Source organism: Stegostoma tigrinum, chromosome 9 (genome assembly GCF_030684315.1).
Source record: "Stegostoma tigrinum isolate sSteTig4 chromosome 9, sSteTig4.hap1, whole genome shotgun sequence".
Taxonomy (NCBI): Eukaryota; Metazoa; Chordata; class Chondrichthyes; order Orectolobiformes; family Stegostomatidae; genus Stegostoma; species Stegostoma tigrinum.
This window is the reverse complement of record NC_081362.1, coordinates 96,027,173-96,099,261: the sequence shown is the minus strand read 5'-3', so window position 1 is coordinate 96,099,261 and position 72,089 is coordinate 96,027,173. Positions and strand designations below refer to the sequence as shown.

Below are 72,089 nucleotides of genomic sequence, written 5' to 3'. Positions count from 1 at the left end.
ATGGCGGAAGTGTCGGAGGATAATGCGTTGTATCCGGAGGTTGGTAGGGTGGTGTGTGAGAACGAGGGGGATCCTCTTGGGGCGGTTGTGGCGGGGGCGGGGTGTGAGGGATGTGTCGCGGGAAATGCGGGAGACGCGGTCAAGGGCGTTCTCAATCACCGTGGGGGGGAAGTTGCGGTCCTTAAAGAACTTGGACATCTGGGATGTGCGGGAGTGGAATGTCTTATCGTGGGAGCAGATGCGGCGGAGGCGGAGGAATTGGGAATAGGGGATGGAATTTTTGCAGGAGGGTGGGTGGGAGGAGGTGTATTCTAGGTAGCTGTGGGAGTCGGTGGGCTTGAAATGGACATCAGTTACAAGCTGGTTGCCTGAGATGGAGACTGAGAGGTCCAGGAAGGTGAGGGATGTGCTGGAGATGGCCCAGGTGAACTGAAGGTTGGGGTGGAAGGTGTTGGTGAAGTGGATGAACTGTTCGAGCTCCTCTGGGGAGCAAGAGGCGGCGCCGATACAGTCATCAATGTACCGGAGGAAGAGGTGGGGTTTGGGGCCTGTGTAGGTGCGGAAGATGGACTGTTCCACGTAACCTACAAAGAGGCAGGCATAGCTGGGGCCCATGCGGGTGCCCATGGCCACCCCCTTAGTCTGTAGGAAGTGGGAGGAGTCAAAAGAGAAGTTGTTGAGTGTGAGGACGCGTTCCGCTAGGCGGATGAGAGTGTCGGTGGAGGGGGCCTGGTCGGGCCTGCGGGACAGGAAGAAGCGGAGGGCCTTGAGGCCATCTCCATGCGGAATGCAGGTGTACAGGGACTGGACGTCCATGGTGAATATGAGGTGTTGGGGGCCAGGGAATTGGAAGTCCTGGAGGAGGTGGAGGGCGTGGGTGGTGTCACGGACATAGGTGGGGAGTTCCTGGACCAAAGGGGAGAAAATGGAGTCCAGATAGGTGGAGATGAGTTCGGTGGGGCAGGAGCAGGCTGAGACGATTGGTCGACCAGGGCAGGCAGGTTGCACCTCCCAGTCGCAAACCATTTCCACTCCCCCTCCCATTCTCTTGATGACATGTCCATCATGGGCCTCCTGCACTGCCACAATGATGCCACCCGAAGGTTGCAGGAACAGCAACTCATATTCCGCCTGGGAACCCTGCAGCCATATGGTATCAATGTGGACTTCACCAGTTTCAAAATCTCCCCTTCCCCCACTGCATCCCTAAACCAGCCCAGTTCATCCCCTCCCCCCACTGCACCACACAACCAGCCCAGCTCTTCCCCCCCACCCACTGCATCCCAAAACCAGTCCAACCTGTCTCTGCCTCCCTAACCGGTTCTTCCTCTCACCCATCCCTTCCTCCCACCCCAAGCCGCACCCCCAGCTACCTACTAACCTCATCCCACCTCCTTGACCTGTCCATCTTCCCTGGACTGACCTATCCCCTCCCTACCTCCCCACCCACACCTTCTCCACCTATCTTCTTTACTCTCCATCTTCGGTCCGCCTCCCCCTCTCTCCCTATTTATTCCAGTTCCCTCCCCCCATCCCCCTCTCTGATGAAGGGTCTAGGCCCGAAACGTCAGCTTTTGTGCTCCTGAGATGCTGCTTGGCCTGCTGTGTTCATCCAGCCTCACATTTTATTAACATCAAAGTGAGAATGCATTTCAAAGCTTAGCAAGATCCAATGGCTACAGAGAGAATGGGAGCTGTCTACTCCTTTCAGCAGAATGTCATTTCTGTGGATCAAGTCCTAAACTGCAGGCATTGTGAGGTTTACTCTTCTCGAAATGTACTCAAGGAATTAACAGCCAACTGCTATCCCTGGTTTGTGTGTGTTCATGGGCTGATGTGCTGGTGTGGATTCCAGTCCAGCAAAGGTCACAGCTTGGGAATAGCAATTAGACACACCTTAGCAACAGGTAAGGAGAACACAGTAGTTCTTACACTCTGGGAGCTGGAAGCCCAGCAAACCAGGAGATCATCATTTATCTGATAGCTGAGTAGGCAGAGAATGGAGGGATACAAAGCATGCAGAGGGAAAAAGTTTTTAATTTAGAAATGCATCATATGTCAATGCAGTCGTGGTGGGCCAAAGGACCTGTTCCTGTGCTGCACTGTTCTTTGTTTTCTTGTTTAAACAGCAACAATATTTCACCATTGACTCTACAAGGGTAGGATAGTGTGGGGGCTGCGGGGCCGGTTAGCTCAGTTGACTGGGCTAGTAGGAACTGCTGATGCTGGACAATCTGAGATAACAAGGTGTAGAGCTGGATGAACACAGCAGGCCAAGCTGCATCAGAGAAGCAGGAAAGCTGTCCTTTTGGGTCTAGACCCTTCATAAATTTCTGAAGAAGGGTCTCGACCTGAAATGTCAGCTTTCCTGTTCCTTTGATGCTGCTTGGCCTGCTGTGTTCTTCCAGCTCCACACCTTGTTATCTCAGTTGACTTGGTGCTGTTTTACGACATACAGCAATACCATCAGTGCAGTTTCAATTCCCACACTGCCTGAGGTTGCCAGGCAGCTCCAATCTCCTCAAACTCTACCTTCGCCTGAGGCATGGTGACCCACAGTTAAACCTCCACCAATTCTCTCGTTCTGTCTCTCTCACTCTCTCTCCAATAATAGCTGTCCTCTGGAACTATGGCCCTCTGAGAACAGGATAACTTTACATTTACCTTACTCTTGACGAAACCCAAAGGCTGGTTTGGATATCTTTTTAACAGTTATCATCTCAGTCTCTGTGTTTTACCATCTTTTCTACGGTTAGTTTGGATAAAGAAACCCAGATTAATTTGAATTATTATAGAATGGAAATGCATTTGAACAAGGTATCTGTGAGGGAAAAACAGCCATTTCAAATTAATCTTGTTGTGGCCAACTGAGAGAGAGGAGTTGAATTTGGAAGAGGAGTCAGTTCATCCTTTCTCACCTGGGACCATAACTGTTTGGGGCTATCACACCAGGAAGTGGAACCCAACTGGGGTCCGGTCTGAACACAATGTAATCTGTGCAAACGGCATTGATGAATAAACAGGTGAACATGGGGCTGAGCCCTCCGCAGGGGATAACACATTGGAACGGAATGCAGGTTATGTGGGAAACTGCTGAAAATAATCATCACAGTAATTTGGAGCGAAAGCAGAAGCTGCTGGAAAAGGTCAGCAGGTCTGGCAGCGTCTGTGAAGAAACATGAGTTAGTGTTTCAGGTCCAGTGATCCTTCCTCAGAGCATTATTGACGCGGATTTTTCTTCACAGGTGTTGCTAGATCTTCTGAGCTTTTCGAGTAACTTTTGTTCTTGTTCCTGATTTACAGCATCCATCTTTCAATTTTGATCACTGTAATTTATAGGCTTGACGGGCTGAATGGCCTACTCTTGTTCCTTGTTTGTCTGTATGTTTGTCTAAGTGTATGTTCAAATGTATACAGAAACCACAATGTTTACTCATTTATTCCCCATTGCACACTGTGACTTTTTGACATCCTGATTATTCAATCCTGACCATATTTAATTCTACAAGCTCCATCTGGTCAAAATATGAAGCAATTGCCTTAAATATGTAACTCTTTCCTTTTCAGCCCCAGCAGCTTTCCATCTCAAACTCCCCAACTGCACCCCCCATGGAGTTAGCTATCTGCTGTGTATATTCCTATGTGACCCTTGATGCTGTCAGTTATCTCCAGTCTTGCAGCTCCATGACAATATAAGTGTGACTGTGTGAGATAACATTGGTCCAACATGCTACAATATTCCGTTCCGCCAAAAGGCCTCCTCAAAATTCAGTGATAAGGCAAGAATTTAAAGATAGCAGCAACCACCTGGCCACAAACCATTGATTTGCACCACTCTTCCACTTGTCAGATAACAATCCATCTGTTTTGTGTAAAAGTTATTGCCCAAAGTCAATTTATTTTGAATTGTTCTCAGAATTTGATCTCAATATGTCATCTCAAAAAGGAGCTGACTCTCATCAGAGAATCTATTAAAGATCTCCTCAGCTCTACTCCAGGGTCAACAGTTTAAGGTATAGTTGCCATTGTCTTACCACACCATCGGACTGCTCTCTCATTAGAAAGAGAGACGGGTTGAGGGGTGAGGAGGAGGGTGGGTGGGGTGGGGCAACGGGAGAGAGACGGAGAGAGGGGGAGAGAGAGAGAGAGACTAATGGAAGTTTAACCTGATGGTCACCAAGTCCCAGGCAAGCGAACAGGAAACAAGCCAGGAAACTAGAGATAAACAAAACAAAAATCAGCTTTTTGACAGAACGGGCTTCTGGAACATCAAAGACATGGAGAGAGAGAAAGAGGGAGAGAGAGAGAGAGAGAGAGAGAGAGAGAGATCTGCCCATCTACCCACACAGACATTCCTCTGCATTCTGAGGACAATCGATTCAGTGCATTAAATCCTCTGTTATTTCATTGTTGTGCAACTTTCTGACTGTGGTTCAGAGCTGATTGGGCTGCCGAAGTAGTATGTCCAAAAATGCCAGTACTTAGTGCAGTGCTGGGGGAGTGTGTCACTTTAGAGGTGCTGCCTGTCAAAGGCAATGTTTCCCCAGGCCGTGGCTGTCCATTCAGGTGGACAGAGTAGAGCCCCAGCTGATACTATGTTGAAGAAAAAGCAAAAATCTCCCTAGTGTCCTGACTGTTATTGATTCTCAATCAACAGCTGGTTTGGACATTGTGTCTCAGTTATTGGTGGGAGCTGACTGTTTGTGAAATATCTACACCATTCCCTGCATGTCAAGAGCGACTACACTTTCAAAGATATCCTTCATTGGTTATAAAGTCCCTTGACATTGTTGGGGATGGGAAAATTGCTAGCTAAATACCAAGGTGTACGGCTGGATGAAAACAACAGGCCAGGCAGCATCAGAGGAGCAGGAAAGCTGTCGTTTCGAGTTTAGACCCTTCTTCAGAAATGGGGGAGGGGAAGGGGACTCTGAAATAAATAGAGAGAGGGAGAGGTCATGATGGAAGGTGGATAGAGGTGCAGATAGGTGGAGAGAAGACTGACAAGTCAAGGAGGTGGGGATGAGGCTATTAGGTAGGAAGTGTGGGTGGAGGGTGGTCAGTGAGGTAGGAGGAGCAGATAGGTGGGAGAAAAGACGGACAGGCCAAGGAGGAAGGGACAATCTGGGCTGGTTTTGTGACGACATCAGGGGTGGAGAGATTTTGAAGCTTGTGAAGCTCACATTGATGCCATTAAGCTGCAGGGTTCCCAAACGAAATATGAGGTGCTATTCCTCCAGCCTTCAGATGGCATCGTTGTGGCACTGCAGGAGGCCAAGGATGAACATGTCATCCAAGGAGTGGAAGGGGGATTGAAGTGGTTCACGACTGGGATGTGCAGACGTTTGTCACGAACTGAGTGTAGGTGTTCCACAAAGCGGTCTCCAAACCTCTGCTTGGTTTCTCTGACATAGAGGAGGCCACATTAGGAACGGCAAATACAGTATACCACATTAGCAGATGAGCAGGTAAACATCTGTTTAATGTGGAAGGTTTTCTTGGGGCCTGGGATGGGGGTGAGCGGGGAGGAATAGGGCTAGGTGTAGCACTTCCTGCAGTTGCCAGGGATAGTGGGACTAGTGGAGAGTGTGGAGCAGATGAGGGAGTCCCCACATACCTGCTCTCCCCTCCCAACTGACCAAACCCTATCCCAACTCCCCAGCTATGCTCACCTTTACTGGCTCCATCCCCACCTCCTTGATCTGTCTGTCTTCTCTCCAACCATCTGTTTCTCTAGCCACCTTCCATCATCACCTCCCCCTCTCTCTATTTATTCCAAAGGCTCCTTCCCCTCCCCCATTTCTGGAGAAGGGTCCAGACCCGAAACGTCAGCTTTCCTGCTCCTCTGATGCTGCCTGGCCTGCTGTGTTCATTCAGCCCTACACCTAGTTAAATGCCAGTTCCTTTTTGCATCTTGTCTTGTTGAAGGGTATGAGATAGGTACATTGAGTGCTCTCTCCATGTGTGAGTGTTTCAGAATCGCCCAGCTCTGTAGTTTTCACTAAGTTTCAACACTCTTAAACATTGCAATGCATTTTGACTGGAGCTGGACAAAAAGCTGTCAGTCAGTGAGCCATTGGTTCATTGCAACAAACTGAGTTTCAAATGATTGAATTATATTTCACTTTGACGAAAGGACAGGCAGCTTTGTTCTGCTACTTTTTGTGTTGGTTCCTGTGCAACAACTTCTCCAACTCTCACCCTGTGAAGCTAAAGCTTTAGTGGTCGATGTGTAAACCTCCTTTCACACTTACTTCCTTGGTAAGGGGCCCTGTTGTCTGGTTTGCATTTCCTCTGCAGTTCAGTGTGGTTGTTCCAGTCAGAAAGAAATTCTGCCACCTCCACTTTGACACTTTGCGCTTTGGACACATCACACAACGTGGGCAAACCGTGTTGTAATTTCATAGAATAGTCATCCAAAATGCTGCTTTTCATTCCCTTTGTGACCATTGATTTTCTCTGCTGATGCTGGTGAATATGGGTTCTTTGTTAGAACATAGAACATTGAAAAGTACAGCACAGTACAGGCCCTTCGGCCCATGATGTTGTGCCGTGGAATAATCCTAATCCAAAAATAAAATAGCCTAACCTACATTCCCCTCAATTCACTGCTGTCCATGTGCATGTCCAGCAGTCGCTTAAATGTCACTAATGACTCCGCTTCCACGACTACCACTGGCAAACTATTCCATGCGCTCACAACTCTGTTTGATTTGATCTCAATGAGAGCTGCCTTGGTTTTTGTTCCTGACAGTGTCTCATTTTTGGGTTGTCCTGTGCATTGCAGGAACTCAGGCCCACTGTTAAATCCAAAATTTTCCATTCCCTGTGATCTGCGTTTCAGCTTCTTGTACTTCATTGTGCATCCCTCTGACAGACGAGATGTTCACTCAGATTTCAGGAATGGAACTGTTTCCTTTGGTGCTTAATTGTGTTTAAGTAGAACACATTTTCTGGCTGTCAGCTGGCGCTGGGTGCAGTGCGACTAGTTTCATTAACAAAACGAGCCTGGAAATGTGCAAATGAAGAAAGAAATCACTTGTGTGGATCCAGAAATGCTGTTTTCACTGGGAGGTCACTCTAGCAAAAACAGAGGCCCATAAAAAGAAATCCGAACAGATCAAATGAAGAACTTGGGAGGAATGTGTTTCCTTGGAAAGTGGTGAGAATGTGGAATGTGAAGAGAATTAAAGTTGCTGGGGACTGTCCTGATCACCACATATCACTGATTTCTCGATGCATGTCTCTCATGTGGCCACCTTTGCAATTGGTTATGATGCAAGCACAAGTTACTGAAACTGAGAAAAAGAATGGAAAGCTGCATCAGAAATATACATGGGAGGACTTGTGCATGAAACACTGAAAGCTAACACACAGGGGCAGTAGGTCATCAAAAACGTTAATGGAATATTGGCCCTCATTTTAAGGGGATTTAGAGAATGAGAGTAGAGACGTTTTACTGCAAGTATGCAAGATACCGGTGAGTGTCAGCAGTTTTGATGCCCTTATTTAGGAGCAGTTCGGAGAATGTTCAACAGCTGGTGTGGAGGAATTGTTTTCTAACCAAAGGCTAAACAGAAGAATGAGAGATATTCTCTTTGTAACACAGGATTTTGAAAAGGCTTGACAAGGTAAATGCTGAAAGGGTGTTTCTCCTCAGAAAAGTCTGGGACCAGACGGTATCATTTCAGAATAAAGGAGCACCAATTTAAGACTGAGATGAGGGTGAACTTCTTCTCTCATAACATTTAGCAGAGACCTGAGGAAATATTTGTTCACCAAAAGGTTGACAGAAATATGGCAGGTGTTGCCTGAGAGGTTATGGAGGCAGATATCCTCATTGCATTGAAAAAGGTTCTGACGGGGACTTCAAATGCCAGAGCAAAGCTGGCTTTGGATCAAGTGTTGGTCATGGTCTTTAGCATAGAGTGATGTTTGTTGGTCAGCATGGATATGGTGGACTGAAGGGCCTGTTTCTGTGCTACATGATTCTGTGACCTTCCTGCTTGTATCTCTTCCTCTGATTACTTGCGTGTGTATTTGATGCCACATATTTTTGATCAGTGTCTGTCACATGAAGGGTGGTCACTGCCTGCTCAGACATGACTGTTGACCAGAATAGCTACCAAGAGCTCGCATCAAAAGGAACACTGATGATTTGCTGCTTGGAGCATCTGAAGAGAGAAATTAGTGTTTCCCAAGACACTGTGTGGTCACAGCTAATGCTCAAGGTAAAATGGAAGAATTTACAACTTGGAAGCAAAGGAAATGTCCACATACTGATCAAAGCCCCTATGAGATCGCATATAGAGGGACCACTGGTTAAAGTTTACTCAGAGGGTAAACTTGTCATGGGTCTAGTAAGAGCACAGCTCCCCCGATGTCTGCATTGACCAGTGATTTGGCTGGGAACAAAATATGCTCCTCAACAGAAACACAAACAACACAGAAAGACTAGAGAGAGCCTGAGGCAAACAATTAGTCAAGACAATGGTAATGTTCTAGGGACCTGTGTTTGAATCCCACCACAGAAGATGTGAGAATTTAAATTCAATAAAAATCTCAAATTGAGAAACTAATGATGACAATAGAACTGTTGTTAATTGTCAGGAAGAACCCATCTGTTTCACTAGCGTCCTTTAGGAAATGAAGTTCATAGACCATAAAATGTAGGCACAGAATTAGGGCATTTGGCCCATAAGGTCTGCTCCAAAACTGCTGTCCTTAACCTGGTCTGGGGAGGTGATGGCCTGGCAGTATTTTCACGAGACAGTTAATCCAGAAACTCAGATAACATTCTGGGGACATGGGTTTGAATTCTGCCACGGCAGGTGGTGAAATGTGAAACCAATTAAAAAAATCTGAAATTAAAAATCTAATGATGACCATTGTCAGAAAAACTCATCTAGTTCACTAACATTCTTTCGGGAAGGAAACTGCCATCTTTACCTGGTCTGGCTGTGTTATTCCAAACCCACAGCAATGTGCTTGACTTTGAACTGCCCTCTGGGCAATGAAGAATGAGCAATAAATGCTGCCAGTGACATCCTCATCCTGTTAATGAATTAAAAAAACACATGACTCCAGATCCACAGCAATGTGATTAACTCTTAACTGTCCTCTGGGTAATTGGGGATGGGCAATTAATGAGCACAGTGACTCAGTGGGTAGCATTGTCGCCTCACAGCACCAGGGACCCAGGTTCAATTCCAGCCTCGGTAACTATCTGTGTAGAGTTTGCTCGTTCTCCCCGTGAATGTGTGGATTTCTGCTGGGTGCTCCATTTATGATGGGTAAGTGAGGAAGGGGGTAGTCAGTGACCATTCCTATTTTCTCTCTCCCTTATCCCTAATATTCATCTTTTATCTTTCTATTACTTATCCTCCATGTACCTTCCACTCTGTTTCCCTTCGCTCCATGTACTCCTTCCTCCCCTTTAACTCCTCCCTCTCTATTCCTTCCCCCAAACTTCTTTTGTCTTTCTGTGCCCCTCATTATCCAATTATTTCCTTCCTGCTCTGTGATTGCCATTGCCCTCAATGTTTTACTAACAAATGCTCTCAGGCTGGGACTTTAATGGCTGACCGTCCCATTGGTCTAAGTGAGTAGAGGACAATCTCATTTCAGATCCTCACAATGTATTCTACATGCCCTGGCTCCTCCCCCTCCCATCCTCAACCAGCTCTGTCTTCAATGTTGCTTTTCCAGAACTTTCAATGGGCTCAGAAACTGCAACACACACACTGCGAGCCTGACTGGTGAGGCCTTACAATCTCCTGGGATCAATCCTTGGGATCTAATTGGGATTCAATCACTGAGGGAGAAAGAGAAACACCAGATTGGGTAAGGACATGCATGGTGAAGCAACGCATTGGCTTCATTGTGAGCCTCAGGAATGTTGGACCTGGCTGGGGCACAGGGCCAGTGGTTCCAGAACGCAGGGTTGATCAGGAGTCAGAGGAGGGGTACGTTGTGGAATAAAGAAGAGCTTCTTTGTTACAGGGTAATTTCACAAACTGTTTCCCACAGCACAGCTAAAGCGCTTGCTCCCTGAGTTCATAAGTAATGGCTTAAACTAGCTATTTGTGCCCAATGTCTGTCACAGCCTGTTTAAAGATGGATCAGGTGCTCCTTACACTGTGTGGTGGGCAGTGCACATATTGGGACCTTTTGGATTTTTCCAGTTTGTGGTACAGGGCTAGATGCACTAGAAACTTTCCTTTCTCTGTGCTGAGTCCAGGCTTTATCTAGTTAGGAGTTGTAGAACAGAGGCAACTATTAAGTCTAAACAAGCAGAGGTATTTGGCTCACATTTGCCTGATGGGGTGGGAGTATACTATTGTCTATTAACAACGACCTAAGCACCTAAGGAATGTGTGCAAAGGTCAAAATGCCAAGGTTCCCACTTTGTACAGTGTCCACATCAGGACTTAATGGGTGACTAATCCTCAATCCATGTCAATATTCCCCTCCAAAACTGTGTTCTCCTGTCTTGGGCAATAACGTGTTTTTTTTTGTGGTTGATTATTGATTGCTTATGAAAGTCCAAATACATTGCTACTACTGGTTCCCTTTTATCAACTCTGCTTATTATATCCTCAAACAACTCCAGCATATTTGTCAAAAATAGTTTGCCTTTAATAAAACCATTTTAAGTCTGCTTGATTCCATTCAGATTTTTGAAATGTCCTGTGATTTCTTCTTTAATTATGGACTCTAACATTTTCCCAATGACAGCTTTAAGGTTAATGATGGCAGATTTCCATCCCCAAAGGGAGGTAAGGACTCAAATTAATTTTTAGCACAATCTAGCAGTTTTCAGGACCATTATTAACAAGACTTTATTCCACAAGTTGGCCACAGTGGGTTCAAGATATCTGTGCCCAGAGTAAAGATCCGATCTATGCCTCTGGGTGAATAGTACAGTGATCTAATCATGAGAACAAAATACAGCAAAAAACTACAGTTGTTGGAGATCTTACACAATAACAGAAAGTCCTGGAGAAAAGTGGTGGGTTTCTCTCTGGAACCACTGCAGTCCTTGTGCAGTAGGATGTCCTACAATGCCATTAGAGTGGGAATTGTAGGATTTTAACCCAGTGACATTGAAGGAACAGCGATATAATTCCAAGTCAGGATGTTGAGCAGCTTAGAGTGGAACTTGTAGGTGGTGGTACTCTAATATATCTGCTGCCCTTGTGATCACGGATTTGGAGATGATCACATGGTCATATTGAATGGCAGAGAAAGCTTGAGGAGCTGAATGTCCCCTAATTCTGCTGCAAGTTCTTTTGGGCTTAAGGGCCTCAATAGGCCCGAGGGTGGATGAGCTCCCTGGCACTTACCCCTCCCACTGCTACTTGGGAATAGGTTGAGAGTGAGAGTTAAGATCCACTGTGTTTCATGGCCCATCACCTTTTAATGGGAGGCAATTGCCTCGTGGTATCATCGATAGACTGTTAATCCAGAGACCCCAAGAACATCTGGAGACCCGGGTTCAAATCCTGCGATGGCAGATGGTGGAATTTGAATTCTATAAATATCTGGAATTAACAATCTTAATAGTAACCATTGAAGATCGTCAGTAAAACCCATCTGGCTCACTAATGTCCTTTAGGGAAGGAAACTGCCACCCTTAGCTGGTCTGGCCGACATGCAACTCCAGACCCACAGCAATGTGGTTTACTCTTAACTGCCCTCTGGGCAATTAGGGATGGGCAATAAATGCAGCCTGGACAGTGACACCCTCATCCTGTGAATGGATAAAGAAAATACACTTGGATTGGGGAGTGTGAAGTTTGTAAAATGAATTCCCTGAAAAAGAGGCACACTTGAATTTTAACGGGTTAACGTGCACACAGAATGTTCCAAATGCATTCAGATAAAAAGTGGTGAAGATGCTAACTTGAGGGGACACTGACATTGTTTCCCCAAAACATGGCCAAAAAAAGTGTTAGCTCCATGTTTAATCAGAGGAGGGGCTGATTCAGGGTCATTGAATGACCTTCACTTTGACTTGTGTTTTTCAATTTGTCCTTGAGTTTGTTGATAAAAACTAAAAGAGCTGTGGATGCTGTAAATCAGAAACTAAAACAAAGTTGCTGGAAAAGCTCAGCAGGTCTGGCAGCATCTGTGAAGGAAAAACCAGAGTTAACGTTTCGGGTCCGGTGATCCTTCCTCAGAACTGCAATGGTTGATGTTGATCTGATCAAAACTGTCTCATTGCAATTAAATAAATTACACACAGCATTTGGAGGTAGTTTAAAATAAAGACAATCTAAAATATTCTTTATGTGGCAAACAGAGAGATTCATATCCAATCTGAACATTAATCACTTACGTAAAAAATCTATTGTTATTTCTGATGAAAAGTACAAACAAGGGGCCGGAAATTATACAGTTACAGGCACAGGCCAGTGCACACAGACAATAGGACTGTTCAGTTGCAGAGAATTTGAGGAAGTATCAACAATTGCAGTGTTGTCCACATTATCCACAGCACCAATTCATTTGAAATTGTTTCTGGTTTTCTATTTTTTCCATTGCAATGAGGAAGTATCACTCTGAGACAGTCTTTGCAATATTTCTCAGCGATGTTCGCAAGATGGCTTAAACAAACATTTAACCCACTGAGACTCCTAATTTCAGTATACCAGCTCTCAGTTCATCTCCAGCTAATCCTCAAATTAATCCAGTGAATTGGAAGGACATTGCAGCCGTTGATCAACAGCAGTGTCTGTCCTAACATCACCCTCTGCCATTTGAATCTTTACTCTCTTTCTTAGCAAGGATTCCTATAAGCATTCAAAATCACAGTAGGAACAAACCATTCTGCTCATCAAATCTGCTCCTCTCCCTTTAATACAATCATGTTTTATCTTCTGCCTAATTTCCATTTTCCCACCTGATCCCAGAGATGGTGGAGTAGTGGTATTGTGATTAAATTAATGACTGAGTGGCCCAGGTTCATGCTCTGGGTCACTGGGTCAAACTCTACTGTGTTAATTAGTGCTGTTTACATTCAATTAATTGAATCTGGAATTGTGGGTCTCTGTGATGAACACCATGAGAACTGTCACCGATTGTTGTAAAAATCTCTCTGGGGTTCACTGCTGCCCTTTAGGGAAGGACATCTGTCATCCTTACCTCGTCAAGTGACTCCAGAGCCACAACAATCTGACTGATTTACAACTAGCCTCTGAAATGGCATAGCATGTTACTCATTGCAAGGGCAGTTAGGGATAAGCAACAAATGCTGGCCTTGCCAGTGATGCACACATCACATAAGGAAATAACTATTTTAGAAATCTTAACTTCCCTGAGAGACAAAAAGTCAGTTGATTCCTGCGGAGAATATGTTCAAGTCCAGAACACCCATGGATCTCTGGAGTCCTAAATCCAAAAGATGTGCCTGGATCAGGAAATGTCTCCTCATCTCTATCCAATATAATCAACCCTTTATCCTGAGAATGTGTATGCCTGTCCCCACCCCATCCTGCAGTCAGGGGGGAAAGCAGCATCGCAGTGTCTACGCTGTGAAGGAACAACATGACTTGAGATGCTCCATTAGATTACTTTTCATTCTTCTATACTCCAAAGAGTACAGTTGCATTCTACTCAATTTCATGTCAAAGGCCAACTCTGCCCACTGCACTCACCCGCACTCCCCATGTTTCTCCATGCTTCCCCACCCCTCTCACACCCCACTCCAGTCCTGGTTTCATCCTCTCTAAGCTAAACCTGGATGTGGAGATAAACTATGCAGTACTCCTTTGCGTATCTGATCTAGTTGTATACTCCAGTTTGTCAAGAACATTAGAATTGCAAAAACTGAAACTAAAATAATGAAGCTGCTTAATAATTTCAGGAGACATACAGTGTATGACATTACGTATTCCTACAATATACCATTTTACAATTTAAGAATAAAAGGTGTGAATTTTGTGTTCGGCGCTGAGAGAGGTGAGTGGGTAAAGATTGCAGATCATGACCACTCATCCGCTCTGTTGAACTCGATCTTCAGCATACTTCAGATTAAAACCATCTCACAAACCCATGAAAAGAATGATTCCTGCTTTGACTGAGCATTCATCCCAATTCACTCTTCCCTCTGTTCATTCCAAGTATTTTTATTTTGATTTGTCACTATTTCTCAGTTAGCTGTCCTGCTGTAAGCACTTGAATAAAAATAAAATCCTTGTCGTTCCAAAGTGCCTTGAGTAAATTTTCAATTTGTTAAGATTTCTGCTCCAAAGTGCTTTCTATTTTGTTTGATGCAGTTACATGAGGCACTGAAATGGCTGACAGTCATTCTTCTCAAATCAGCTCACTGCTTCTCTGTTAATGAGCAATGACGAAGACTAGTCCAATGGAACCTTCCATGGGAAAGCATGTGAACAAGGTTCAGGAGTCCAGAATTCTGCTGTTGTTGGCCACCAGGACAGTTTCATTTTGTCAAGTTTAACAAGGGAGAATTTCCTGCTACGTTTGTTAAACAGGAGGCCTGTTTGGCTTCTACTAGGCTCACTATCCTAACAGATGATGCTGTTGGTGGGCTCAGGGAGTGACCAGATTCCCAGGCTTCCTAAGGGACTGTCCTGGTTTCTCTAAAGTCTTCTGGGTTCCTGACAATTTCCAGAAAATAGTTAAAATAACTCAGTTCTCACCTCTCCTTAGTTAAGAGTGTAAACCAGGACTTCAGAAAAAGTCAGTGTGACATGTTTGTTTCTCTCCAAGGAAACCCTTATTACTTCACGTTGCACTGTACACAGCGAACCCTGTATCCTCCCTGCCAATAGTCAGCCTCGCTCCCTACTCCTCACCACACCCCTGCCAGAGAAAGAGAAAACAGGAGTGGCCCTTCAAGCCTATCTGCCATTCAATATGATGATGGCTGATCGTCAAACTCACAACCCTGTTCTTGCTTTCCCTGCCCCCATGCCTTTTGATCCCTTTAGCCCCAAGAATTATGTCTAACTCCATCTTGAAAATAGTTAATGTTTTAGCTTCAAAACTTTCTGCAGCAGAGAACCCCAGCTGAAGATATTCCAAAAAGTGTCATGACATAACTATTTCCCCCTGTTTCCCACCCACTCCAATTTCTATGCCTAACCTTGAGATTCTTTGCACTGTTCACCCAATGTGGTAACAATCAGCTCAGCAATGCCCAACTTTCCCATGCCCATTAAACTCACCCTGGTTTCTTGCTATTTAAAATCTGGTCACCTTATGGATTCACTACCCAGAGACTTCACTCTGCCAGGAAGCTGCACCATGCAAATTCTGGAATAATTATCAAGCAGAAATATCAATAAGTAATTGTGATGATTGACTGTCCTTCGTTCTGCTGGTTTTGGAGTTAATGGCAGCAAAGACTGCTCTTCATTACTTGCTGAAGAACTGATTGCTCGTCACTATGTATATTTGATGGCAGCGTACTCGGTTGACTCCTCAGTGACCACTGTAGCTGGCTGTTCAGTTTTCTTTCGGAAGAACTGGATATCAGCATAATACAACTCCCCTTCCTCCAACTGAAACACAATGAAAGACACAGGATTTTCACAACAGCCGGTAGCAAACCCCTCCTGCACCTAACCTCCCCACATACTACACCACAGGGCAAACTCTTCACCCCTCACCAGGGAAAAAGTCTGGGTCTGACCTCATGGATGTAGAAGTCCCTTCAGTCTTTCTGCTACAGTTGTTTGAGCAGCTCTAGGAACTTCTGATTCATGAACCCACAAACCTTCAAAGCAGTGTCAGCTGGGGCACTGGTCGGGAAGGGCAGTTCAAATTGTCGTCTGGCAGGTACAGAACCTGAGTATTGCTAATTAAGGAGTGATAATGGGAACTGCAGATGCTGGAGAATCCAAGGTAACAAAGTGTGAAGATGGATGAACACAGTAGGCCAAGCAGCATCTCAGGAGCACAAAAGCTTCCAAGATAACAAAGTGTAAAGCTGGATGAACACAGCAGGCCAAGCAGCATCCCAGGAGCACAAAAGCTTCCAAGATAACAAAGTGTGGAGCTGGTTGAACACAGCAGGCCAAGCAGCATCTCAGGAGCACAATTGCTAATTAAGGACTCATTTTGTCCAAGTTTCTCATCCAGGACATTTCACAAGAATAGAAATCTGGGGGAGCCAATACTGAGGCTACATGAGAGGACAGTGTGGATTGATTGGTACCTGCACTCTGATTGTTAGAAGGGCTGCCACAGAGAATGCACTCATCAGTATTGAATGACAGTCAACTGCCAGGCTTTGTTAAATTTTAAACCAATCAGGTTGAAGCAGATTGGTCAATGAATCAGCAATAGATATCATGTACCTTGTTAATTTGTACTAGGTACAGAGTATGGACATCCTTTTGGCTTCAAAAGAATGTGTCCCATCTATGAATATGCGCTGCAGGCCTGGTGAATACTCCTAAACTGTTAGTGAAATTCCTCACACATTCTGGATTATCCAGCAAGTGCTGTCGAACATGAACATTAGCATCTTCTATTAGACAAGATTCTGCAATGTGGAGACTCGAGAGAGCTTTCAGCTCAATTAGGCACATAGGTGTCCTGCCCAAACACTGTTAAGATACACCAGCTGGAGGATGAACTGAGGACAAGAATAAACTGAGGGTGAGGGCACAATAGGTTCCAGTCAGGGAGCTCAAGCAAGTAGGAAATCAGAATTGGGATAGTGAGATGATCATTACAGGGAGACAGGGAAGTGAAGGATTTCAGATTTTTTCATCACCTCGACAAATTTTCAGATCACAAGACATAGGAGCAGAAGTATGCTATTCAGCCCATCAAAGCTGTTCTGCCATTCAATGAGATTATTGTTGATTCAATAATCCTCAACTTGACTTTCCTGCCTTTCCCCTCATAATCCTTAATTCCCTTCCTGACTAATAATCACTTATATAGTTTAAATATCAGCTATCTAAGCCAAAGACAGTACAAATCAAATTCTACAGGCTGACCTCATACTGAACCTTCTAAGTGTGAGAAAACACACTTCAACTGGATTCGCACCTTCTAAAGAATTATCACCTGAGCAGCTAAGACATTGGCTGCAATCTATGGCCGAAGTTAAAATAAATATAAACCATTTCATGGAAACAAAAATACTTATGTGAAAACCTGGTATGGGACTCAGTGCTCATTTGCTGCGCACACAGTTCCCCACCACATTCCCATGCACAGTTTTAGAACATAGGACATAGAACATACAGCACAGCACAGGCCCTTCAGCCCACAATGTTGTGCCAAACTGTTATCCTACTAAGATCAATCTACACTGCATACCCTTCATTTTACCACCCTCCATGTGCCTATTCAAGAGTCACTTAAAAGTCTCCAAAATATCTGACTCCACTACCACTGCCGGCAGCGCATTCCACTTGCCCACCAGTCTCTGTGTGAAGAACCTACCTCTGACATCTCCCCCGTACCTTCCTCTAATTATCTTAAAATTATGCCCCCTCATAATAGTCATTTCCGCCCTGGGAAAAGGTCTCTGACTATCCACTCTATCTATACCGCTCATCATCTTGTACACCTCTATCAAGTCACCTCTCATCCTTCTTCGCTCAAATGAGAGAAAGCCCTATCTCCCTCAACCTTTCCTCATAAGACCTGCCCTCGAGTCCAGGCAGCATCCTGGTAAATCTTCTCTGCACCCTCTCTAAAGCTTCCACATTTTTCCAATAATGAGGTGACCAGAACTAAACACAATGTCCCAAGTTTTGGTAAGGGGTAAAAAACACTGAGCTAACTGGTGATGCCCTCTTCATGCGAAGGAATAAAGAAAAACCATCCTTAAGGGAAACACTTCGAAATTCTCCCAATAAGCTGTGCAATAAGGGAGAGCCAAACAACAGAGAGGAGGCCAGCGCTGGGGAAGGCAGTGACTTTAACAAACCCTGGAGGAAGTCATCTCAGAGATAAGAAAGATTGGAACAGGGAGAATTCACTCGATTGTACAAGAATGAGAGGGAGTAGTTCTAAAGTGATTTGTAAGTGAAGCAAGAGTGATGTGAGGAAAAATGTTTTTCACACAGTGCATGGTCAGGGTCTGAAATGCACTGTCTTGAAATGTGGTAGAGGTAGGTTCTATTGAGCTAATTAGAGGGGCATTGAATGATTATTTGGGATAATATGGAAAGATATGGATAGAAAGCTGATTGGCACACAGTAACAATGTTTGTTTGAAGAGCTATTGCAAGCTGAGTGGGCCAAATGGCCCCCTCTGCATTGTAACAATTCTGTGACACTGTGATTAATGCTTCTTTTCAAGCTGTCACAGGTTAAATAGTGACTCAGTATGATTATGGGAACACACGCAGAGGCTGTTTCCCACTAAGACTGACTCCCTCACTACAGCATTGCTAATATCTAATCAAATGAAGTCAAACCAGACAGGATTATGAAGACAGAATGGCCAACATATCATGATGATAATAGTAAAAGGCTTATGTTCAATACTTACTGGAGGAGGGGACGCAGTCATTTGTTTATTCTGCACTTCAGCTGAAATAAGATAAGAATTTCTGAGTTTATTATCGCTGTTATTTCTGACTGATAATGACAGGAAAGCAGGATTGTTGACAAAAATATTAAGTTCGAATGAATCTCTGATGACTAGCTGTGTATTTGGATGGTCCGTGCTGAGGGTGTGCCAAACTGTCAGAAGTTCAGTACGAACAGAGCACCACACTGTCCAAGGGTCAGTACTAACAGAGTGCCATACTGTCCAAGGGTCAGTACTAACAGAGTGCCACACTGCTGGAGGGTCAGTACTAACAGAGTGCCACACTGTCCAAGGGTCAGTACTAACAGAGTGCCACACTGTCCAAGGGTCAGTACTAACAGAGTGCCACACTGCTGGAGGGTCAGTACTAACAGAGTGCCACACTGTCCAAGGGTCAGTACTAACAGAGTGCCACACTGTCCAAGGGTCAGTACTAACAGAGTGCCACACTGCTGGAGGGTCAGTACTAACAGAGTGCCACACTGTCCAAGGGTCAGTACTAACAGAGTGCCACACTGTCCAAGGGTCAGTACTAACAGAGTGCCACACTGTCCAAGGGTCAGTACTAACAGACTGCCACACTGCTGGAGGGTCAGTACTAACAGAGTGCCACACTGTCCAAGGGTCAGTACTAACAGAGTGCCACACTGCTGGAGGGTCAGTACTAACAGAGTGCCACACTGTCCAAGGGTCAGTACTAACAGAGTGCCACACTGTCCAAGGGTCAGTACTAACAGAGTGCCACACTGCTGGAGGGTCAGTACTAACAGAGTGCCACACTGTCCAAGGGTCAGTACTAACAGAGTGCCACACTGTCCAAGGGTCAGTACTAACAGAGTGCCACACTGCTGGAGGGTCAGTAGTAACAGAGTGCCACACTGTCCAAGGGTCAGTACTAACAGAGTGCCACACTGTCCAAGGGTCAGTACTAACAGAGTGCCACACTGCTGGAGGGTCAGTACTAACAGAGTGCCACACTGTCCAAGGGTCAGTGCTAACAGAGTGCCACACTGCTGGAGGGTCAGTAGTAACAGAGTGCCACACTGTCCAAGGGTCAGTACTAACAGAGTGCCACACTGCTGGAGGGTCAGTACTAACAGAGTGCCACACTGCTAGAGTGTCAGTAGTAACAGAGTGCCACACTGTCCAAGGGTCAGTACTAACAGAGTGCCATACTGCTGGAGGGTCAGTACTAACAGAGTGCCACACTGCTAGAGTGTCAGTAGTAACAGAGTGCCACACTGTCCAAGGGTCAGTACTAACAGAGTGCCATACTGTCCAAGGGTCAGTACTAACAGAGTGCCACACTGTCAGAAGGTCAGTACTAAGTTTGCGTCTCATTGTCCGAGGGTCAGTACCGAGGGACTGCTGTATTGCTGGAGGGTCAGTACTGAGGGAGTGCCCCACTGTCAGAGAGTCAGTGCTGAGGGAGTGCCGCACTGTTGGAGAGTTACTTGAGAGGGAATGGTCTTCTCTTGCTCCTCTGTTCTAGTTTTGCTTTGTCCCTCATCCTTGTCTTTCTGATGTCTTCACTCAGGTGATGAGTGGTTGAAAATAACATGGGTACAAAAGTCATCTCATAATGTTTCATAATTAGTGTTAAACAACAAATGTCATTTGGGCGGTCATCAGTGTGGGTATTGAAATGCCTTACCACTGACTGTTGCATACACCGTGTTAAGCTCTTCTTCAGAGGTCCTGTTTGAAATGGTGCAGAAACATAAAGTCAGTGATTTAATATTGGGACTCCAGAAGTAGGAAAGAACGTCAAAGTGATGGAGAAAGCCTCTTATTCTGTCTAATAAACCATGCACATGTTGGAAGGGGCCAACTGGTGTCCATTTCTCCCTTAATAACAAAGTGTGGAGCTGGATGAACACAGCAGGCCAAGCAGCATCTCAGGAGCACAAAAACTGATGTTTCGGGCCTAGACCCTTCATCCATTCTCTTATCTCTCTATTTCTCCCTTGCTCATCATGACAGGTTTAGTTTAAACAAACTGAAACTATTTCCATTGGCTGATGGGACAGGGACTGGCAGAAACAGATTGAAGGATTTGGATGAGAAAGGGAGGGCAAATGTGAGGAAAACCTTTATCTAAACATGGAAATGACCCAGACATTGGTGCCTGTGAGGAAGTTGGAAAGGGAGAGAATGAATGATTTCATAAAGAAATTGGATGGGCACTTGAGGCAAATGATCTTGCAAGATTATGGGATAGAGTAGGGAGTTACATCGACATAGATTGATCCACAGTGAGCTAGTGAAGTCTTGATTGGATGAATGCCCCCCCGCCTTATTTACAGTAAATGACCCAAGAACTGAAGGATGCATCTGAGATTGACCAACTATTCCTTCAGATAAAGCAGAATTTCATGTTAGCAGCTAAGATCCCAGGAATTTCTGACAGTTGAGTCAGTGCTGGGGTCAGTTTTGTTCAGGCTGTGTCTTGTGGACAAGGTCAGGAATATAAATTCATTGTGCAGAGACCTTTCTCCTGGATGTTGCAATAATGTCATGAAACAGCTCTCAGAGACCACCATGTGTCTCTCAGGAGTCATCATCCCAGGCTGCATTCGCTTTCAGATAGCATGAACATGATGGGCTGAGTAAAAATTTTGGAAATTGACATTTCAGCAGTTGGGATTTGCTGGTCACTGTTCTGAATGTTGACTATAACAGGAGCTTCTGATTGATCAATATGCACGGGTACAGGACCCAACAGCACTGCCAGCAACTTTGACAGACATTTTACACAGAAATGGTTTGGGGCAGTCTATCAAAAATTATAAATAAGAACTGATGTTCAAATATAACAATCACCTGCCACTGCTCCCAGAAACCGAATAGCAGGAATAAACAACACATTTCCTTTGGGGTGATTCCGGCTGAAAACATGGGCTCACACCCCCTGACTGAGGTGAGAGGTTTGTCGCATGGACACTTGTGATCATCATCTTTAACATTCATTTCTATGGATTACAAATGTGTAAAGTTCTCTTGTGTACATTCTCTGCACAAATAAGTTGGAGTGATCTTATACAGCACTTTGCAGGTTCTAGAATGACAAGAGCATCAGATATATGGGAACACTACCTCCTGCAAGTTTCCCTCAAAGCCACTCACCATCCTGACTTGGGAAATATAACCATTCCTCCAGTGTTGCTGAGTAACAATCTTGGAATTCCCTCCCTAAGGACATTGTGTGTTAACCCAAAGCACATGGCCTGCAACAGTTCAAGAAGGCACCTCATCACCACCTTCTCAAGGGCAGCTGGGGATGAGGCAGTAAATGCTGGACCAGCCAGTGAGATGCATTTCCTATGAGTAAATAAAAATACTGACGGAGAGAGAGTGTTCTAAAGAAGGACACGGCTGGGAAAAGGGGAAAACACTGACTGACAAGTGGAAGGTGAACTACGAAATTTGTAGACACTTCTTTTGAAATTCAAAACTCTGATAGCCATCTGATAAATTGCAATGCATCATAGGTCTGTATAATTTCATATTCATTAGGACTCTGTGAGTGGGAAAATGCCTTTTGACACCATTGCCAAAGTGCTGATGTCATCCCTCCACCCATCAATATTTAATTCAAGATTATAATCCCATGAGATAGGGAATGTGATTGTAATTACCCCTCTGGTTTTGATCGGTGTTGAAAACAGGCCCATTTCTTCACATAAAGAAGTATGATGAGAAAGATGCAGAGTAAGACAACAAATGCCAGGGCAACGCCAATGATTATCATTAACCACAGCTCTTCAGATTGCTCTGTAAGATACCAAAAACTGAAGTTTAATTTCACATCAGTGCCATAAATCAAGTGAACACATGGATTTCAGTCTTTTGGAACAGTTGGTTTCATACCAGAGTAATGGAGACAGAGAGTTCTCTCTTAATGTAAGCTTCATTTCAGGCCCAATGTGAGGATAGGACTGTCCTGAGGGATGTACTCCAAACCCGCAAGCTGGAGGAGCAGCAACTCACGTTCCGCCTCGGGAGCCAAAAACCCAATGGCCTAAACATGGATTTTAGAAGTTTCAACATTTCCCCACCCCCAGCCTTATCCCATGATCAACCCTCCCTCTCATCCCCCTCCTTGACCTGACACAACCTGTCCATCTTCTCTCCCACCTTTCTGTCCCTCCAACCCCACTGAACAATCCCCACCACTCCCTACCTGCACTCACCTGTCACCATCCCACCTACCTTCTCCAGCCCGACCTATCTCTCTCTCTATTTATTTCAGAGCTCCCTTCCCTCTCCCTATTTCTGAAGAAGGGTCCTGATGTGAAACATCATCTTTCCCATTCTTCTGATGAGCCTTGGCCTGCTGTGTTCCTCCAGCGTCACACCATGTTATCTCTGACTCCAGCATCTGCAGGACTTGCTATCCCAGTTGTAGACAGAATGTTTCCCTTTGTGCGACAATTTAGAATTCGTTCAGGGTAAGGGGCAGTAAATTTGAAACAGAGATGAGGAGAAATTACTTCACTTAAAGGGTCATGAACCTGTGGAATTTAGTCCCGCAGATTTTGATGGATGCTGGGACATTGGGTAAATTTAAGAAGGAGACAGGCAGAATTTTAATGAGTAACAGATTAAACAGCTATGGAGAACAGGCAGAAAAGTGGAGTTGAGACTGAGATGAGATCAGCCATGATCATATTAAATGGTAGAGCATAACTGAGGGGCTTAATGGCCTACTCTTGCTCCCAAGTTCTTATATTCAATTCCTCTCGTAATAAGACAACATCCCAATAACCTTCTCGATTATAGCATGTACCTGGAAGCCAAATTTCTTTGACTCCTGCGCAAGAACACAAAGATTTTTCTCAGTGCTGGCAGTCTTCTCCTCTTTATGTAATGCCCTACCTTTTTGATTTTTTTTCTGACAAAGTGAAGAACTTCACATTTTCTCTCATCATACTCCATCTGTGGCATTAATACCCAATGTCTCAATTGATTTATGTTCACCTGTGACCATATTATATCTTCTTCACAATATAATTCCTGACAGGTCACATCTGTGAATTTAGCCAGCGTGCTTTCACTCCCCTCACCTGAAACATTGATGTCAATTGGAAAAGCACTGAATGGAGTTAAATAAGGCATTTGATAAGGTTCTCCATGGCAGGCTGATGGAGAAAGTGAAGTCACCTGGGCTCCCAGGTGCACTAGCTAGATGGATAAAAAGCTGGCTAGGCAACAGGAGACAGAGAGTAATAGTGGAAGGGTTTTTTTCAAATTGGAGAACTGTGACCAGTGGTGTTCCACAGGGATCTGTGCTGGGACCACTGTTGCTTGTGATATACGTAAATGATCTGGAGGAAGGTGTAGGTGGTCTGATCAGCAAGTTTGCAGATGGCACAAAGATTGGTGGAGTAGCAGATAGTGAAGGGGACTGTCAGAGATTACAGCAGAATATAGATAGACTGGAGAGTTGGGCAGATAAATGGCAGGTGGAGTTCAATCCGGGCAAATGAGAGGTGATGCATTTTGGAAGATCCACGTCAAGAGCAAACTATACAGTAAATGGAAAAGTCCTGGGAAATTGATGTTCAGGGAGATCTGGGTGTTCAGGTCCATTGTTCCCTGAAGGTGACAACGCAGGTCAATAGGGTGGTCAAGAAGGCATACGGCATGCTTTCCTTCATCGGACGGGGTATTGAGTACAAGAGTTGGCAGGACATGTTACAGTTGTATAGGACTTCGTTTTGACCACATTTGGAACACCGCGTACAGTTCTGGTCGCCACATTATCAAAAGGATGTGGATACTTTGGAGAATGTGCAGAGGAGGGTCACCAAGATGTTGCCTGCTATGGAGGGCACTAGCTATGAAGAAACGTTGAGTAGATGAGGATTATTTTGATTAGAAAGACAATGATTGAGGTGGGGGGGGGACCTGATTGAGGTCTACAAAATCATGAGGGGTACAGACAGGGTGGATAGCAAAAAGTTTTTTTCCCAGAAGTGGGATACTCAGTTACTGGGGGTCATGAGTTCAAAGTGAGAGGAGGAAAGTTTAAGGGAGATATGCGTGGAAAGTTCTTTACACAGAGGGTGGTGGTGCCTGGAACGTTTTGCCAGCAGAGGTGGTCGACGCAGACACGATAGTGTCTTTTAAGATGTATCTGGACAGGTACGTGGATGGGCAGGGAGCAAATGGACACAGACTGTTAGAAAATAGATGACAGGTTAGACAGACGATCTGATCAGCGCAGGCTTAGAGGGCCGAAGAGCCTGTTCCTGTGCTGTAATTTTCTTTGTTCTTTGAATCCTATGAGAGCGCACTGATCACCTGCTGCCATCCGTTAAAACATGGTTGCAACCTTTCGCCCTCCTTCACAGCAAGTGACCAGTTCTCCATCAAAACAATTCTGCAGTGACATATTGAACTGTCACGCTTGCACCTATAATCACAGGGTGCTGCATGTTACTGAGGAATGTGAATTGTGGTAAAATTGCATCCTCTCTCTCTTTCTCTCTCTCTCTCTCTCTCTCTCTCTCTCTCTGTCTCTCTGTCTCTCTGTCTCTCTCTCTTTCTCTCTCTGAGCCCACCAGCTGTTAGGATCTGCGACTGTTTGTTTAGCCAAAATGCTCCTGTTAATTCCATAGTGAGCTCTCAGATCTGAAACTTATTAGATTCTCAATCAGCTGCAGCGCTCTTCCAGGAGGGGAGAGCATACATAGGGAGGGGCTGGGTCTGGATGGAGACTAGCAAGAGTTTACTCTGAAAGTGGTAACCGCTTTGAAGCAAGTTATGTGAGAGGGAATGTCTGGGCAGAGTGGAGATAGAACATAAGGAAAGCTCTGTGATTGAGTGGAAGATTGGTGAGATCGAATGAGTCACAGCAAACCAAGGACCCAGATTGAGGGAGAAACCATCAGTGAAGACAATCTGAATTTCATGAAGTTAGAACTGAGTTTGCAAAATTGTAAAATCCCAGGTCAAACATGAGCTCATGTTGAGTTTCATTGAAACAGTGTTTGAGGTTGAGATCACAGTGGGAGTGAGGATTAAATTGAGCGTCTGTAAGTATAGCAGTGACGGGGGATGTGACCTCCACAGCGGGCGACTGGGCACCTGTCTGATACTCTGCATCCGCTCCCAAGTCTCACTGACACTTAATTGAAGGTAACAATGTGGTTCACAACTGGAACCTTCTAGCCAAAAGGCACCCCCAGCTTTGTCTGCTCACAAACATCTTTCCCTCTTCCCCACACATGTGGTGAATGCTGAAAACCTGCAGTGATCCATGCTGCCCCTCCCTTCTCCACTCTACAATGACCCACTCCGTTCTCCCCCTCCATCTGAATGCTCTGTGCGGAGCAACATTGCTCAGCAAGGTTCACCAACAAGACATCCTTCAGATCAAGGAATGGGAGACTGTGGGTTATCACTGACACATTCTCCCCTTGTGACAAAGACCATCTGTCAAGTGGCTGTCTTGAAGCAGCCGCACTGAGAGTGGGCCTTGCTGAACAGGTTGAGAATTGGCCAGAGTCTCTGAACCAGCTGGCTCCCTCCCTCAGGAAGCCTCAGTTCAAAACCCTCTGTCAGATATGCATGAAGAGACACAGCCTACACTGCTCCTTCCTGGTAAGTGTCCCCTCAACAGACAAATGGGCTCATCACACCCACCCCAATAAATGAGAAGGGGATCACTGGGCTCTGGAGATTTTCATTTGGCAAATAATAATTTGGAATATTCCACCAACAATCAGCCAGTCAGAAATCTCCCCCAAAAGAGTAGAAAGAGTGATTGACAATTGCTGATTAAATCTGTTGTAAACACTGTAAAGCTCAAGTGAAAAAAGATTCTTTTTGAGAATTTAAATAAAAATTAAGCCATGAATTAGAAGTTTAAAGTAAATATGATTTAATGATCCCCATCCCAGCCTCTCCATCCGCCACACAATCAGAAGTCAGTCAGTATCATGTAAACAGGACTTACCCATTACAGACAGCAGGGTTCCATTCCCATTGATATCTCCCCACACTTTACAGTAATAGACCCCAGTGTCATTTGGCTGCACATTTGTGATGGTCAGAATGAAGCTGTTATTGGAGGGGTCTCTGGAAGACTGGAATCGCTCAGTCAATCCTGGGCTCCATTGTGTGTTGTTCCTCACGTCATGTGTTAAAACCCATGTTTTGTTGTTCCCCAGTTGCTCCTGGTACCAGTGAATATCGGTGTGTGTCACTGCAGCATTCCTCATGGTGCACTGTAACCGGGCAGTGTGACCCTCAGTGACACGTTCCAGGCTCGGAGACTGGAGAAGGACTGGGGGATTTGCAACTTTAAGGCAAGAATATAAACAATGTACAAACTAGACTGCAATCTGAAAATTGTCCTCAATATTTTAGTTGAAAAGTCAGTCAGCATGCATTACCTTGTCATGAATGCACAGAAATAAATCTAAACAATTAAGGAAGAAAACTAATCTGTCTTTAAAATGCACATGCAGAACCCATCAAAATGGCACCCATAAGTCACATGACTTCCTTGACAGATTCACCTGCAATTGGAATCTCTCTGTAATTACCTGAGAAAAACCAACAAGAATAGTTTTGGAAATCAGTGAACTTTCTGAAAGGTAAACAGAAATTCATTGGCAGTGCCATCCCAAAAGGTCTGACTATCTCCTCCTGTGTCATCAAAAACCTGAAAGAATGTGAGGTACAAACCGGGAATGTTGGAGAAACTCAGCAGGTCTGGCAGTACCTGTGGAGAGAGAAACAGAGCTCATGTTCACAACTCACTCAGCTCAATGCCGGGAGGTTCCCTCACAGCTGCATCCTGGGATGTCCACATAACACGGCTGCTCCCAGCCAGATGCTTGTACAGCTCACATTTCAAACAAAACCTGTACCCAAAGCATGGAACCATGTCAGGTACTGTGTTATCCCCCATCTGGAGCGCAGATCCTGCATTGTCCTGGAGACGAAAAAAATGAACTTTTTAATCGTCTCAGTCTTGAGAAGCAGAGAACACTTGTAATAAGGAAGGAGGCCATTCAGCCCATCAAATGTACACCGGCCCTTCAAAGAACATCCAATTCAGACCTACCCCCTACCCAATTCCTGTGAACTTGCATTTTCCATGGCTAATCCACTTATCCTGCATAACCCTGGACACTGTGGGCAATTTGGCACGTCCATCACACCGAACCTGCACATCTTTGGACAGTGGGAGGAAACTGGAGTACATGAAGAAAGGCCATGCAGACATGGACACAATGTGCAAACTCCGAGCCTGGAACGTGTCACTCGAGAGTAGAATCGAACTGGGTCCATGCGGCAGTGAGGCAGCAATGCTAAACAACATGCCACCAATGTGCACATGGGCTCTTAATCATGTTGGTGAAAGCAAAATACCATGGATTTCCAGAAATCTGAAATCAAACAGAAAGCTCCGGAGAAATTCAACAAGACTGGCAGCATCAGTGGGCTGAGAATCAGAGTTGGCGTTTCGAGACCAAATTTTTCTTCATAATGGATTTGAAGAAGGAGTATAAAAAAATCAAACAGTGGCTACAAGGACAGATGAAAGGTTGGCAACCTTCCAAGGAAAACCTCCCCTCCTGACTTCCCCAAGCGTGTCCACTATCCACAAGGATCAAGTCATGGGTATGATGGAAAACACTGTATTTAATCGGATAAAGAAGGCTTTAATATCACTCAAGAAGTTTAACAGCATCCAAGACAACACAGCTCACTTCTTCATTATCCCATCCACCACCTTAAGTGTCCACTCACTCCACCACCAACGCTCTGTCTCTGCAGTGTGTACTGTCTACAAGGTGCACTGTACAAATTCAACATGGTTCCTTAGACAGGACCTTCCAAATCCACACCCACTTCCACTGAGAAGGACAAGGGCAGCAAATACATAAGAAGTCACCACCCTCTCCAAGTTCCCCTCCAAGCCACTCACAATCCTGGCTTGTTGGGATATATTGTTGTTCTTCCGTGTCGCTGGGTCAATATCCTGGTATTCCTTCCCAAACGGTATTGGAGTCTACCGACATGGAATGGACTGCAGTGGATCAATGAGGCAGCTCACTATTGCCTTCTCAAGGGGCAAATAGGGATGGGAAATAAATGCTGGCCCAGCAAGTGATGCCCATGTCTCATGACTGAATAAAAGCAGGCATCAGGTTCACTAATATCATTGATGGACAGCAATCTATAATCTTTAGTCTGGCAGGTATACAAATCCAGAATTATGGCCGACCTGCCCTCTGAAACAGCTGAGCAAAATTCTCATGATATCAAAGCTTTAAACCTGCCGATGTGGAGAAAGGCAGCTCACAGCCACGTACTGAATGACAATAAGACGATAAGAGGCAAGCAATAAATGCTGGATTGATAGATGATAGAAAAAGCATCGATTCTTTCTCATATTTCCACAATTCAACCCTTCTATTTTCCCTCTGGAATCAAGCTTCCCACTGTCTATTTCATGCCCCGACATGAGGCATGTTGGATGAAATTACAAGCTTCCACCTATCTGTTCTACTGTATGAAGGTAGAACAGTTCCCAGTCAGATCTGTGAGGCTACCAGCATTCCCTCCCATTGCCTTACCAGTTACATTGAGCTGGCTCCCTGCTCCATAAATGTAGCTCCACACACTGCAGTGGTACACAGCACTATCATTGAGAGTCACATTCACAAGGCGCAGAATGTAACTGTTACTGCCAACATTCCTGGAAGCATGAACACGATCATGGAAACCCTGGGCCTTGGTGAAGGTGCCATTCTCAAACTGGCTTATCACCCACTCCCTGTTGCTGCCAGGTTGCTGGTAGTGCCAGTGGACATCAGTGTCATTCACACTGGCATTGTGCATGGCACACTGGAACTCGACAGTTTCACCCTCTGGTACCTTGCTGAACCTTGGATACTGAATGAGGACTGGATCAGCCAATGGATCTGTGTGTGAAAAACAGACGGAGGTTAACACAAAGAAATATAATACTCCACCTTTCAAATCTGAGTAAAATCTCAGAAAGGTTTAATCATCACGTGCTGTTTAATGCAATGTTTTCTAAGGTCAGGGACCAGAAACAGTACAACAGGGTGCACTCTGTCAGCTGAAGCTTATTGGGAGCATCCTGACTCTGAGGTGGAGGGTGATGGGATTCCCATCCCTCCTGAGGTTTGAGCAGACGTTAGGACCATCCAGAGCAGCACAGAGACAGTGAGTTTGGAACAGCCAGCACTGATCTGTCGTGTTAAAACAAGTCCGTACTGACAGGAAGATGTGAAAAACTCCCAGGGTATCATTCAAGGATCAAAAGAAGATTTCAGTCAGTGTTCAGGGATGGGGCGATTCATTTTAATGCTTGTTTGTTGGATCTTTCTGTGTATTTTCTCCACTCATGACTTCAATGTACCTCATGGGTTGTAAACTATGCTGGGACCCTCTAAGGTTGTGAAAGGTGTTACTGAATAAACAATCTAATTGTTAACATAATGACATGAAAAATTGGGATAAGACATCTCCAAATCTGCGAATCACTTGCAAAGGAGTTGCACTGTAGTGATGCAAGGTGTGTGTGTGGAGAGCTGTAACTGTATGCTGTCCCATCCTCAGGCATAGTTGGACAGAGAAAGAGACTCAGAGAGATTGTTCATACTGCTCACAGGGAGAGGGGACAAGGACCAGGTTTGTAATGATGAACAAATGCAAATTGCTGTGGGTTCTGGAAAACTGAAATAAAAACAGAAAGTGATGGAAAAACCCGATACATCTGACAGTATGTGTGGAGAAAGAAAAAACAGAGTTAATGTTTTGGGTTCTGAACAAGGCAAGTTGGGCTTGAAACATTAACTTTGCCTCTCTCTCTATATGTGTTGCCAGACGTGCTGAGTTTCTCCAGCAATTTCTGTTTTTATTATAAATAAATATCATTGACTTGGTATAAGAAGTGTAACTTCTCAGTTTACAGATGATTCAGAAATGCCATGAAGGACAGAATAGTAGCAGACTATCCAGGACAAAGCAGCCTGCTCCATTGCCATCACATCCACCAACATCCACACTCTCCACCACCAACACTCTGTAGCAGCAGTGTGTACCATCTACAAGATACACTGCAGAAATCCACCAAGGCTCCTGAGACAGCATCCTCCAAACCCATGAACACATCCATCTGGATGGCTAAGGGCAGCAGATAAATGGGAACACCAACTCTTGCAAGTTCTCCTCCAAGACAGTCACCATTCTGACTTGGAAATATATTGTTGTTCCTTCAGTGTTGATGGATCAAAACCCTGGAATTCCCTCCCTAACGTCAATCCACAGCACCTGGACAGCAGCTGTTCAACAAGGCAGCTCACCACTATCCTCTCAAGGGACAACTAGGGATGGACAATAAATTGCCACCTGCCAAAGTGAATTATTCCTTTTGAGTATTTCCATTGAGTTTGAGAAGCTGATCAATTCTGTTCTGAGGTGACATTGTTACAGAAGATGAATTCCACATTGTCATACTCTGAGGGAGAAGTAACAGCTCCATGGAATATGGGTCGGAAATAAGCTGACAACATCAAAACCCCAATCTCCAGTCCTGATTCCTCTCTACTGGGGTTGTAAAGATAATGATTTCACCATTTTGAAGCTGCTTTGCATAAAATAAATTTTCATATACTTACCGGTTACAGTCAGCTTGGATCCATTCCCACTGATATCTCCCCACACTTTACAATAATAGATCCCAGTGTCATTGGGCTGCACGTTTGTGATGGTCAGAATGAAGCTGTTATTGGAGGAGTCTCTGAAAGACTGGAATCGCTCAGTGAATCCTGGGCTCCTTTGTGTGATGTTCCTCACGTCATGTGTTAAAACCCACTCCGTGGTATTCCCTGGTTGTTCCCAGTACCAGTGAACATCGGTACGTGTCACTGCGGCGTTCCTGATGGTGCACTGTAACCGGGCAGTGTGACCCTCGGTGACACGTTCCAGGCTCGGAGATTGGAGAAGAATCGGAGGATTTGCAACTTTTAAGGGAAAAAGTGAGAATAAATTAAAACTAGTCTGAAGCCTGTTAAAAATCTCAAATACTTAATGAGAAGCATAGCAGCTCATGTTACCTTGGGTGAACTCCCAAACTGTTATCAATCATCTTGATCTGAAAATCTCATGGATTACTCTAATTTGAAGATTAAGATCTGATGTTCAGCCACTTCCTCCTCATGCACAAACTTGATATGTCTCCCCTCCTGATCCCCAGTCACTGCAGAATCTTCCCAGTCTTCTCCCCACACCATCATCATATTTCCTAATGACTCAGTCCCTGTTCATGAATAGGGAGACAATGGCCTAGTGGTATTATCACTGTTAATCCAGAGACCCAGGTAATGTTCTGGGGACCCAGATTCAAATCCTGCCATGGCGGATGGTAAATTTGAATGTAATAAAAATCTGTAATTGAGAGTCTAATGTTGACCATGACTCCATTTTCAATTCTTGGAAAAAACCCAATCTCGGTCACTAGTGTACATGAGGGAAAGGGAATCTGCCATCTTTACTTGGTCTGGCCTACATGTGACTCCAGACCCATATGGTTGACATTTAACTGCCCTCTGAGCAATTAGGGATGTCTAATAAATGCAGGCTGGCCAGTAATCTCCAAACTCTCCCTTCCTGCACTTCACGCTATATGATACAGCTCACAGAAACCAGAGTCTCTTCAAACACACTGTCATCAAAACCCTCCTCAAACAAGTCAGTCAAGTGATTGAGAAGACTGGAGGTTGGCTAATGTGGCGCCATTATTTAAGAAAGGTGATAACAAAAAATTAGGGTCTGATAGGCCAGTGAGCCTGAGGTCAGTTCTGGGTACATTGTTGGAGGGATTCTGAGGCACAGGATTGACATGCATTCAGAAAGACATGGATTGATTGGGTATATTCAAGAGTCTTGGTATGTGTAAAATTGTGTCCCACTAACTTGACATTTTTGAGGAGGTGAGAAAGAAGACTGATGAGGACAGAATAGTAGACGTTGTCAATGTGGACTTCAGCAAGGCATTGGACAAGGTTATGCATGGTATCCTGGTAAGCAACATTCATGTGGGTTCCAGGGCACCTAGACAATTGGACACAAGATTATCTTGAAGGTAGGAGACAGAAGGTGGTGAGGAAGCCTGCGACACAAGGATCTATCATGGGCCCATTGCTTTTTGTCATTTTTCAGAATGATTTAGGTGTGAATATTGGAGGCATGGTTAGTCAATTTGCAGCTGACACAAAAGCTGGTGATCTGGTTGACAATGAAGAAGGTTATCTCAGAGTACAATTGGACCTTGATCAGATGGGCCAATGGGCCAAGGAGTGGCAGGAGAAGTTTAATTTCGATAATTGTAAGGTGTTGCAATTTGATACGGCAAAGCACAGCAGGACATATACAATTAATGATCGGGTTCTAGGGAGTGTTGCCAAAAAAAGAGAGCTAGAGGTGCAGGCGTAGAATTTCTTGAAAGTGGAGCCACGGGTAGACAGGGTAGTGAAGAAGGTATTTAACATGCTTGCCTTCATTGTTCAGTGCATTGAGTCTCAGATTGAGACATTAGTTTGTGGCTGTATGGGATTTTGGTGAGAGCACTTTTAGAATACTGCTTTTAGTTCTGGCCTCCCTGATATAGGAATGATGTTGTTAAACTTGAAAGAGTTCAGAAAAAATTAAAGGGATGTTGCTGAGGTTGGAGGTTTTGAGTGATAGGGAGAGATTGAACGGGCTGGGGATATTTTCCCTGGAGCATCAGAGGCTGAGGGGTGACTTTAAAAAGACTTATAACATCATGAAGTGCATGAATAGGATGAATAGCCAAGTTCTTTCTCTCGGGGTAGGAGAGTACAAAACTGGAGAGCATAGGCTTAAGGGGAAAGATTTAAAGATGACCTGTGGGGCAAACTTTTTCATGTAGAGCGTGGCGTGTGTATGGAATGAGCTGCCAGAGGAAGTGGTGGATCCTGGTAAAATTGCATATTTAAAAGGCATTTGGATGGGTATCTGAATACAAAGAGTTTAAGAAAGATATGGGCCAAATGCTGACAAATGGATTTAGGTCAGATTGGGATGCCTGGTCAGCACAGATGAATTGGACTGAAGCATGTAGTTCTGTGCTGTATGACCCTAAGTCCGCCGAATCCATTTGTACTGCCTGCTACTGCTGCTGCTGGTTCTTCATCTAATCTCCATTCTTTACATTCTCAAAACGATCTGTTCAAATGTATCCAGTTCAGCTCCCAGCTCAGAGCATTGAGCTTGGACCCTGCTCATCCATTGCTGAAGTCAGACACTCTCTCACTGACTGAAATACTGTGGGAGAAGATTCTGAAGTGTCATCAGGTTAGCAAGTTTTGAGAAGATTTGTAGCTCAGGTTGAGGTTCTGGATGTAAGTTTGCTCGCTGAGCTGGAAGGTTTATTTTCAGACGTTTCATCACCAATCTAGGTAACATCATCAGTGAGCCTCCGGTGAAGCGCTGGTGTTATGTCCCGCTTTCTATTTATCTGGTTAGGTTTCCTTGGGTTGGTGATGTCATTTCCTGTTCTGTTTCTCAGAGGATGGTAGATTGGCTCCAAATCAATGTGTTTGTTGATGGAGTTCCGGTTGGAATGCCATGCTTCTAGGAATTCTCATGCGTGTCTCTGATTGGCTTGTCCTAGGATGGATGTGTTGTCCCAATAGAAGTGGTGTCCTTCCTCATCTGTATGTAAGGATACTAGTGATAGTGGGTCATGTCATTTTGTGGCTAGTTGATGTTCATGTATCCTGGTGGCTAGCTTTCTGCCTGTTTGTCCAATGTAGTGTTTGTCACAGTTTTTGCAAAGTATTTTGTAGATGACGTTCGTTTTGCTTGTCTGTATAGGATCTTTTAAGTTCATTAGCTGCTGTTTCAGTGTGTTGATGGGTTTGTGGGCTACCATAATGCCAAGAGGTCTGAGTAGTCTGGCAGTCATTTCCGAGATGCCCAGAAACCATAAACACTCTCCCCTACATCAAAGACATTTCCGAGATGACTGCCAGACTACTCGAACCTCTTGGCATCAGGGTAGCCCACAAACCCACCAACACACTAAAACAGCAGCTCATGAACTTAAAAAGCCCTGTACAGACAACAAGCAAAACAAATGTCAAGAACTGTGACAAACACTACATTGGACAAACTGGCAGGAAGCTAGCCACCAGAATACATGAACATCAACTAGCCACAAAACGACGTGACCCACTATCACTAGTATCCTTACATACAGATGAGGAAGGACACCACTTTGATTGGGACAACACATCCATCCTAGGACAAGCCAAACAGAGGCACGCACGAGAATTCCTAGAAGTATGGCATTCCAACCGGAACTCCATCAACAAACACATTGATTTGAAGGGTCTAGGCCTGAAACGTCAGCTTTTGTGCTCCTGAGATGCTGCTTGGCCTGCTGTGTTCATCCAGCTCCACACTTTGATTTGTAGCCCATCTACCACCCTCTGAGAAAAAGAACAGCAAATGACATCACCAACACAGGAAATGACATCACCAACCCAAGGAAACCTAAACAGATAAATAGAAAGCAGGACATAACACCAGCACTTCACCGGACGCTCACTGATAATGTTATCTAGAATGATGACGAAACGTCTGACAACGAACCTTCGAGCTCAGCGAAAAAATGTACATCCAGTGTCATCAGGTTTTGTGGAAAGTCTGCACAGGTGTCTTACATTCCAGAGAATTAAGAAAATGGGAGCTAAACCCAGGGTGAATTGCCCCCCTCCGTGTCCTTTCTCTCATTGTCACTCTGCTGCCCATTTCAAATGGGCTCTTACAGCTTTCAAATTGCACACCAGGGAATTCTGCTTGAAGCTGTGTCTGAAGGAGTGCTTGAGAGGTATCTGTGTTGTTGTTGCTGCACTTTTTGACTCTGGGTCAGTGTCTGCCTGATGTCTCATTTCGCATTGACCTTGAGCTGCTTTCTGGAATCTGTCAAGTTGTGAAGCTCCTTCTCTAAATCCTGTGTCCAGCTTGGAGCTTCACCAATATCGACCCACACCTACCTCACACCCCATGACCTTGGCAATGACTCCTGTAAGTATGTACGAGGAAGAGAAGGTTTGGAAGGGACAACATGTGGAATAAAGCTGACAGACAGGGGAGGCAAGATTTATTGGTGATTGGGGTGGCAGATATGAAAGTAGCGTCAAGGTCATAATGAGATCAGCAATTAACTTATCAGATTGTGGAACAGGCTGTGGAGCTGAACATTTCTATGTTCTAGGGTCCGATATGTCTCAGATGATTGGCAGCCCTCATAATTTGTCCTGGAATATCTGGTTTCCTGTCTAAGTGGGGACTCAGTGCTGGAGGAGAGATCCTGTGGTCAGTCTCCCTGGGAAATCTTCATGTCTCTTCCCCGATCAGTCAGCTTCCAAATATTTCAGCTTCACTAGCAAATTCCACCCCTCCCAGCCCAGAGTCAACATCAACAACCCCACATCTAACCACCCCAAAGTTACAATGTATGTCACTTGTCCTGACATCTCCTTCAGTGACTCAGTGTCAAATGCAGGTTGGTAAGCACTCCTGTGAGCTGCTTTTGAATACGTTGCTGCCATCAAGGTGTTAGAAAAGTTTGTCACCTCAAGCCCAGGCTAAGAGGATTATGCTTCAGGACTGGGCCAGCTTGGTTAATGTCAATACAACGGATGTTACTCACTCAGAGAGAGCTCTGGATCTACTCAATCCCTTTCCCATGTGGAGTTTATCGGAATTATGTTCATCACTGGTGGATAAAGGACTTGAGTTTTCCTCATTGTACTCTGGGTGTGCGGAGGGGCAGGATAATGGAGGGTGAGTGAAAGGGGTTTGAGGTGGGGCTTGCTAGAGGTGTCGGGTCGGGTGTCAGGGCGATAGGTCAAGAGGGTAATAGAGAGGAGGGCACCGGACACTATGAACATGTAAAGTAAAGAGTATAAATAGAGCCGTTGGACCATCTAATCTGCTCTGCCTTCAAAATGGTCATAGTTGATCGCTTTGTTGAGAATTCCATTTGTCCCAATAGCATTTGATCCACCTATGCCTTAAAAAAGTCCCACCCCCATGGCCTTTTGATGCATAGCATTCCAAATTTGCAACACCCTCTGAGAGAAACAAAACATCTCCTCATCTCTGTCCTAAGAGGTCAGTCACTAAATATAAACAGTGTCCCCTGGCTCTGGGCTCACCAACAAGAGGAAGCACCCTTTCCACATCCGCCTTATCAAAGCCATAAAGGATCTGATACACTTCAATCAAGACGCCCCTCACTCTTCTAAACTTCAGGGGACACAAACTCAGTCTGTCCAACCTTTCCTCATCAAATAACCCACTCATTCAAGATGTTAATCTAATTAGCTTTCTTTCAGCCACTTCCAATACATTTACATCCTTCCTTCAATCAGGCAATCAACACTACACACAGTATTTGGGATGTGTTCTCACTAATGCCCTGGATAATTGCAACACAATATACTTTCCTTTAGTGTTCAATTCTTCTCAAAAATAAAAGTTAGCATCCCATTAGCTTTCTTGACAACATGCTACATCTGTATCCTAATACTTTGCAACTCACACCTGAAAATCTAGATCCCTCCACACTTTGGAATTCTGCAGTTGTTCACCTTTAAATTAATGCCCTGCTTCTCTACTCTTCCTGTAAAATACAGCAACTTCACATTTTTCTGCATTGTAGTCCATCTGACAAAATCCTATCACTATCCATCCACAACTCCTTTTGATATCTTCACAACACAATTTTCAACCTAACTTGAATTGGCTGTGAATTTAGCCAACATGCCCTCTCTCCTCGTATCTTGGTGTAAGTTGAGGCCCCAGATCAGACTGTTGTGGGGTTCCACCTATCACCTCCTGCTGATTGTAAAGAAACTCTTTTCTGTATTCCCTCTGTTTTCAACCAGCCAGCCAATCTTCTATCTACACTGGCACATGAGATTTTATCTGCTTCAGTAATCCTTGATGTAACACTTTATAAAATGTTTTCTGGAAATCCAAGTACAGTACGCTCTGAAGTCATTAATCCTGTCACACTTCATGATACCAACTCTAATATAACCTACTATCTGATAGTTTCTGACAGCAGCATGTTGTAGAATCACTCTCCAAAGCATCCTGTGAACTCTGCATCCAGGCTATTATTGTCAATCTGATTTTTCCAGTTTATATGTAGATTTAAATCACTCATGATCTATTCCCTTTATCACAGACACCAAACATTTCTTTTTATATACTTTCTTCAACACTGTGGTTCCTGCTGTGGGGCCGGTAGATCACTGCAATGAGTGACATCTTTCCTTTGCTATTCCTCATCGGCACTCAAACCAATTCCACATCACGATCTCCTGGAACAATGCGTCTCCAGTTGTTGCACCAATGCTATAGAGACGAACAAACTAGGACTAGGAGTTGGCCCTTTGAGCCCATTCCAACATTCATCTGGTCATCTAAAATCGGTCTCTTGTTCCTGTTTTCTCCCTATATCCCTTGATCCCATTAGCTCAAAGAACTTTATCTATCGCCTTCTTGGAAACATTCAATGTTTTGACTTCAAGCTTGATTAACAGTGTAACCCTTTCACCTTTTACCTAGTTTTTTTCTTGAATCTATGAGGTCCTTGGGAATGCAGGGTGGAACCTGTGGTGATTGAGGGGTATGCAACAATTATGGGAAGCACAGAGGAAAGGTTTTAACTGCACAGTGTGTTTGTGGCTTCACCAGGGTTAATTTCCAGTTGCTTTGGAGGGGGCAGGGGTATGAGATGATGGGGTCTGGGACATAGCCTGCTCCTGAAAGAGTGCTGAGAGGGAGGGTGAGGTGAAATTTCAACAATCCCAGTGTGGACGAGGGTTGGGGTGGATTGGGACCTGGAAAGGTGGGCAGCATTAGTTGCAGGTGGCAACATGGCTGGGGCCCGATTTCAGGTGCTGGTGATGTAGGAGTGGGTGGAAGAGGGCTATGGAAGGGTGGAGATCTCTTCGAGACCTGGGTTGCATGTTTGCGGTTGCCCTTTCATGAGACAGCCCAATGTTCCTGGAAGGTGGGTGTGAAGTCCCTGCCATCACAGATCCACTGAGGTCCAGGCTGGGATCTTGCTGTCAGTTTTCCTGAGGCTTGGGAAAGCTGATGACCACAGTTAAAGGTGTAGATCTGAGCAACACTAAGGCTCACAACCTCACTGTAATATTTAAAGGAAGAGTTTGCCTTCCAGGACCATACTGGCCATCCACTGACCATCTGAGCCAAATCAAGCTGAAAGGGATGGGCGCAAAGTTTGTTTGGGATGGAGTTGGATTTTTAAGACTTTAACTGCTCCCTACACACATCACCCAATTAATTCCCAAAGACAACAATTTTTATTTCCTTGGGATTTAGCTTCTCTGTCTATTTAGAGTTAACTGTACAAGAACTAATTTCTACAGGAATTTTCCACTGGAAAATCATGAGTAACATCCTGAATGTTCAATATATTTTCCCCAATGGGTGAAACTCTAAGGTTATTGCATTTACAGCCAGTTTGATACTTCATATTATAGTGGTTATTTAAGTTGTCCATTTTCAACTCACAGATTCCAGACTCCTTGTAGGTTGACCTTGTTGCCTCTTTGGGTCCCAGCCTCCTCTGGAGTGCTATGTCCTGTGACTACTCCATTCAAATACCCCAACCACAGAGAGAGACCTCATTAGCAAAGAGTTTCCAGGCAGCCCTGTCTCTTAACAGTGCAGTAGATGAGGAATATGATTCCACTTTTCCTATTTACAACTGACAAGGTTGTTCATTGTAGGGTATAGTCACAAGATATATTAGGTTTCATCAATGGATTCACATTTGGTAATAAGTATTTGCTTTTTATGTATATCCTGGTCAAAGTCCGCACATAATCAGGCAGCTTCATTTATTCTGATCATTGCTCCTTTTCTGCAATACTAACTGAACTCTGTGTAAGATGTTGTATCACATTCACATGCTCATTTGTTCAGTTCAACACAAATTTTACTCTGTTCTGAGGCCATAACTTCCGCTGTTGTTACTGTATAAGTGACGATGATGTCACATTCATTTCTTTGCGAGATGGTAACTTAATCATTATATTTGGAACAAAATTAATATAATATTAGAGAGTACTTACTGGTTACATTCAGGCGGGTTCCGTTTCCATAGATCTTCCCCCAAATCTCACAGATGTAGGTGTTGCTGTCAGTGAGCTTCAGGTCTCTGATGGTCAGAATGTAACTGTTACTGGTTACATTTCTGGAAAGCTGGAACCGCTCAGAGAATCCTCTCGATCGGTAAACACGGCCGTTTACATAATGACTCAATATTTTCAGCCCACCACGTGAATGGTGCCAGTGTAGATCATATCTGTTCACAGTGGAATCAGCATTGCTGCTTCGCAAATCACAGCGAAATGTCACTGTGCCACCCTCAGTCACTGTCACAGCTTCAGGGGATTGGAGAAGAGTTGTCTGTGTATCTACCCGACCTGTGAATCAAAAATAACTGAGATTAGAACATAATAAACACCTTCAAATCATAGCAGTTCTCAAAATGCCTGAACATTGACAGACACATATTCTGTGTTGTTAACATTGGTTTTATCGGCGACTTATTTTAAATGTAAAATTAAAACAAAGTACTGTCGGTGCTGGAGATCTGAAGTAAACAAAAACAGAATTCGGCAGGTCTGGGGACCGCTTTGCAGAACACCTCCGCTCAGTTCGCAACAAACAACTGCACCTCCCAGTCGCAAACCATTTCCACTCCCCCTCCCATTCTCTTGATGACATGTCCATCATGGGCCTCCTGCACTGCCACAATTATGCCACCCGAAGGTTGCAGGAACAGCAACTCATATTCCGCCTGGGAACCCTGCAGCCTAATGGTATCAATGTGGACTTCACCAGTTTCAAAATCTCCCCTTCCCCCACCGCATCCCAAAACCAGCCCAGTTCGTCCCCTCCCCCCACTGCACCACACAACCAGCCCAGCTCTTCCCCTCCACCCACTGCATCCCAAAACCAGTCCAACCTGTCTCTGCCTCCCTAACCTGTTCTTCCTCTCACCCATCCCTTCCTCCCATCCCAAGCCGCACCTCCATCTCCTACTTACTAACCTCATCCCACGTCCTTGACCTGTCCGTCTTCCCTGGACTGACCTATCCCCTCCCTACCTCCCCACCTATACTCTCTCCACCTATCTTCTTTTCTCTCCATCTTCGGTCCGCCTCCCCCTCTCTCCCTATTTATTCCAGAACCCTCACCCCATCCCCCTCTCTGATGAAGGGTCTAGGCCCAAAACGTCAGCTTTTGTGCTCCTGAGATGCTGCTGGGCCTTCTGTGTTCATCCAGCCTCACATTTTATTATCTTGGATTCTCCAGCATCTGCAGTTCCCATTATCACTCACACATTCAGCAAGTCTGGCAGTATCTGTGGAGAGAGAAACGGAGTCAACGTTTCCAGCCTAGTGACCCTTCTTCAGAGCTAGCCTAAGCAAGATACTGCAGATTATTAATCTGGAAGCAAATGTGCTGTAAAATTGGCCTTTATGATCCACACAACTCTCTGGCCAGTTCATCTGTTTTGCCGATTTCTCAAAGGAAATGAAAATGGCTTCTACAAAGTTTTCATCAAATTTTGTTAATGTTTGGGCATATTTATACATATCCCTTCCAGGCTGTTGGTCACGATGAGTTTGTTTGTCATCACTTCTATCTTGTACTTTTAAGTTCCAACTCAATCATTTCCAACTCGATCATGCTTTCCCTTTCTTCTCTCTCTTTTTGCCTTTCTTCAACTAGAGCGACTCCTTCCTTTTCTCTTTCCTCTGTTTTTAACCATAATGCAAACTGTTTCAGTTCACTTTCTTTATCTTCAGCTAGGACTCGTTTTTCCCTTTAATTGTCCTCTAACTCCAATGGTCTCATTTGCAATGTAATTTTTTCTAACTCCACTGTACATTGACGTTTCTCTAACACACTTAAATGCTTGGCTAATTCAATTATAATTCAGCTTTCTTCTGATCCCTAGTTAAACCCATTTTAGCCTCTTTGCTAATTCTACAAATGTCACCATTAGCTGTCTTTCTAAACTTCTTTGGAAAATTTGGGAAGCATCTTTGACACGCTGAATCTCTTTAGCAACTTTGAGAGCCTTTTCCCCACTTTTAATTTAACCAACAACAAGCAAACAAAATTTATCAGATTTTACATTTCTCACTTACGTTTTATTTAAAGATCGAGTACATTAGTCCCCGAGTCTGTTTAAACTTGCTGGAACCTTTCATACCCTAAATCTGTTCAAATCTGTCAAGATCCAGGACATGAGCGCCCAATCTTTTATAAAGTGGAGATTGACCTCCCCTTGAGAACTAAAGCTGAAACAAATGAAGAGGAGCACCTCACCCAAAAATCTGTAAAAGGATTGTGAAAAATGGTGCAACCTGTCTTTCATCAGCTTCTAGTGGTTAAACAAAATAAATCCCTTGCACTCATTTTAAAATCAACAAGTAGCTATTTATTTATCTATCTCTATTAGTAATTAATTTTGTTAAATTATCAACAAACTAACTAACTCCCTTCTTAACTACTAAATATTCCTGAATAAAGAATCCCGATCTGAAACATCAACCTTCCTACTCCTCTAATGCTGCCTGGCCTGCTATGTTTCTCCAGCTCCATGCTGTGTTAGGTCATATTCTAACAGTATGCTGTTCTAATAAATACATATCTCGCATATCAATTCAAAAATAGAATTTAGCCTCTAGAAATTACAGCCAGGTTAAGTGTCTTCTGGAATGTTCTGTGCCTTCTCCATTGACCCTTCTGTCAGGAATGCTTTCACTGTGAATTCTTCTATTCAGGAATATTAACTAGTTGTGCCTTGATACCATTATTATTTAGATGGTGCTTTTTCTAAGACATAGAGGAAACTGTAAAAGCCAAAAATTCTCTCTTGAGAGCTGAGGGCTGTTAATTCTAGCAGATGGAAGTTAGCTCTGAGGTCCTCATCCAACCGTCCCATTCTTTAATACCCTTGATGACACATCAATATTTCTTACATTAGGATTGGTCTTATGTTGTCAAAACCATCATTCTTAAATTTGATAGGTTTTTGGCATCTAAGTGCCTGGTTCAAATTGATTATCTAAGTACAAAAACTTGTTTTCTTGATAAAATTTTTAAAAACTGCTTCTTGATCTGCTAACTGAATGGTCTTTTGATGCAAATATTTCAATTCAGGTGCTGTCTGTGTACTTGCAAACTTTCAAGCTGCTGCTCACAGACATCCATTTTAAATCTTTAAGGACAGAAAAAGCACATGATCTCTTAAAGGGACCATGCAATGCTTCCCCCCTAGTATTTTACAAACACCAAATTCTAACTTCCTGCCTCCCAATCCACAAGTACTCTTCCCAACTTTGCAACAATGCTCATTAGGAGCAGAAGTAGGCCCTCAGCCTCTCAAGCCTGCTTGCCATGCAATAGTTACCAGCTAAACCTACCTCACACCTGTTTTCAATGAGCTAGCCTTGACATTTAAGCATTGACATGTCATTCATGATACTTCTGTCAGAGGAAACATCCTCTCCACATCTCCCTGGACAAGTCCCCTCAGGATCTGATATTTCAATTAACTCACCTCTTACTTTTTGAAAATCCAGTCTCCTAAAATCTAACCATTCTTCATAAGACAGTCCACCCATTGCAAACATTAGTTTAGTAAACCTTCTCTAAACTATATTCCAACACATCTCCTTAAATAAGGAAATGCCACAGTACTCCAGATGTGTCCACATTAGTCCCCTGCATAACTGAAACATCACTGCCTTTCATTAGTATTCAACTCCCCTCAGGTCAAATGGCAGCATTCGATTAGTCTTCCTAGATATTCACTGTACTTGAAAATGTATCTCTTACAATTCTGCATGAAGACACCCAACAGCTCAGCTTTGGCTAATATCCTTTATTTAATTATTCCTGCCAAAAAAGTAATTTTCAAATTTTACACACCATTTGCCAGATCTTTGCCTACTCACAACTGATTTATATTAATTTGTAGCCTCCTTTTGTCCTTTTCCCAACTTACTTGACTACGTACCTTTGTGACATCAATAATTTCATCAACAGTAACTTCTAACCCTTCACTTTAGTAACTTATATACATTTTTAAAAGTTCAGGCGTCAATACTGATTTCTGAGCCTCCCCACGCATTACTTCTTGCAAAACCAAACAAAAATTCCCATGTATGCAAATTTTCAGTTCCCTGTCAGCTAGCCAATTTTCTATTCAACTAATTATGTCACCTCCTTTCTCATGGGCTTTTCACAATTTTCCACAATAACCTCAGACATTGCACCTGACCAAGTATTTCCTGGAAATCTAAGTATAGTATATCCACTGGTTCTGGTTTATCGACGGCATATCTTACATCTTCAAAGCTCTCTAATAGCTTGAGAATTGCTGAAACAAGATACATTCTGGTGAAGCTTTTTGTCTTGTGCTCACCAGGACAGCTCATGAGAAATACTACCGCTAACGGGAAACAAACTTTTTCATGGTATATGAGAGCACCGATTGATTGAGAAGTGAACTCTAATTGGGTGAGATGTTGTCAGAAATAATGCACCAGTTAGTTGATGATTGACAGTTAATTGTCAAGCTTTGTTTCAACTTAAACCAGGCAGGATGCTAGCTCTGTATAGTTAATGCAACACCCAGAGAAATTAACCAGAGGTTGAATATCAGCATTTTTGTTTTGGTTGCAAAAGGCACAATGTGCATGCCTAGTCTTTCTGCATGTGACGTAAAGGGTACAACATATAAATGTATGTAGCTTTCATAGTAAGGTTGGCTGACAATCCTAAATTTGATTGTCAGTATAATCCATGGCACACTCATGTTTATTTAGCATATGCTGACCAGTGGTAGATTGCATCAAATGTAGGACATACTGTGTTTTTTTTTGCAAGCTGAGGCTATGTGGGAATGGCCTGTCTCTCTGCCTTGTTGTAAAAAGCCAAAGTAACTGGTTACTGGCTGTTTCACACTTTACTATACAGGAGCAACACAAGTGGCATTCACAAATAACACAACACTAACTTTGAGCCATGAAGGCATTCTGTCCACCACAAATGAGCAATATGATAGATGAGTTTAAGTGCCAAATGTCCAAATTTTGGTCAATCATACATGTCCATCCATTGTCCACCTCCAAAACAATCAGGTCGGTCTTGGCATACAGAAGTCCTTCCCTGTATTTGGTGCTTCTTTCAAATTGTTGTAATGGGTATAGAGGGGATAGTGGTGACCTAGTGGCAATGCCATAGGAATAATATGAATCTAGGGCCAATATTCCAGGGGCATGAATTTGAGTCCCACTTTGGCAACTCATTGAGTGTACGTACAATAAAAATATCAAATCGAACACTGGCATAATGGCGCTCACATAACTATTGTCATTTGTTGTTAAAACTCATCTGGTTTATGAATGTCCTTTACAAAAGGAAATCTGCTGTCATTACGTAGTCTGGCATACATGTGACTCCAGACCCACAACTATGGTTTGACTCTGAACTGGCCTTCTCAAATAGCCCAGTAGGCCTCTTGGAGCAAGGCCAAATACGGAATGGTAAAAAATACTCACCTGGCTAACATCACTAGATTCTTCAAAAGCTAATTTTTTAGAAGTCTAAATGTACCTGTTTTCAGCAATACTTGGGTAATTTATTTCCAAATTAATGACTAAATAAAAATAAATTGGTTAGACGTAATTTTCCCTTCACAAGCCCATTCAGGTTATCTTGACTTTGCTGAAGTGTCTTATATTTTAACAATACATTCTAACTTTCTCCCTTTGGCTGATGTCAAGCTAACTGGTCCATTGTATTCTGATTCTGTCTGACACAAACTTCCTTGGATCCACTGGATCAAAAACCAATGCATCAATTATTTCACCAGCTACCTCTGTTAGGATCCTACAAAGAAGTCCATAAAGACCAGAGACTTGACAACATATTGATCCAAAAATTTACTCAGTGCCACTTCTCCAGTAACTGTAATATTCTTGAGTTTCTCCTGTCTTTCATTTCCAAGTTTAAAGCTACTTCTTGAATATCGTTTATACTCCGTGTGGTGAAGACTGATACAAGATACCCTTCCACATTTTCCAGCTCTACTTCCGAACATTCACTTCTTACTGCCCCAATGTGCATCTTAAGACTTTTCTTTCTCGACTACAGAAATTTTTACTGATTTATAATTCTAACTAACTTTCTCTTATTCCCCAATTTTCTCTCCTTAATAACCTCTGGGCCAATTTTTGTTGTTTTTTTTTGGTAACCCACTTTTGTTGACAGTTTGCTCTGCCGCTACATCAGTCCACAATAGCTAACTCTGATTTCATTTCCTCATAACAGCCCTACTTATGTTTAAAATATTAGTCTTAAATCCACTCCTCTCCATCAAATTGAATGTAAAATTTAATCAGAATATATTCACTGCTACCTAGGTTTGCTTTCTCCATTAGATTATTAATCATATATTGTTGTACAACACTGTCTAGTTGGGTCCAGAACATGTCGTTTTAAAAAAATTATCCTAAAAGCATTCCATGACCTCCTCATTGAGTTTGCTTTGGCCCATCTATGTTTTCCTGTCTATATTGAGATTAAAATTTGCCACGTTTATCACCATAGTTTTCCATCAAGCTTCCATTATTTCTAACTTTACACTCCAATCAAGTACATGGTTACTGTTAGGGAGCCTGTATGTCATTTTATTATAAGTGTTCTTATGTTCATCATTTCTTATTTCCACACAAACCTCTTTGGGAAACTAGGATGCAGAACTTTGTTAATTCTTCTAATACCATCACTAGTTAACAGAGCGACTGCACCACTGTTTCCTCCTTTCCAGCCTTTCTGTTTAGCATTGAATGCAAAGTGCATTTAGATAAGACTTGTGTTTGTATGATTATAGCTCATAATCTTGTCTGCTGATATACATTTAGATTTGTTTGGCCTATCCCTTCCTATTATGGCCTGTTTTACACTTCCAATGAAAACAACTTTCTCTCTTATCTTGGTTCTACATTGGTGAATTATCACCTCTTCCCAAAATTTAATTCAGTAAAAATATCTGGAATTAAGAGTCAAATGATAACCATGCAGCTATTGTAGATTGTTGGAGAAACTAATTTGTTTCTTGCATGTCCTTTATGAAAGGAAATCCACCATCCTTAACTGACAGAGATCCATACGACTCCAAATCCACGGCAATGTGGGTGACTCTAAACTGCCCTCTGGGTAATTAGGGATGGGTAATAAATGCTGGTCCAACCAATGACACCCACATCCAGCAAATGATTAGAAAATATTAGTTCCAGATTAGAGACACCCTCCCTGACTCATGTATGCTTTCACAGGTTAAATTTGGTCAATCAACCCAACACATGCTCAGAAACTTCCCCCACAGACTTCCTCCTTAATCTGCGAAATAGCTTTCTCCTCAGTTACATGAGAAGCTGTGAATTAGGAGCAGGAGACATCCACATGGGCCTTCAGAGTGACCATAGCTCCTTCTGGAAGTGTGTCACTTGCTTTCTAAATATCTTTCTCTCTCTTACCATCTTTCTGCATTATTGATCTGTCGCCTCTTCCTAAATTTGAACTTTTGATCCCACTTCTCAGTTTTAAGCTGTCTCTACTACCATAGTTTTACAGCTGATGAGAACACTGATGCCAGCGAGGTTCATGTGGAACCTACCACACTGGTACAAATCCCATTTGGGATACCTGGAACCCACTTCTCGCACATTAGTCTAGTGCTATTCATTGATCTGGCCACTCAGATTTGGCCTGTCTCAGCTTGCACATGGCTCAGGTGCTAATCCAGAGACTCCCTCAAGCCTAGCTATAGATACAGGAAAGATCAGACAGGCACATTAAAATAATTTGCTCTATGTGGTCATAAGAAACCTCCTTTGCACCAAATTTGTCTTCTCATTCCTCCCAGAAATCCTACCAGAGACCTCTGCACTCACTTATCTTGAAGTGCTCACTCTGTGAACTAGTCCTGAGAGGATAATAAAATGTGAGGCTGGATGAACACAGCAGGCCAAGCAGCATCTCAGGAGCACAAAAGCTGACGTTTCGGGCCTAGACCCTTCATCAGAGAGGGGGATGGGGGGAGGGAACTGGAATAAATAGGGAGAGAGGGGGAGGCGGACCGAAGATGGAGAGTAAAGAAGATAGGTGGAGAGGGTGTAGGTGGGGAGGTAGGGAGGGGATAGGTCAGTCCAGGGAAGACGGACAGGTCAAGGAGGTGGGATGAGGTTAGTAGGTAGCTGGGGGTGCGGCTTGGGGTGGGAGGAAGGGATGGGTGAGAGGAAGAACCGGTTAGGGAGGCAGAGACAGGTTGGACTGGTTTTGGGATGCAGTGGGTGGGGGGGAAGAGCTGGGCTGGTTGTGTGGTGCAGTGGGGGGAGGGGATGAACTGGGCTGGTTTAGGGATGCAGTGGGGGAAGGGGAGATTTTGAAACTGGAGAGGAGTTGCACATGAATAACTCCTGCCCCTCCCTTCCCCCACTCCCCTCCCCTGGCCTCCACACTCTAGATAATATTGATCTCACGGGATGAGGTGTTAGAATACGGCCACAACACAGTAACAGAGTATACAGAAGAAAAAGTAGGAAAATGGGGTGAAGAAAATTAATACCAGGCTTCCCCACAATACAAAGTGTCTGAAGATTGCAAAATTGAAGACAATGATCCGACTGTTTTTCAGCCTCTAGTCCAATCTGGCCCTAACTTTGTGCTCCTGAAACCTGACAGATACAATAAAGAAATGGTACGGTTTGCACAGAAAACCCTGTCACTCTTAAGACACTGAAACATTTCGAGTCAGGATCAGAAATGTACAGGAATGTCTCCCTGTAGCACAGACAGTCTGCGTTTCCCAAAAATCAGGAGCCAGTGCTCTCCCAGAGAATGGTTATTTCAACTGCCCACAAACTGAAATTTATGTTTTCAAAGGCCAATGAAATGAATTTCTCCTTCAACATCTCCTTTTGATCCTCACTGGCAACAACTTGACCATTTAGGGGAAGTGATTGCTTTTTGGTTTTATTACTAGACTATTGACCCAGCATCCCAGATATTGTTCTGCAGATCTGGGTTTGAGTCCTGCTTTGGCAGAGGGTGGAACTTGAGTTCAGCACTGCTCAGGGCACTGCCATGACTTGTATAAGCTTTCTCTTTGTTGGTATTCCCAAGATGCAACACCTCGCATTTATCTAAATTAAACTCTTTTTTTTTTCCTTTATTCATTCATGGGATGAGGGTGTCACTGGCCAGGCAGCATTTATTACCCATCTGTAATTACCCAGAGGGCAGTTTTGAGTCAACCACATTGCTGTGGGTCTGGAGTCACATGTAGGCCAGACCATCTGAGGTTGAGTTTCCTTCCCTAAAGGACATGTGAACCAGATGAGTTTTCCCAACAATTGAAAATAGGTTCATGTTCACCATTAGATTCTTAATTCCAGATATTTTTATTGAATTCAAATTCCACCAACTGCCATGGCAGAATTTGAACCTGGGTCCCTGGAATGTTATCTGGGTCTCTGGATTAACAGTCCAGTGATAATACCACTTGGCCACTGCCTCCTTTAATGCTTCTCTTCAATCTATTAATCCAATTGATTAGGATTTCTTTGTAATCTTAGATATCCTTTTTTACTGTCCACTACACCATCAATTTTGATATCATCTGTAAATTTTCTCACCAAGCCTCCTTTATTCACATCTGAAACATTTATGTAAATGACAAACAAAAGTGGGCCTGGCACTGATCCTTGTGGAACATCGCTGGTCACAGGATTCCAGTCTAAAACACAATGCTCCACAATCATCACGTATCATCACAAATTCCTCACATACCACCCCACCAACCTGCAAATCCAACACATCATCCTCCGACATTTCCGTCATCTGCAATCTGACCCCAATACCAAAGACATTTTTCCCTCCCCACCCTTATGTGCTTTCTGGAGGGACCACTCTCTCCGAGAATCCCTTGTCCGCTCCACACTCCCCTCCAGTCCCACCACTCCCAGCACTTTTTCCTGCAACTAAAGCAAGTGTCAAACCTGCCCCTATACATCCCCCCTCCCCCCCCATCCCAGGCCCTAGGAAGACTTTCCACATCAAACCGATGTTCACCTGTACATCTATTAATGTGATATACTGTATCCACTATTCCTGGCGTGGCCTCCTCTACATCGGAGAAACCAAGCGGAGGCTTGGGGATCGCTTTGAGGAACACCTATACTCAGTTCGCAATAAACAACTACACCTCCCAGTTGCGAGCCATTTCAAATACCCCGCACCCCGCACCCCCCCCCACCCCCCCCCCCCCACCGACCACCCCCCACTCCTCGGACGACATGTCCTTCCTGGGCCTCCTGCAGTGCCACAATGATGCCACCTGAAAGATGCAGGATCAGCAACTCATATTTCACTTGGGAACCCTGCGGCCCAAGGGCATCGATGTGGACTTCACAAGCTCCAAAATCTCCCCTCCCCCGACCACATCCCAAAACTAGCCCAGCTAGTCCCCGCCTTCCTAACCATTCTTCCCACCTCAAGCCCAACCCCCATCTCCTACCCACTAACCTCATCCCACTTCCTTGACCTGTCCGTCCTCCCTGCACAGACCTATCCCCTGCCTAACTCGCCACCTACATTCATCTTCACTGGCTCTAACCCCGCCTCTTTGACCTGTCTGTCTCCTCTCACCCTATCTTCTCCTTTATCCATCTTCTATCTGCCTCCGCCCCCCCCCCCGTCTCCCCTATTTATTTCAGAATTCCCTCCCCCTTCCCCATTTCTGAAGAAGGGTCTTGACCCGAAACATCAAACTTTCCTGCTCCTCTGATGCTGCTTGGCCTGCTGTGTCCATCCAGCTTCACAAACGTGTTACCTCCACAATCATTCTCAGTCTTCCACCAGTAAGCCAATTTTGTATCCAATTGGCCATGTCATCCTGAATCCCATGTGATCTTACTTTACTAATTAGTCTGCCATGAGGAAACTTGTTAAAGGCTTCACCAAACTCCAAGTAAACAATATCTACCACTCTGCCCTCACCAATCTCTTGGTTACTTCATTAAAAAATTCAATCAAGTTGTAAGACATGATTTCCCTAGCACAAAGCCATGCTGACTATCCCCAATCAATCCTTGCTTCTCCAAAGCATCTAAATCCTATCTTTCAGAATCCACCTCCAAAAACTTACTCACCACCAATGTCAGATTTACAGGTTTACAGTTTCCAGGCTTCTCCTTACAGTCTGTCTTAAACAATGGCAGAACTTTAGCTACTCTCCAATCCTCCAGTTCTTCAACCATATTTTTGGATATTTTCTCCTAGGGGGCCTGAAACTTCTTCCCTAACTTTCTACAATATCCTGGAAAACACTTGGTCAGGTTTTGGAGATTTATCCATCTTTACGTAATCTGAGACCTCCATCACCTCCTCTTCTGTAACGAGAACTGTTTTCAAAACATCAATATTTGTTTCTCTGAGCTCTGTAGCCTCCCATTCTTTCTCAATGGTTAAAACTGATATCACTCCCAAAAACTCCTGAAGTGCAAAATAAAGATGACCGCTTTGATCTTTAAAGGGTCCTACCCTCTCTCTAGTGCTCTCTTGCTCATAATGTATTTGTAGAATCATTCAGATTATCTTTAACCTTATCTGCCAATACTATCTCAAATCCCCTCTTTGTCTTCCTGATTCCCTTAAGAATGCCCCTGCACTCTTTGTATTCTTCAAAAGTTTCATTTGAACCCAGTTGTCTATATCTAATATATGATTCTTTTTTATCCTTGACTGTAGCCTCATTGTTCCCTAATCTACCAGCCTTGCCTTTAACTCTAACAGGAACCTATATTTTGAGAAACACTGAGGAGGCTCGATTCAGTGAGTTTGCAAGTTTTCTGTCAAAGAGAATAGGCCTCTGGCAGAAAGGGTGCTGTTAACATAGCAGCCTCCAAATAAATCTGAGGAGAAAAGAAGTGGCTGAGTGGTTTAATGGGAACTTTAGATACAGAAAATTTTGGAGATGGAGTTTAAGGAATCAATGTTAAGAAATGCATTTGCTGCTTTACCAGTTTAAGAGTCTCACAAAAAGGCATAATATTGATTGAACTTTCAAAATGGCTTTGACTGGTGCTGTAACTTCAAGTAGAAAATATATCATTGCATTATTTGAGATCTTTGATTGTAGCTAAACTGAAATTGGGTAAATTTAAGGTGGAAATGGAGGGATAAGGATGAGATGCTTAACAGTGAGTACTCAGCATTAAGAATTAAAAAGAGGGATATCAGAAACTTATGTATCATTAGCTAATATTCAGTTAGGATTGAAGTAATATGAACCAGAACAGCTCATAGAATCCCTACAGAGGGGAAACAGGCCCTTTGACCCAACAAACCCCACACTGGCCTTCAGAGCACCCCACCCAGCCCCATATAACCTATTTCACCGACATATCTCTGAACACTATGGGCAATTTAAACCGGCCAATGCACATCTTTGGGCTGCGAGAAGAAACCAGAGCTCCACAGGAAGCCGGCAATGACACAGGGAGGATGTACGAACTTCACACAGCCAGTTGCCTGAGAGTGGAATTGAACCCAAGATCCTAGCACCAACCACTGTACCACCATGCTGCCAAGGAAGGTGATGAAAAAGGAAATGAGAAGAGAGGAGAAAACGAAAACAAAATGAAACAGAGAAAGAAAAGAAGAGAGAACTGGAAAGAAGAACACAACAGGAGCGAGATAAATGTCGAACAATGGACTCAGAAATTCAAAAATCTGAAACTTCAAATGAAAGAGGAAGCCATGTCTGGGCTAGACAAAAACTTTAATTGAGAGAAAAGGCAATAGAATTTCAAACCTTGATTCTGATTCCAATCAGGGATTTGATCAAAATTTGTACTCAGTATCTACACTTCCAGTGGGCAGAAGTGAAAGATATTTCATCTCATAGAGTCATAGAGTTAAACAGCATGGAAACAGACCATTCATACTGACTCATCCATGCCAACCAGTTGTCTCAAATCAATCTAGTCCCATTTGCCGGCATTTGACCCATATCCATCCTATTCATGTGCTCATTCAGATGCCTTTTGAATGTTGCAATTGCAGCCTCCACCACTTCCTCTGGCAGTTCATTCCATGCAGGTACCACCCACTGTGTAAAAAAATTGCCCTTTAAGTCCTTTATAAATCTTTTCTCTCTCGCCTTAAACAGATGGCCTCTAGTTTTGGGCTTCCCCACATTGGGACAAATGCCCCATACGATTTTATAAACTTCAATAAGGTCACCCCGCCAGTCTCCAATGCTCCAGGGAAAATAACTCCAGCCTATTCAGATTCTCCCTGTTGCTCAAGCCCTCCAACTCCAGCAACCTGGAGTTGTGAGTCTTTTCTGCACTGTTTCAAGGTTAACAACATCCCTCCTCTCACAGCGAGACCAGAATTGAAAGCAATACTCCAAAAGTGGCCTAACCAACTTCCTTTACAGCCACAACAGGACATTTCAACTCCTATAATCAATGCACTGACCAATAAGAGCAAGTATACAAAATGTCTTCTTTACTATCCCATTTGATGGATGAGTGGTAATGGCCTAGTGGTGTTATCACTGGACTGTTAACGTAGGTAATATCGTGGAGGCCTAAATTCAAATCCCAACCACAGCAGCTAGTGGAATTCGAGTTCAACAAAATATCTGGACTTAAGAATTTAATTTATAACCATTGTTGTGGAAAAACCAATATGGCTCAGATACAAAAGTCTGAATACGTGCATCAGCAGGTTCAGGAACGACTTCTTCCTGGTTGTTATTAGACTGATGAGTGGAGTCTCTAGCCCCAAATAATGATTGATCTTGCCAAGTGCCATAACCTGTGCAATGTAACCTGGAAGTCAGTGGTGAGTGATGTTCCACAGGCCTCTGTCCTTGGGCCTCTACTGTTTGTAATTTTTATTAATGACTTGGATGAGGGGATTGAAGGATGGGTCAGCAAGTTTGCAGACGACACAAAGGTCGGAGGTGTCGTTGACAGTATAGAGGGCTGTTGTAAGCTGCAGCGGTACATTGACAGGATGCAGAGATGGGCTGAGAGGTGGCAGATGGAGTTCAACCTGGATAATTGCGAGGTGATGCATTTTGGAAGGTCAAATTTGAAAGCTGAGTACAGGATTAAGGATAGGATTCTTGGCAGTGTGGAGGAACAGAGGGATCTTGGCGTGCAGATACATAGATCCCTTAAAATGGCCACCCAAGTGGACAGGGTTGTTAAGAAAGCATATGGTGTTTTGGCTTTCATTAACAGGGGGATTGAGTTTAAGAGTCATGAGATCTTGTTGCAGCTCTATAAAACTTTGGTTAGACCGTACTTGGAATACTGCGTCCAGTTCTGGTCGCCCTATTATAGGAAAGATGTGGATGCTTTGGAGAGGGTTCAGAGGAGGTTTACCAGGATGCTGCCTGGATTGGAGGGCTTATCTCATGAAGAGAGGTTGACTGAGCTCGGTCTCTTTTCATTGGAGAAAAGGAGGAGGAGAGGGGACCTAATTGAGGTATACAAGATAATGAGAGGCATAGATAGATTTGATAGCCAGAGACTATTTCCCAGGGCAGAAAAGGCTAACACAAGGGGTCATAGTCTTAAACTGGTTGGAGGAAAGCATAGACGGGATGTCAGAGGCGGGTTCTTTACACAGAGAGTTGTGAGAGCATGGAATGCGTTACCAGCAGCAGTTGTGGAAGCAAGGTCATTGGGGTCATTTAAGAGACTGCTGGACATGCATATGGTCACAGAAATTTGAGGGTGCATACATGAGGATCAATGGTCAGCACAACATCGTGGGCTGAAGGGCTTGTTCTGTGCTGTACTGTTCTATGTTCTATGTTCTATGTACCTCTGTCTACGATGCTTTGACCTATACTGTGATCTGCCTGGACTGCTCATAAACAAAGCTTTTCACTGTACTTCAGTACAAGTGACTGTCAATCAATCAATAATGTTCTTTAGGGAAAGAAACTGCCAACCTTCCCTCATCTGGTCTACATGTGACTCCCAGCGGACATGTGGTTGACTCTTAAATTCCCTATGGGAAATTAGGGATAGATAATAAATGCTGGCCTAACCAGTGGTACTTTCATCCCATGAATGAATAAAATCCCAAAATGCAACACCTCATATTTATCTGGATTAAACCTCTCTGCCACTCAGCCCATTGTACTCTGAAATAACCATTTTCACTGTCCACTTCACCACCATTTTTGGTGGCATTTACAAACTCACTAATCATTCCTCCTATAGTCACATCAAGACCATTTTAAAAAGACCACAGTTTAAAAATAAGGGGTAGGCCATTTAGAACAGAGTTGAGGAAAAACGTCTTCACCCAGAGAGTGGTGGATTTATGAAATGCTCTGCCCCAGAAGGCAGTTGGAGGCCAACTCTCTGAATACTTTCAAGAAAGAGATGGATAGATCTCTTAAAGATAGAGGAATCAAGGGTTATGGGGATAAGGCAGGAACAGGATACTGATTGTGGATGATCAGCCATAATCATAATGAATGGTGGTGCTGGCTCAAAGGGCTGAATGGCCTACTCCAGCACCTATTGTCTATTGTCTATTGTCTATTATATTTATATAAATGACAAAAAGCAGTGGACCCAGCACCGAACTTTGTGGGACATCACCCATTACAGTCCAAATAACATCCAAATTGATAGTTGTCCTTGGATTCCCTGTGATCTAACCTCACTAAAGTATCTCCTAAGTGGAACATTGCCGAATGCCTTGTTGAAGTCCATACAAAGTCCTGTGCTCTGCCTTCATCATTTTAAAATATGGCTGAGATGTTGAAGTGATGAAAAGATATTTGAACCTTAATTTTAACGAATGTCCTGATGGATACAGATATGTGTACACCAGTTTACCAGAAGAACAATCTACAGACTCTGAAGTTTTTAAACATGAACACTCAATGCTTATTCCTAAAATTTAAAAAATTAGTTTTCAGTGTTTTACAGAATAAACTTTACCAAAAATTTGTAGAATGTATGAGAGAAAATAAAATTATGGGATTGGTAGTTTTGATCAAAGTTAGAAAAGAATTTCGAGGGTTTGAAGGAAATCATGGTCATGGAGGAATTCAACAGTAGTATTCTGGTAACCATCAAGGTTTATCTAAAAGAATGTCAAGTATCAAAAAAAAAGAGAAATCACAATCCGGACCTCTCACACAGACATGTTATAAAATGGCAAAATGGGAATCAACACAGAAATTGGAGAAATTGCAAATCTGCAGAGGAAAAGGTTAGTTTCAGGGGACAAACAGAAAAATGGCAAAATAATTATGAGGAAAGGCTCAAACTTCAAAGCAAAATCAAGGTACATCTGAGCAGTTAGGAATGGACAATAAATGCTAGCCCTGCCAGAGACACCCACGTTCCATGGGCAAATACATAAAAGAATCTGATCAGCTATTATCTTAGTATCAGAAGTCACTTTATACCAGGCTATAATCCAACAGATTTATTTGAAATCAGCAATTGCAGATTTCAGATAAACCTGCAGGATAATCGCTGGTGTCATGTGGCTTCTGACTTTGCCCACCCTAGTCCAACACTGGCACCTTCATATCATGACCCTATCGAATAGCAGAGCAGGCTCAAAGTGTTGAATAGCCTACTCCTTATTCTCTTTCTGACAGTTTTATGGTCTTAAAGGTAAAGCTATGCGAGCAGCTCGCAAACTGTCAAGAAGAAACACAGCTGATTCATGTTTATCAAGGAAATGGAAGTTTGAAGTTGAAGAGAATCAATAAATTAACTTGCTTCTTTTGTAGACAGCTTCAAAAAATGAGCAACACTGAAATAGAAACATAACAGGAACTTCAACAAGAAAGGAAACCTTTCTGGGTTTTACAGAAGTTGAGAAATCCTCAACTGAAGGCATCGAATAAAGAAAAACTGAACAAGGAAGTGAGTGAAACACGGAAACACATAAAAAAAATGAGCAGTTGGTTCCTGCAAAAGGGGTAAAAGGAAGTCTCTAACCATGGTTTTGCATGAGGCAGGTAGAAACTGAAGTGCCTCATTCTAGTCAGGTCTGAAGCAGTTCTGTAACTGCCCTTGGAATTCAGAGTTAGGAGAGCAAGACTTCAAACTCCGTATCCAGACTTGGCAAAAACTTACTAGAAAGACCCTGCAGTGCTTCAATCAAAGAGCTCGCTAAACATCTTCCCAGTGTGATTCCTTTGTCTATTGTGCTGGGACCCCAAAGTAAAAAGTTAAAACTCTAACTCTTCCAGACTGTTCACCAAGGGTCACTTTAACTGCTTGTCATTTGGGTGAAACCCTACAGGGATGTGGCATTTATCAATGTTTACTCCATCAGAAAGGAGGAGAGGAGGTTCAAGGGGAATATCAAGAGGGATGGAATGAAACAAAGAAACTGAAGGGCCTAAAATAGTTGGTCCTGTGAGTGACGGAAACAGAAAATCATTTAAATATGATGTGAAAATAATTTAAGTATGAGGTTTTGAAGCTGGATTTACAATCCTGAAAGGGACATATAGTCACAAGAACCACTGCTCCTTCAACGTCACTGGGTCCAAATCATGGAATTCCCTTTCCAAAGGGCATGATGGCTTAACCTACATGGATTGCAGCAGACCAAGAAGACAGCTTAACACCACCTTTAAGGGGCAACTAGGGACAAGCAATAAATACTCGTTCAGCCAGATATGTCCAAGTCATGAAAGAATTAAATATTATTATACAGAGAATTAAATATTATTATACAGAGAATAGCATGAAAACAACCTGTCTGACCCATTGTCTGTGCACTAGCCAAACAAGTTACCCAGAGAGTGGTTGAGGTCAGAACATTTTACTATTTCAAGAAGGAGTTGGATATAGCACTTGGGGGAAAGGGATCAAAGGATATAGGGAGAAAGCAGGAACTGTCTACTGAGTTGGATGATCAGCCATGATCATAATGAATATCAAAGCAGACGTGAATGATCCATTCCTGCTCTTAACCTCACTCTTTCAATGTTCCTAACCCTGCAGTCCTGACTATCAAAACTCGACTGAACGCAATCTTCAATAATCTCAATCACCCAGCCTCCACTAGATCTGGTGGAGATAATTCCACAATCCAACTTCCCTCAAAGAAATAATTTCTCCACGTCTTTGCTTTAAAAGGTAGAATTGTTCTTGTGAAACTGTGGTCACTTGTTTCTGACTCCCAGGCAAGAGAAAACATCCTCAGGTTATCCACTTTCCGCTGATCCCCCCAAAGAGGGAATTTGGTGGACAATATCCTGTATTGCACTCCTATACCCAATCCTTCTCAGGCATGACCTGCTGACCAATTGAGTTGTAAAAATAAAGAAGATTTTGTTTACCAGAACATTTCTATAAAGATGTTTATTGCTGCAATTCCCCAGAGTTTTACTTCTTTTTCACAATGTTCTCTTGCTAAAGAATTGCTCAGTCTTCAATTTAGCTGTAAGTTACTGACATATTTCAAAAGAGATTGAGGAAATACGGTTTGTGAAAAGGAAATTTCTACACTTCAAGAACAGATGCAATGAAGAAATGTTTGAACAGCTTGAAGTTGTTTTCAGTAGAACAGAGAACGGTACAGCATTGGAACAGGCCCTTCGGCCGACGATGTTGTGTCAAGCATGACGCCAAATTAAACTAATACCTTCTGCATGCCTTTGGTCTATACCCCTTCATTCCTTCCATATTCATGTGTTTATCTAAAAGCCCCTTAAAATTCCCCTATTATACCTGCCACCATCACCACCCTTGGCAGTACATTCCAACCTCCTACCACCCTGTGCAAAACAACTTGCCCCTCACATCTCCTTTGAATTTGTCCCCTCTCACTGGGGTGGCACAGTGGCTCAGTGGTTAGCACTGCAGCCTTATAGCCTCAGGGACCCAGGTTCGATTCCAGCCTCAGGCAACTGTCTGCGTGAGTTTGCACATTCTCCCCATGTCTCGCCATTGGTTTCCTCTGGGTGCTCTGGTTTCCTCCCACAGTCCAAAAATGTGCAGGCTACGTGGATCAGCTGTGCTAAATTGCCCGTAGTGTTCAGGGGTGTGTGAGTTATAGGGGGATGGGTCTGGGTGGGGTGCTTCAAGGGGCAGTGTGGACTTGTTGGGCTGAAGGGCCTGTTTCCACACTGTAGGGAATCTAATCACTTTAAATGCACAGCTCCTAGTATTAGACATTTCAACACTGGGAAAAAGATTCGAACCATCAAACTGATCTATGTATCTCATAATTTTATAAACTTCTATCAAGTCTCCCCTCAGCCTCAGCCACTCCATTTTCATTAGGAGGATTTTTGGACCAGCCATTAGTCAGCTCTGGAGCCATTAACCAAATGAACATCTAAAGCAAAAATAATCAATTTCAATGGGCTAATAAAATGTGAGGCTGGATGAACACAGCAGGCCAAGCAGCATCTCAGGAGCACAAAAGCTGACGTTTCGGGCCTAGACCCTTCATCAGGGAGGGGATAGGTCAGTCCAGGGAAGACGGACAGGTCAAGGAGGTGGGATGAGGTTAGTAGGTAGCTGGGGGTGCGGCTTGGGGTGGGAGGAAGGGATGGGTGAGAGGAAGAACCGGTTAGGGAGGCAGAGACAGGTTGGACTGGTTTTGGGATGCAGTGGGTGGGGGGGAAGAGCTGGGCTGGTTGTGTGGTGCAGTGGGGGGAGGGGATGAACTGGGCTGGTTTAGGGATGCAGTGGGGGAAGGGGAGATTTTGAAACTGGTGAAGTCCACATTGATACCATATGGCTGCAGGGTTCCCAGGCGGAATATGAGTTGCTGTTCCTGCAACCTTCGGGTGGCATCATTGTGGCAGTGCAGGAGGCCCATGATGGACATGTCATCAAGAGAATGGGAGGGGGAGTGGAAATGGTTGGCGACTGGGAGGTGCAGTTGTTTGTTGCGAACTGAGCGGAGGTGTTCTGCAAAGCGGTCCCCAAGCCTCCGCTTGGTTTCCCCAATGTAGAGGAAGTGTGGAGCGAACAAGGGAGTCACGGAGAGAGTGGTCTCTCCGGAAAGCAGACAGGGGTGGGGATGGAAAAATGTCTTGGGTGGTGGGGTCGGATTGTAAATGGCGGAAGTGTCGGAGGATAATGCGTGGTATCCGGAGGTTGGTAGGGTGGTGTGTGAGAACGAGGGGGATCCTCTTGGGGCGGTTGTGGCGGGGGCGGGGTGTGAGGGATGTGTCGCGGGAAATGCGGGAGACGCGGTCAAGGGCGTTCTCAATCACCGTGGGGGGGAAGTTGCGGTCCTTAAAGAACTTGGACATCTGGGATGTGCGGGAGTGGAATGTCTTATCGTGGGAGCAGATGCGGCGGAGGCGGAGGAATTGGGAATAGGGGATGGAATTTTTGCAGGAGGGTGGGTGGGAGGAGGTGTATTCTAGGTAGCTGTGGGAGTCGGTGGGCTTGAAATGGACATCAGTTACAAGCTGGTTGCCTGAGATACAAAAGCTGACGTTTCGGGCCTAGACCCTTCATCAGAGAGGGGGATGGGGGGAGGGAACTGGAATAAATAGGGAGAGAGGGGGAGGCGGACCGAAGATGGAGAGTAAAGAAGATAGGTGGAGAGGGTGTAGGTGGGGAGGTAGGGAGGGGATTTATTCCAGTTCCCTCACCCTCTCTGATGAAGGGTCTAGGCCCGAAACGTCAGCTTTTGTGCTCCTGAGATGCTGCTTGGCCTGCTGTGTTCATCCAGCCTCACATTTTATTATCTTGGAATCTCCAGCATCTGCAGTTCCCATTATCTCTGATACAATTTCAATGGGCTCTTCATTACCCAACGAAAAATCTAAACACTTAGATATCTTGGACAATTTTATGACATTGGTGTCCAAGAGGACAATTAATATTAATTTGAATGTTCTAATATAGTGAGTTCAGTGAATCTAAAACTTCTCAATTGTATTCTTATTTGTAAGGGTGGCATGGTGGCTCCATGGTTAGCATTGCTGCCTCACAGTGCCAGTGACTCAGGTTTGATTCCAGCCTTGGTTGACAGTCTGTGTGGAATTTGTACATTCCCCTTGCCTCTGCATGGGCTTTCTGAAGGTGCTCTGGTTTCCTCCCATGGTGTAAAGAGTGCAGGTTAGGTAGGTTGACCATGCTAAAAATTTCCTGCAGAGTCCAGGGGTGTGCAAATTAGGTGAGTTCGCCATGTTAAAAATTCCATTTGGGGATTGGGTGGGATGCTGTTCAGAGGGTCAGTGTGGACTCAATGAGTTGAATGGCCTGTTTCAGCACTGTACAGTTTGTATGATTACAGTGCAGAAAGAGGCCATTTGGCCCATTGAGTCCGTACCAATTTGCTGAAGAGCAATCAGCCCCTTATCCTATTCCTGCAACTCTGTATTTACCATGACTAACCCACCTAGCCTGCTGCAAAGTGAGGTTAGAATGGTCAAATGGTTGTTTTTGACCAGCACAGACACGATAGGCTGTCAAGCCTTTTTCTGTGTTGCAGGTCTCTGAGGTGCAGTTAGTCAATGTTTCAAGAGCTTCTGGTTCAATCACCTTTTTAATAAGTGACCTCCAGACTCCCACAGCCTCTGAGTGAAAACTTTCTCCTCAATTTTCTTCTTAGCCTTCCACCTCTCACCTTACATCTCTGGGCTTTCCCCCACCCCAAGTTACTGACCCCTCCACTGGTGGAAAAGTTGCCTTCCTATCTACCCCATAAAGCCTGTAGTACTTTTACACATCTCTATCTTGTCCCATGTCAACCTTGGCTGCTCGAAGGAAAGCAACCCCAGCCTATCTGAAATAAAAACAAAGAACTGCAGGTGCTGGAGAAACAAAAGCAGAAATTTCTGGAGAAACTCCATAGGTCTGGCAGCATCTGTGGAGAGAAAGAAAGAGTCCAGTGATCTTTTGTCAAAACTGAAGATAGCCAGGGAAGGGTGGCATTTTTGATGATGATGGGGTTTGCAGAGGGTAGGGAGAAGAGAAGAAAGGACAAGGAGACAGTGCCCAGAAAGAGATAGATGAAAAGAATAGGCATTCTCATTGTTTGCCTTTCACTCCTCTCTCTCTCTCTCTCTCTCTCTCTCTGGGCATCATCTCCAGTCCTCTATTCTCTCCCACGAAACTCTAGTAGATGGGAGGCAATGGGCTAGTGATATTATCACTAGACTGTTAATCCAGAGACCCGGGGAACATTCTGGGGGCCCAGCCTTGAATCCAGCCATGGCAAATGGTGGAATTTGAATTCAGTAAATACCTGGAATTAACAATCTAATGTTTGCCATGAATCCATTGCTAATTGTTGAAGGAAAACCTGTCTAGCTCATTAATGCCCTTTAGGGAAGGAAACTGCCATCCTTACCTGGTCTGGCCTACACCTGACTCCAGACCCACAGCAATGTGATTGACTCGTAACTGCCCTCTGGGCAAGTAGGGCTGGGCAATAAATGCTGGTCTAGCCAGTGACGCCCTCGTCCCATGAATGAATGAAAGAAAAGAAAGGTTACTGGACTCAAAGTGCTCAATCTATTTTTCTTTCTGGCAGGCGTTACCACTCCTGCTGAGTTTCTCCAACAATTTCTACTTCTGCCCTCAGAACACCACCTGTGTCTCTGGATTAATAGCCTCACAATAATACCATAAATAGGTTGTCAAATTCTCTAAAGGTACAGAAATTGAATAGGCCATTCAGCCCAACAGTCAGCCTACATTCATGTCAAAGATTTTTCAAGCCTCGTCCTTTCTTTCCCTAGCTCAAGCCATCATTTTAACTCTCTACTCACTTCTCCCTTCTTTAAAGGGTCTGGGTTTCCTTTAAATTGTATCTAAATTACCTCAAACAATCTCTGTGGCAATGAGGGTAACATACGCAGCACTCCCTGTTTGATGCAGTACCTTTGTGATTTTCTTACATTGATGACTTCTAGCGATGTTGTAGAAAATTAGAAACAGAAATGAAGCTTCTCCCTATTTTTCTGACCAACCTGTTCAAACTTGTTATTATACACCTCTGGACCAAGTGGGGACTTGAGCCCAGGCCTCCTGGTCTAAGGGTATGGGCAGTTCCTCTTCACCACAAATTGCATTAATTATTCCTATTAGGTCACATCTGTTTTCAAACATAACAAAGCCAATGCTGTTAATTTTCTCTTGATTAATACACTGGGCACCCATATTTCTGCAAACATTTTCCCTACCAATATTTTCTCAACTCTCTCCAGAAATTCTATATCATTTCCACAACATGACGGACAGAATGGTATGCATAACACAGGAGTGGTCTGACAAATGTTAACTGCAACTTCAGATTACCTTCTTGTATCTTACATCTCGCAAATTGAAATGGTCCTGTCAGAGTTGCTTTTTATGAACTTGTCTATCTGTATCGCTGCCATTAGTGACCTATGTCTTCACACCTACCAAACCCTATTTAGATGCCTCTTTATGAAGTAATGTGCAGACTCCCATTATCCTTGTTAAAAATAATACTTCACACATTCTTGGGGTCACGACCAGTTTGGTTGAACCCATATACACTGCCCTGTTTAGTCCAGTGACAACCTGCTAAACACATTCAACTAGATCAGCAGGTGTGACCAACCTTTCACAAATCAATAGGGACACTTCAGACAGATTGATTATACTTGCCCATATGTTCAATCTCTCCATCTCTGATTCAATGTTGAGATAGACATTTTTTTAATCATTCCAGGAAATCAAGAGTTATTGGGAAAAGACAGGAAAGCAGAATTGGTCAGCAATGATCTAATTGAATGGCAGAGCAGACTTGATAGGCTGAATCGCCTCCTTTTGCTGCTACAGCTTATCACTCTATATTCTGGTAACTTGCCTCAACCCAACACGAAGCACACGCACACTGGTAAATATTTGTTGACTGCTTCCTTCCTTTCTTCAAACATAAAGTGACATTTGTGGCTTTCAATTTCAAGAACATAATCTCCAGTTTTACAAAATTTCAAATATGATGTGAACACCATCATCATTTTCTCTTCTGTCTTGTTAATGTCCTGACACAGAAATCAGGTCATGCAGAGTTATTCATCTCCAAGCCTGATGGCTACTTCATTTCTTAAACCAATGTAAAAACAATGTAATTCCATTTTTTTGAGTTTGGATGGGCTGCAAAGTTTTCAATGAGAAGCCTGGCAATTTCTTCTTTAATCATTATTGCCAACATCTATCCTTGGTGGGCCCACGGTCCAACTAAGCCACTTATTTCCTCTTCACATAATTGAAAAGATTTCTTTTTACCTTCTACACAAGCTACTTTCTGTATTCACGTTCACATTTTCTCCAAATCCATAAGACCATTAGACATAGGAACTGAATTAAACCATTTGGCTTATTGAGTCTCATCTGCCATTTGATCATGGCTGTTATGTTTTTCAAATCTATTCTCTGTTCTCTGGCAATGAGTTTCACAGATTCACCAGCCTCTGGCTGAAGAAATTCCTCCTCATCTCATCCCCTTGTTTCCTTTTTCCTTTTCTTTTACACTATCTCTGATTCTCATGTAGGCTTTTCCTTTCAGATAATATTGTCATGACCTTACCAATGGTGCCCGTATTCCATTGCCTCATGACAGCGACTGTTCATCAAAAGTCTGCATAAAACAGCTGAATGATTTTTCAACCTTGAAGAAAATTGCAAGTGAGATGATTTCTCTCCAAATTCGGTCACCTCCTACATACTAACAACTGACCTGTGTCACTCAGTGTCAAATATGACATATTATTTGCCCACTGAACCACAACAAAACCAAATTAAGATCTCAGTTCTGGAACAAAACAATGTGACAACAAAATACCCAACCCACATACTTCTGTCTGATACATTAATCAAACTCAAAAATGTAATGAAAATGAAAAGCCAGTCCTGAACATTTACTTACCCACTGTGAGGCAGAGGATCAGAGTCAGGGTTGAGAATTTTAAGTGAACAGACATATTAAGCGAACTTATTTCTCGAATTCTAAATGCCTTGCTGTTTTGCCTTGCTGTGACACTGCCAATATTGCAGACGTGGCTGCATTTCACTCTACTTCTCTATTCAGTTGTTACAGCTTGAATAAAAACCACGAAAAGAGGAAGGCATGAGTAATTGGGACTGTCCTCGGAAAGTAATTCACCAATCAATGACAATGAAATGAAATTAAATTTGTCCTGATCATACCTAAATACTTTTTTCATTTGAATGCAGTGACTCATGATCATGTCAAAATCCATAGGCTCTGTGTCAGCTTTAGGCTGCGATCACACGGATTACACAAAGTGGGATCCAAATGATAAGTGATTTGTGAGTTATTTATTAGTCTGTTAGGAAGTGACAGCTCAAACATATACTGAAGCTAAATGGGCAGCAGAGGTGTCCCACCTGGGTCAGATGAGCATGGGTTAACCGGGTCAGTAGACAGGATTATGCAGTGCATAGATCCCAGGCAGTGCTTTCTCCCAGTGAATATTACAAAGCCTTCTCCCCCAACCCAATTCTCCTCACTCTTCCCCCATCTTCTAACAACTATTGATGGGCAGGTTTCTGACAAGGATTCATTCCTTCAACGTCCAAGCCCGTGTTAATGTACAAACATCCAAAGGATCAGACAAACTAAGATCAGAAATAGGCCAGTCAGCCCCTCAAGCCTGTTCCAAAACGTTCGTGGATAATCTGATTCTCCACATTCCACCTATCCTAGATAATGTTTCAACCCCTTGTTAAAGAAGAGTCTATCCACTTCTGTTTTAAAAATATCCAAGGACTTTGCTTCCACCACCTTTTGCAGGGAGAGTTCCAAAAATGTATGACCCTCTATGATAAATGTGCCTCTGCCAAGATGCACAACCCTTATGTTTAAACTCTGCCCCCTAGATCTGATTCTCCCACAAGAGGAACTATCCTTTGCACATCTAACCAGTCAAGTCCCCTCAGGATCTTGTATGTTTCAATCAAGTCACCTCTCACTCTTTCAAACTCCCAGCAGATATGAAAAAAAAATCACAGATTCTCGAAATACAATCATTGAGTCATAGAGTCATGCAGTTTAGAAACAGGCCCTTTGTTCCATGTCCATGCCAACCAACAAATATCAAACTGCACTAACCCCATATATCTGCACTGACCCATAACTATCTGTGCCCTGGAATTAGTAATGCTCATCCAGAAGCTTCTACAATAAAGTGAGAGTGTCTGTCTCCACCACCCTCTCAGGCAGTACCTTCCATATTTCTACCACCCTCTGGGGGAAAATGATTTTCCCTCAAAACTATTTATTCCTCACCTTCAACCCAAGCCCTGTGGTCTTAAATATGTCTACCAAGGGGAAAAGGTTCTCAGAATCTACTCTATATATGCCTCTCTTAATTTTGGATGCCATTATTAGAATCCCCTCTCAGCCTCCTCTGCACCAGGGAAAACAAGCCCAGCCTATCCAGTCTCTCCTCCTTTTCCAACCCAGACAACATCCTGGTGAATCTCTATTGCAGCCTCTCCAGTGGCAATCATGTCCTACTGATGGTGCGGCAGCCAGAAATGCACACAGTGCTCCATCTGTGGGTGAACCTATATTTTATAAAGTTCAAACAAGACTTCCCTGCTCCTATATTCTACAGCCTGGCTACCCTGTCTGCCTGTGCTGACACCTTCAGGGATGAATGTGCTTGCCCACCAAGGTCCCTTTGTTCCCCAATGTACCCTAAGGACCTACCACACACTGTGTCTATCCTCCCTTTATGAGGCCTCCCAAAGTGCATAACCTAACACTCATCAGGACTAAATTCAACCTGTCATTGCTCTGTCCAATTTACCAGCTGATCAGTAACAAACTGTAGACTGAGGCCATCCTCACTATCAACAACGCCACCAATTTTCATGTCATCTACAAATTTACAGTTAATGCCTTCTCCATTCACATTCAGGTCATTAACATGGAGAGCTAACAGCAAAGGTACCAGCACTGATCCCTGTGGTACACCACTAGTCACAGGTTTCCAAGCACAAAAAAAACTCTCCACCATCATCCATTGCCTCCTATTTGCAAGCCAGTTTTGGATCCAGCTTGCCAACCTCCTTGAATCACATTGGCTTTTATATTTTGGGCCAGCCTTCCATATGGGACTTTGTCAAAGGCCTTGCTGAGGTTAATATAAACCACATAATTTTTTTTGATTCATTTGTGGGATGTAGGCGTCACTGGCTGGCCAGCACCTATTGCCCATCTGCAGTTGCCCTTCAGAAAGTAGTTGTGAGCTGCCTTCTTGAACCACGAAATTCCACTTGCTGAGGGTTGGCCCACAATGTTATTAAAGGGGGAATTCCAGGATTTTGACACAAGCAGAGTAAAGGAGCGATGAAATACTTCCACGCCAGGATGGTGAGCAGCTTGGACGTAAATTTGATGGTGGTGATATTCCCATGTGCCTGCTGCCTTTGTCCTCTTAAATGGAAGTGGTTGTGTGCTGAGAAGGAACTACCTAAGGATCTTTGGTGAATTTCTGCAGTGCATTTTGAGGATAATACACACTGCTGCTCCTGAGCATCAGTGGTAGAGGGAATGATTGCTTGTGGATGTAGTGCCAATCAAGCGGGCTGCTTTGTCCTGGATGGTGTCAAGTTTCTGGAATGTAGTTAGCCTGCACCCATCCAGGCAAGTGAGGAATATTCCATCACACTCCTTGCAATGGTGGTCTGGCTTTGGGCAGTCAGGAAGTGAGTTACTCACCACAGTATTTCCAACATCTGACATTCTTTTGTAGCTAAAATCTGCACTATCCTCATCAATTTATTTTGTCACCTTTTCAAAATTCTCAATTAAATTAGTCAGACAGGATCTCCGCAAATCAGCACTGACTATTCCTAATCTATCCCTTCCAGGTATTAATTAATCCTGCGCTTCAGAATTTTTACCAATGAATTCTCTCCCACTGACATCAAAATAACAGCTCATAACTACCTGGCCTATCCCTGCTGCCCCACGAGATTTTGATTTTGATTTTGATTTTATTGTCACAGGTATTTTGCGGTAAAAATATGAATGCCATGAAGAGCTTACATTTGTTGCCACAAAATGATGCCGTTTTGAATGATTTAAGAATATGAGAAAGGAAGATTAACTTGAAGAAAGTCAATCAGTCCTGAGCCAGCTCATCGCTGTCAACGACCCCTACACCGACATCCATCCACACCACTCTGTTGCCACCTACATTGGACTCAACCAACATCGAAGCTGCCCATTGCTGGGTGCCATCCTTGCCTCTGGTCTGATACTGCTCTGTAACCGCCTCGTTGCCTCCTGCACCAGAACTACTGTCAGTCACCCCACTTGTTGCTGGGAAAACCTCGTCAACATTGCCATGGTGCCCTTCCAGCATCATTTTGTCACCTCCAGCACAGCGTGCAACCGACAACAAAATCACTGCTCTATCTTTTTGCCACTAGTCCTACTTCCTGACTTTGCCTTTGCCAATGTAGCAGCCACCAATTCCAAGTCCTGTGCTTGCTGCAGTAAAGCAAGAAGGCGTTCATTCTTCTCCTCACTGGGTCCGGCAGGAGGTCCATGCCCTGGGCCTGCCTCAAGGTCTGCACCCTGGGCCCACCTTAAGGTCCACACCCTGAGCCCAGCTCAATGTCTGCATCCTGGACCCATCTCAGGTCCACACCCTAGGCCTGCCTCGAAGTCCTCACCCTGGGCCTGCTTGAGGGTCCCAATAGGCCCACACAAGGTCTGTACCCTGGCCCTGGTTTGAGACTGATCAAAGTTTGCACTGTTTCGCTGATGCCATCCAAGCTTAGGACATGATAAGTAAGTTAAGATAAAGAGAGGAGAATAAGAAAGAGAGAAGCAGTTGGAGCGTACAAGGAGCCCTGCTCTGGCACCATTTTGGACCAGAAGCACCAGAACAAAGGAACCACATTAGCTATTCTCCACATATCAGGTACTTTACCTGTGGCTTGTGAGCAAAACCATACCCACATGGAGAGAATGTGCAAACTCCACACAGACACTTGCCCAAGGCCAGATTGAGCCTGTGTCCCTGGCTCTATGAGGGAGCAGTGCTGACCACTGTGCCACCATGCTGTGCCCAGTACAGATTTCAGCATCTGCAGTAATTCGCACCTTCTATTCAATGATGCAAACTATACTTCTTGTTGCCTCAGGAAGACAGACAACATCATCAAAGTCCCCAGTTATAATCTCTTCCAACCTCTTCCATCAGGCAGAGGATGCAAAAGCTTGAACGTACATACCAATAGGTTCAAGAACTGCTCATCCCTGCTGTTATTAGCCCTTTAAATTGATTTCTCAAATTTTCCATTTAGTGTTGCTTTTGCTCTTTGTGTAACTCCTCTGCAGCTGTGACATTGCACTCCTTGGCCTTTTCAATTACCTTCAATGCACTTTGTATGATCTGCCTGTACTGCACACAAAACAAAACTTTTCACTGTACCTAGGTACATGCGACAACAATAAAGCAAATCAAGCCAAATTAAATGATATTCCAATGCAGCACTATGGGACAGCTGTACTGTTGGGCATGCCACAAAACCTCCATGCTCCCTGTTGAATGAGGTCAGAAATCGCACAACCCCAGGTTATGGTCAAACAGGTTTATTTGAAAACACAAGCTTTCAGAGCATCGTTCTTTCTTCAGGTGTTAGTGAGAGAGATAGTATCAGGCACAGAATTTGTTAGTAAAGATCAGTCACACCACTGATGAAGATGTATTAAACAAACATAAGATGCTGCTAAATCTTTTATCAAAATTTTTTAAATGATAAATACTATATGTAAATCACCTAATTCCTTTCAAGTCACTGTCCTGAGAGAAATAAAAGTTTTATCAGTGTGAAGAAGAGGTGACATTTTAGCTCAGATAATGCTTGTAAAGTGTGAGGCCTTGTTTAGAATCTGTTTGTATTTTGGTTTGGACTGGTTTTATTTCTAAAGCAGGAATTTGTAAAATGTCACATTAACTGACTATCTATAAATTGTGTACTTTGTGAACAAAACAGAATGCATCTGCAAATACAAATTTACCCTGTAGATTTGCTTGTGTGTGTGTGTGTGTTTGTGTGTTGATCAATCCTACAAGGACAGATTATCTATTCCTATTCAGGATGTTGTTATCTGAACAATAGTTGCTATATCTCTTGCTTCAGAAAAGTGATCACAGTTCAAAATTACTTCACAAGCTGTGAAATACTTTGGTAAATCTGGCCGATGTGAAAGATGTTATATGAATGCAACGTTTCCTTGGTGGCTTCTTATGCTGGATAGCAATGATAGAGAATTGGCTCATGTGTAGGAAACTGCGAGTGGGGATAAAGATTGGAGACCTAACACCAGTAGGGTTCCCCAGGGATCAGTGTTGGGACTGCAACTGTTTACAATATATCTTAATGACTGGGAGGAAGAAAGTGAATTTATTGTAGTCAGATCTGAAGATGACACAAAAATAGGTGGAAAGGCCGATTGTGAGAGAGGTACAAAAAATTTACGGAGAGATATTGACAGATTAACTAAGTGGGCTTATAGCTGGCAAATGGAGGGTTACATGGGAAAATGTGAAGTCGTTCATATTGGAAGGGAGAACAGAAGAACAGGATATTTTTAAATAGAGAAAAACTGCAGAATGCTGCAACACAAAGGGACTTGGGGGAAGTGTCCTTGTGCATGAAACACAGAAAGGTAATACACAGGGGCAGCAGGTAATCAGGAAGGCTCATGGAACGTTGGCCGTAATCTCAAGGTTTTGGATCATAAGAATTGGGAAATCTTGCTGCAACTGTACAAAGAGTAGAGCTGGATGAACACAGCAGGCCAAGCAACATCTTAGGAGCAGGAAAGTTGACGTTTTGGGCCTAGAGCCTTCATCAGAAATGTAGGAGGGGAAGGGGGTTCTGAAATAAATAGGGAGAGAGCGGGAGGAGGATCAAAGGTGGACAGAGGAGATAGGTGGAGAGGAGACAGACAAGTCAAAGAGGCAGGGATGGAGCCAGTAAAGGTGAGTGTAGGTGGGGAGGTAGGGAAGAGATTGGTCAGCCCAGGGAGGACAGACAGGTCAATCGGATTCTCCAGCATCTGCAACTGTACAAAGGCTGGTGAGACTACATCTGGAGTACTGTAAGCAATTCTGGTCCCTTATGTAAGAAAAAATATCATTTCCTTGGAGACCATTCAGAAAAGTTCACTGGGATGATCCCTGGCATGTCTTATGAAAAAAGGCGAAATAGGTTGTGATTCTATTCATTGGGGCTTAAAAGAGTGAGAGATGATCTCATTGAAACATACAGGATTTAAGAGGCTTGACAAAAGTAAATGCTGAGGGAATGTTTCTCATCATAAGAGACCAGAGGCCGAAGTCTCAGAATAAAGAGATAAGAACATAAGAACATAAGAACTAGGAGCAAGAGTAGGCCATCTGGCCCCTCGAGCCTGCCCTGCTATTTACTAAGATCATGGTTGATCTTTTTGAGACTCAGCTCCACTTACCTGCCCACTCACCATAACCCTTAATTCCTTTACTGTTCAAAAATTTATCTAGCCTTGCCTTAAAAACATTCAGCGAGGTAGCTTCAACCGCTTCACTGGGCAGGGAATTCCACAGATTCACAACCCTTTGGGTGAAGAAGTTCCTCCTGACCTCAGTGCTACATCTGCTTCCCTTTATTTAGAGGCGATGCCCTCTAATCGTAGTTTCACCTGCTAGCGGAAACAACCTCCCTGCCTCCACCTCATCTATTCCCTTCACAATCTTACATGTTTCTATAAGATCTCCCCTCATTCTTCTGAATTCCAATGAGTATAATCCCAGTCTACTCAGTCTCTCCTCACAATCCAACCCTTTCAACTCTGGAATCAACTGAGTGAATTTCCTCTGCACCCCCTCCAGTGCTAGTATATCTCTTCTCAAGTAAGGAGATCAAAACGGCACACAGTACCCCAGATGTGGCCTCACCAGGACCCTATACAGCTGCAGCACAGCCTCCCTGTTTTTAAACTCCATCCCGCTAGCGATGGCAGGCAAAATTCCATTCGCCTTTTTAATTACCTGCTGCACCTGCAATCCCACCTTCAGCGATTCATGCACAAGCAGTGTGCTGCAATTTTTTACCATTTAAACATGGCCCATTTTGCTGTTATTCCTACCAAAATGGATGCCTCACACTTACCAACATTGTACTCCATCTGCCAGACCTTTGCCCACTCACTCAGACTATCTATATCCCTCTGCAGACTTTCAGTGTCTTCTGCACACTTTGCTCTACCACTCACCTTAGTGTCACCTGCAAATTTTGACACATCACACTTAGTCCCCAACTCCAAATCATATGTGTAAATTGTAAACAAT

The 72,089-nt window shown here is 43.8% G+C and overlaps 1 protein-coding gene across 5 annotated transcripts; it reads right to left on the bottom strand.

Moving 5' to 3' along the window:
• Positions 1-12,257: 12,257 nt before the first annotated feature.
• LOC125455062 (V-set and immunoglobulin domain-containing protein 1-like) lies at positions 12,258-64,775 on the bottom strand. Of its 5 annotated transcripts, XM_059648778.1 has the most exons (10): positions 64,637-64,742; positions 40,955-41,027; positions 39,730-40,083; positions 31,201-31,545; positions 29,128-29,475; positions 26,493-26,837; positions 22,168-22,303; positions 20,184-20,227; positions 18,488-18,528; positions 12,258-15,530 (listed from the first exon to the last, which is right to left on the bottom strand). In XM_059648778.1, exons 2-10 carry the CDS (start codon positions 40,992-40,994, stop codon positions 15,414-15,416), a joined length of 1,770 nt encoding a protein of 589 aa, XP_059504761.1. In that variant the 5' UTR covers positions 40,995-41,027; positions 64,637-64,742; the 3' UTR covers positions 12,258-15,413. The 5 variants fall into 5 exon arrangements, with proteins under 5 accessions (XP_059504761.1, XP_059504760.1, XP_059504763.1 ...); XM_059648777.1 differs by lacking the exon at positions 40,955-41,027 and having other exon boundaries at positions 64,637-64,775; XM_059648780.1 differs by lacking the exons at positions 26,493-26,837; positions 40,955-41,027 and having other exon boundaries at positions 64,637-64,775.
• Positions 64,776-72,089: the final 7,314 nt, after the last annotated feature.

Excerpts from the sequence above, each read along its gene's own strand:
- LOC125455062 (XM_059648777.1), bottom strand. The coding sequence starts at position 64,691 with ATGTCTGTTCACTTAAAATTCTCAACCCTGACTCTGATCCTCTGCCTC. Across the intron at positions 40,084-64,636 it reads GATCCTCTGCCTCACAGTGG|GTCGGGTAGATACACAGACA; the intron begins GTAAGTAAATGT and ends TTTGATTCACAG. Across the intron at positions 18,529-20,183 it reads GGTGTATGCAACAGTCAGTG|CTGAAGTGCAGAATAAACAA; the intron begins GTAAGGCATTTC and ends ATCTTATTTCAG.